At 41.8% G+C, this 72,089-nt stretch overlaps 1 protein-coding gene and 1 long non-coding RNA gene across 2 annotated transcripts; one reads left to right on the forward strand and one right to left on the reverse strand.

The window, feature by feature from the left end:
- Positions 1 to 7,809: 7,809 nt before the first annotated feature.
- On the forward strand, positions 7,810 to 8,308 carry LOC130071712 (uncharacterized). The gene is made up of 2 exons (XR_008804031.1): positions 7,810 to 8,174; positions 8,214 to 8,308. It is a non-coding gene; the product is annotated as an uncharacterized LOC130071712 (long non-coding RNA).
- A 27,713-nt stretch (positions 8,309 to 36,021) lies between these two features.
- Positions 36,022 to 51,170, reverse strand: LOC130071678 (tripartite motif-containing protein 16-like). Its single transcript, XM_056236537.1, has 6 exons — positions 50,527 to 51,170; positions 49,179 to 49,274; positions 48,860 to 49,093; positions 48,300 to 48,459; positions 48,102 to 48,149; positions 36,022 to 36,787 (listed from the first exon to the last, which is right to left on the reverse strand). Exons 1-6 carry the CDS (start codon positions 51,097 to 51,099, stop codon positions 36,159 to 36,161), a joined length of 1,740 nt encoding a protein of 579 aa, XP_056092512.1. The 5' UTR covers positions 51,100 to 51,170; the 3' UTR covers positions 36,022 to 36,158.
- Between the last annotated feature and the right edge of the window lie 20,919 nt (positions 51,171 to 72,089).

A 72,089-nucleotide genomic window follows, 5' to 3' on the forward strand; every position in this document is an offset into this window, starting at 1 on the left:
GTACCATATTCTCACAGTCATAATCTTGACGGCGAGTTGTTGAATGACTACCACCAAGACTACTTTATGGATATTAAAGCAACTACATTAGTCAGTAATATATAATGCTGTTTTTGTTGAAGCTCATCCAACTCCAGACGTGTTAGGTGAAAGTATTTGTAGTGTTTTTGTGCCTCTTATTAATGCCACAGAGAAACATATAAGTTACACATACAAAAAAAAACATGTTTGTGCAATTAATTATCTGCCACAGACCCAGTTTTGCATTACCTTTGCATTGTTCCTTCACAATTACTATTCAGACTGTTAAGAGTTTGGTTAAATTGACTGTTTAATGATTCATCTGTATGAAAAACTGTATTCTAGAGGTTTGAGACAGCATACCGGGGGAGGAGGGGGCACAAGTTACATTAGGACATGTTGGAATGGGACATTTATTGATACAGGGGTTGGTAACAAATTTGATTTGTGAAATTTGAGACCCCTAGCTGGTTCTGTGTTCACAGAAGGCAGAGCCACAAATCTGAAATTTTTTATTTGGGGTGCAAAAGGGTCTATGAATGAGTGAAATTTCATCTTGATCCCTTGATTTGCATCATATGTAATTGTTTAATGCAACATCTCATTGTTCTGTTAGAAATGGTAAACCTAGGTTTAATACCCATAAAATGCATATGGTTCAAACAGGCCTTTGTATTGGTCACATCAGATAATATGGACTGCCTTTGCCATCTTTATAATATTTCATTCAAGATAACAAGGAACTTTTAAATTCAACAAATAAGTGTGTCTTTATGCTCTATATCACATATGTTTCCATTGCTGATATGTGACTCCTGCCAAGGCCTTTCTGACCCATGCAGTTCATAGGCACGATATTAAGCTTAGACCTAGGGTTGACATTTCTAACAAGAAGACCTCATAGAACAATGAAATTTGTTATATAATGTCCCACTATGATGTAAAGTAAGGGAGAGATGCGAAGTTACACCTCGCACACTCTCAGACTCTGTAGCGCCCCCTAGAAATGTAATTTCCCCAATCTTTGGCTCCGCCTCCTGGCAACACACAACCAGGTAGAGGTCTCAAATTTGACAAATAATTGTGCCTTTATGTCCTGTATAACATATGTTTCGTAGGCTGATATGTGAAGAAATTACTGACATGACCCCTGCCAAGGCCTTTCTGACCCATGCAGTTCATAGGCACGATATTAAGCTTAGACCTAGGGTTGACATTTCTAACAAGAAGACCTCATAGAATGATGAAATTTGTTATATAATGTCCCACTATGATGTAAAGTAAGGGAGAGATGCGAAGTTACACCTCGCACACGCTCAGACTCTGTAGCGCCCCCTAGAAATGTAATTTCCCCAATCTTTGGCTCCGCCTCCTGGCAACACACAACCAGGTAGAGGTCACAAATTTGACAAATAATTGTGCCTTTATGTCCTGTATAACATATGTTTCATAGGCTGATATGTGAAGAAATTACTGACATGACCTGTAAGAGATTTGACCCTTATATTGAGGTCACACAATGTTTATTTTCCTTAGCTTAACAACCACTGTACCTGAATGATAGTTTTAAATGTCAGCCACATGCAAGTTGACACAGCAGGTGATAGAGTTAAATTAGATTAATCAGTATAACACACATGTAAGAATCATAAAGAGAAGTATGGATGTTTTCATGGTTTCTGCATGCTTTCACTGCAAGTCCAGGTTCATCCAAGTCATAGCTCCAGACAGCGGTTTACTGCATTTGCTGGTGCAACTTCAGAGCCTGGGGGATTATATTCCTATGATGAAAATGACTGAAAATAAACAGGATATAAAAGAGGGCAACCTGTTGCAATAAGGACTTATATTTGACAACATTACTAGTACCAAAAAAACAATATCAGCTTTAATGTGTGATGACTCCACAGATAATGTTGACAGAATGTGTTGTATGCGAAAGTGCATAAAAGAGTGAGGTCAACGAAGACATGTGGCATTGTAACAACTGTTTATTAAAACACACACACACACACACACACACACATACTACAAAAGGAAGGAATCCTCCTCCACCCAGGTGCTTCTCCATTTTTTTCCACTGAAATGAAAACAGAGAACATAATGTATGTTATGTGTAACAAGTATTTATTTTAAGAGTTCAAGAACTTACAAAACTACTTTTGACACCATTCATTATCACTTATATGGTGACAAAAATGGCAGACATTATGTAAATCACATGGATAAGTATTACATACTTTGTCAAGCTTTTCTACAAAGTACAGTGCAATTTTACAAACCCTGCAGGAACAGATTAACTGAAATACAATCTTGTAATCATCCCGAAATATTTCTCCAATATAACTTGGTGTAGCCCACATTTTTTATATATGTTGGCTAATGAGTACCTACTTTATACAACTTGGGGCCTTTGAGAAAAAATAACTCAATTACCAGTGTTGGGGAGTAGTGAACTACAAGCAATTAAACTTTTAATTTTACTGCATTTGCTGTAGCTTCCTAGTAATTCAAATACATTCTTATTTGCATATTAACTCAAATACTTAAATTACAATTTTGCCATTTGATTTTTGTGCATTTAACTACTGAAACTACCAACAAATTAGGGCCATAAAAGGAAAGGAATGATTAGGCCAAATGCTGTGAGGCACAATGTTGGCGATTGTGAAACTGTGCCTAGTGACTTGGATCCGCTTTAAAATGTCATGGGTACTTCCTTGGCCCATGGTACACCTTTCATGAAAATCATGCTGGTAGTTTTTGCGTAATCCTGCTTACAGACAAACAAACAGCAGTGAAAACATAAAGGAGGTAAAGAGTAAAGAAGATTTCCACACATACCATAAACTGCAAGGGTGCCATTTCAGAAGGTATTCCTTCCTTCCCTAATGAAAAAGCAAAATATTAAGTTAGTTTGATTGTTGTCAAAACTGCCAGCTACACAACCGAAAGAAGGTAGAGATAGTGTACAGTGTATTCAGGAATTCAGACCCCTTTCACCATTTTCACAATTTTTGTTCTGTTGCAGCCTTGTGTTAAAATAGTTTGAAATAATTTCCCCCCTCAATCTACACACAATACCCCCTAATGATGAAGCAAAAGTGTTTAAAAACAACAACTTATAACTGTAAGTAACATAATCTGTAGGTCTACACTTTAAAGTACAGTGGTTAAGTAGGCTTGCACGTGCAATAACTATCAAGACACTTTCATAAATAAAAGACTATATTTTGGACTGTATTTTGGGTTAAGTTGTCTACATACAGTATATGATATCTGTCTACATACAGTATATACAATAACCTGTTGTACAACCTGTTTGCACATATGTCTTGTAAATGTATGTTCACCTAAATATTTCTGTAAATATCTCTGTACATTTCTGTTAACCTAAAATGTATTAGTCTAATACTTCTGTACACAATTATTTTTTATATGTCTCTCTCTCAGAGAGAGCCTGACCAATGCCTGACCAACCTCTGTAACTCGTTCTCTTAAAATATCTCCCTTGTATACCTCCTGGCTGCTGTGGGAGCAATCTGAAATACACAATTTGTTTTTGGTGAAATGTCTATTAATTTCCAATGCAAAACAATCACTAGATTGTGATCATTAGACACTGTATGGACTTGCTCCAGATTATCTTTTAAAAATGCTTACAGTATATGAACCTGTAAGGACTCTCAGATTATCGGATTCTTTACTTTTAACAGTACCACACAGTAGAACTAAAAGATTTCGTGATGCTGCTTTTAGCCACTACGCTCCTCATCTCTGGAATAACCTTCCAGAAGAAGTAGGACGGGCTGAAAATATATATCGTTTTAAATCTAAATTAAAAATATATCTCTTTAGTCTGGCCTTCCTATAATATTTTACAATGTTTGTAATTTAATGTTGTTTCATCATTTTAATAAATCCTCATACATTTTTTTTATTCTTGTATTTTACCTGTATTTGTATTTTATTTTATTTATTGTGCCTGTAAAGCAATTTGAACTGCATTGATTTGTTTGGAAAAGTGATATATAAATAACATTTGCTTGCTTGCTTGCTAGAATCGTGGTCTCAAAAAAAAATTAGGTACATATTTTTGAAAACATATACACACACACCATTCTTCTTCTTCCTCTTGTTTCCTCCAGGAGTAGGGATGCCAAGAGTAGGGGCTGGAGGGGTAGGAATGGCAAGAGTAGGAGCTGGAGGGGTAGGAATGGCAAGAGTAGGAGCTGGAGGGGAAGAAATGGCAAGAGTAGGAGCTGGAGGGGAAGAAATGGCAAGAGTAGGAGCTGGAGGGGAACAAATGGCAAGAGTAGGAGCTGGAGGGGAAGAAAGGGCAAGAGTAGGAGCTGGAGGGGAAGAAAGGGCAAGAGTAGGAGCTGGAGGGGAAGAAATGGCAAGAGTAGGAGCTGGAGGGGAAGAAAGGGCAAGAGTAGGAGCTGGAGGGGAAGAAAGGGCAAGAGTAGGAGCTGGAGGGGAAGAAATGGCAAGAGTAGGAGCTGGAGGGGAAGAAAGGGCAAGAGTAGGAGCTGGAGGGGAAGAAATGGCAAGAGTAGGAGCTGGAGGGGAAGAAAGGGCAAGAGTAGGAGCTGGAGGGGAAGAAAGGGCAAGAGTAGGAGCTGGAGGGGAAGAAAGGGCAAGAGTAGGAGCTGGAGGGGAAGAAATGGCAAGAGTAGGAGCTGGAGGGGAAGAAAGGGCAAGAGTAGGAGCTGGAGGGGAAGAAAGGGCAAGAGTAGGAGCTGGAGGGGAAGAAAGGGCAAGAGTAGGAGCTGGAGGGGAAGAAAGGGCAAGAGTAGGAGCTGGAGGGGAAGAAATGGCAAGAGTAGGAGCTGGAGGGGAAGAAAGGGCAAGAGTAGGAGCTGGAGGGGAAGAAAGGGCAAGAGTAGGAGCTGGAGGGGAAGAAAGGGCAAGAGTAGGAGCTGGAGGGGAAGAAAGGGCAAGAGAAGGAGCTGGAGGGGAAGAAATGGCAAGAGTAGGAGCTGGAGGGGAAGAAATGGCAAGAGTAGGAGCTGGAGGGGTAGGAATGGCAAGACAAGGGGTTCCATAATAACCTGAAAGCAACCAGTAATACAAAATGTGAAATAACAAACTGCATCTAGGGTGGAATATCAGTACATTATGCAACTATGCAACACTTACTTGATGTGGCCAGTGAGTTGTCCACAGGAGACTGTGGGATCTCTGCTGCTGAGGCTGCTACTGTCTCTGATTGACTCCAACCTAGTATTAACAGAAGTCAAACAAAAAAATAAATTCAATAACACCATATAATTAAAGGGTTTAATTGATTTCAATATGGCATTATTGCTATTTCAATGTATCTAATGATGTCTTGTTTTACTTTAACATACAACAATACCTTGCACAACAAATTCAAACAACGCCTCCATCCTCTTTAGGCAGGCAGATGCAGTCTCAGTAATTTTACATCTGGGCAGAAGCACCTCACTAGTCCACGATTTGGTTCCGGGGCGGGATAGAAATAACACACTCCTGGAGCCAAGGGCCTGAAACCTTTCCAGCTTCCAACAAGAGTAAAGCAAAATCTACATTGAAATTTAGAAATGCTCAGAAATAGAGTCAGTTAAAGCAAGTTCTTTGTACACTAACATTATGACATATGCTGCGTGCATACTCATAAGAACCATTTCGCTGCAATAACTGTCTTTAGAATTTTGGGATCAGCAAGTAGAAGCTTTACACAGTGATTTTTCATTCAGATCTTTACTTAATTATTATGAGCTACGGTCAATAAGTGTAAACCTAAAACTAAAAAATACAGGCGTTTAATTACTTATGCATGCAAGCCAAAAAAAATTTAATAATAGTCTGTAACATACCAACAAAGAAGCGTCATCCCTCAGGTGGGATGAAGTGTTATTCCTTTTCTGGGCCTGGGACCATGTCTCTGATTTCAAATCAAATCTTTCGAATTTTTTTTTCAAACGAAGCTTGTGGGGCTGCGCTGCTTTGCAGTACTTGCATGTCTTGCAAGCCACATTGAGTGGCATAGAACAAGACGTACATTTTTTTGTGGTTGAACCAGGTCCTGGCATATCTGTTTGGAAAGAGACATAAAAAAAATGGGTTTCACAATAATAATACAATGAAATGATATAAAAGTTGCCTAATTTTTCTGTTCTTTGGCTGGTTAGTCACTAACATCAGGGCACGGTGTCTCAGGCTTTTTTTGGGGGGAGGGGTTAGCCTACACAATAGAATGATTACTCTGTTCTCCGTACTTTAAACAATGGTCACATTTGCTGGGTAGGGTCTTCTTAGCCACAAAAATTAACACCAATACAACTTAATAAGAATGACGATTTCTTTGGGTTGCCTTGCTATACAGCTCACCGTTCTGGTAGCGATGTCCCATACATTGACATTTTCTAACAAATGCAATTACCTGTACACCTGCACATTCCTTTCTATACGACATTGGTTCCTAAAGTGTGGGGTGGTTGAGGGTGAAAATACGGAATGAGAACACTAGACAATCAACTACTGGTCAAAATAAGTATGGCACTGCCCTTACAGCATAGTTAATAATAACTTGAACTTATATAGGGCCTTTCATACTCATACCTAAGGTCGCTTAACAAATAGGGACGGGTGGGCGGGGGCTATAGCCTATAACTATCCTATTTGATGATGAGTTTATTTATATAGCCTACTTTATACTTAAATAATATGGTCAAGGGCCTACCATTCAGCTGGTTAGAAGGGACAGTTAAAGTTAGCCTAATTAGCAATACTACAGACATGCGCCAAAGAATGAAAATATAGCCAATAATAAAACCGTATTTGATACGCCCAATTGATCCGTTTTAAACAAGAGCTCTGATCAAATAAATTGAAATGTTTAAAATGGTTAACTGAAAAAATATTTAAGTTGAACTGATTGATGAAATGAAGGTAACGTTAACACTTTAGTTTAGGGAATAAATGTTATCAATTGCTAACAAAATAACTAATGTGTCTGTATTACTGCCTAATAAGGCCTGCATTAAGCATCATCATTAGCCTATTCACCAATTTCAATTTCCATATTCTTATTGAATATTTATTCTTGGTAAATCCTTAATAACCTAAATACCTAAGGTTAACGTTACTGATATAACGTAACGTTACAGTAAGGTCAACAGAAAGTTTAACTGTTATAGCTTTCCAATATAACGTTACTGATGACTCAACGTGTCTTACCGGCTTCTTATTGGAAAAATAATACATTGAGTGACCAAAGAACACTATAAAAATATTAAATAAGGCAAATGGCAATAGCTCTTATACAATTACATTGTTGTAACGTACATATTGTTGTCAACGTGTCTTACCTGCTTGATGAAGTCTGAAGAGGAGGAAGTCGTGGTTCTGGTTGCAACTTGCAAGCGGGAGTTTTTAACGTCGTCATTAACGGCCATTAACGAGTATTTTTCCCAGAATGTCCAAAGCTGGAAAAACATGCGAGTTTCACATTTGAGGGTATTAATCCTGTAAAGTAGTTATTCAGAGTTTTTTTTTTCTTCTTTAAATTAAACTTTAGCAAATTACGGTGACGTCACGTGACGTCTTCCATTCGGGTATTTTTTTATTTCTGTCGTGTAGTTCTCACGTTTGGAGAGGGTATGCACTATTAATGTATTCTACCCAACACAGCAAAAAAATTTCTTCTCGGAATTAAAAGTATAACATTACAAAACACATACTAATGTCTCCTAATCTGTAAGCACTAACGTTATGTGCTAACCTATGGCACTGAAGTTACTGTTGCTTCCCGTAGTTGCTAAGCAACGGAACTAGGTCGAGTATTTAAAAGGTTATGGTTTAACATGGTTTAACGTCGATGTAATACATTGTTTTAGCGTACCTTTTGCTTAAACGAGGAGCTGGGGGACGCTAGAAAAATAGACGTTTTACTCATTACTTCATTAAAAACGTGACATTTAGACATTTTTTTCGGCGTGGATCAAGGCAAATGAATCCTTTTCACCTTGAAAATAATAAATGTTTTTTTTACATTTTAAATAATTAAATAATAGAACATTTCTCAGTGATCGACAATAAAACAAAATTCCATTTTTCTCGGTTTAATGAAAACCAATAGGTCGTTATGGCAGAGGCGATAGCGTGTAGAATAGGTCAACATCCGGGTATCTCTCCACTGGAACGTGTTAACGCAAACGTGTAAGTTTCACGTTTGAGGGGGTTAAACCGTGACATCTACACGTTTTCCAAAATGGACCAACGTGATTATTTCACGTCTTGTCGTGATACCGGGTTGAAGCCACAGGTTGATCTATCGTGAACTGATCTCTGACTTTCATGGTCATCATCACTGTCAGAATGCAGGAACTGATCCATCTCTGCCTTCCTTTTGCGCCATGCTTTTAAATAAGCCATCTGTAATACATAGTTTGATCCTGAATTCGATTCTGAAATGTCCTTCCTCACAATAAAATGTTTTGCTATGCCAACAGTTCTCAAAGCTCTAAATCTATGTATGAATAGAATGTCACTGAAAGAGTCATGCATTAGTCAAGGTTTACGTGACGTAGTTGGACTATAGCATAAATTTGATTGATTATACTTTATTTTAAAATTAAAACAAAAATCAGTCATCAGTACTTGTTGGTGTAATGATGAAGAGGGGTTTCAGCTAGGGCTGTGCAATTAATTGAATTTCAATATTGGCTCCCAACAATCACCAAAATAGTATGTTCTAGTATATGTTCTTTTTTTGCAAGAACACTCTTATTTTGGCTTGTGTTCTGGATGACACGCGCACATCCGCCCCTTCCGAAGCCATAACTCTCTCAGATTGAATGTTAAAACAGTTTTTTCTGTATTTTTTATATTTCTATGCATCCCTGTCTGCTTGTTGTCTGTTAATGTGTATCTATGTGCTGCCTTCTTGGCAGAGGTGGAAAGTAACGAATTACATTTACTCGCGTTACGTAGTTGAGTAGTTTTTTTGTGTAATTCTACTTTTTCAAGTATTTTTTTAAAATCTGTAATTTTACTTAAGTACGTTTTGTTTGAAGTATTGTACTTCGCTACATTTTAAATCACATCCGTTACTGAGTAAAAAACAATAAAAATATTATAATTTACAAAGTAAAAAAAAAAAAAAAAAAAAAAAAAAACGCTCTCCGGAAACTGCTACATTGATTGAAGGGCGGGAGAACGAACGTGCAAAAAAGGTGACGCTGACTCAGCTGGAAGAGAAACGCCATCGAATTATTATGAAGCGAACCATGGAGAATAGGCTAGGCTATGTGAATATACTTTAGATGTACAACCTCAATTTCTGCATCTGATTTTTTTTCTTTTTCATTCACTTTTGACAAGACATGTTGAAATCCTTCGCTTGGTGTCATAATAATATGATGCCCATATAGTCGTCAATGGGCAGTATTTATGAGCGTCCACGTGCGTCCCATTTACGACTGGTTGGAATTCATTAACACACACATTTCACTATCAAATCTGACGTTTACGAAGTATTTGTGAATCAGGAGAAGAATTTTGGGGAATGTCTATTGCTAACGTGGACGTCGAGGTCACTTCAGTGATTTGGGAAAAGCACGTAAAAGTCCTTTTAACTTTTTTAAAAAATTTAAAAGGACTTTAAAAGCACGTAAAAAGCATGTTAAAATCACTTTAAAAGCATGTAGAATTTGTTTGTCTTTTAAAGGGATAGTCAAAATGAAAATTCTCAAGTTGACCCTCACCCTCAAGTTGATGGTTCTTTCTTCTGCTAAAAACAAAACAAGATATTTTGAAGAATGTCAGTAACCAAACAGCTCCAGTTAACTGTTTGGGTACTGACATTCTTCAAAAAATATGTTGTGTTAAGCAGAAGAAAGAAATTCATACAGGTTTAAAACAACTTGAGGGTGAGTATATGATGACAGAATTTTCATTTTAAATTGAACTATACCTTTAAAAGCAAAAAGCCAATGCCTTCCGCCATTCCTTCTCGAATAAATAAATAAATAAAATATTGCGCGCTGCACGCATGTGTCACACTGTTGCTGGCTGGACAGGATTTACAGTGAGTTATTAAAATTGCAATAATCAAACACTGTTTTAAAGGGATACTCCCCTTTTTTTGGGAATAGGCTAATTTTACAACTCCACCAGAGTTAAACAGTTGATTTTTACCGCTTTCGAATCCATTCAGCCAATCTCTGGGTCTTTAGAAGAATGTCAGTAACCAGACAGTTTTTGGTCCCATTGACTTCCATAGTAGGAAAAAAGATATACTATGAAAGTCAATGGGACCAGTCAATGTAACATTCTTCTAAAGACCTGGAGATCGGCTGAATGGATTCAAAAACGGTTAGAGTCCACTGTTTAACTCTGGGGGAGTTGTAAAATGAGCCTATTTCCAAAAAAAAAGTGGAGTATCACTTTAATGATAATTCAATTTTAAACAATATTACTAACAGTCAATACATTTTATCGTGGTTTATAGTGAAAACGGTAATTGTCCCATCCCTATTCCGGAGTGTAACAACTTAGGGTTAACTAATAATTGTTGCAAACTGGTACTACCAACAACATTAGTGCATTCCTGGAACTGGGCCTTAAAGGGATAGTTCACTTTGAAATTAATTTTTGATATGTTTTAGCTTACCCCAAGGGCATCCAAGATGTAGGTGTCTTTGTGTCCACAGTATTTTCAATTTTGATATTTTTAGGTCAAACCGTTCTTGTCTGTCAGTCATATAATGCAGGCCTATGGGGTCCACCTCAAAGAGCATGCACAGAGAAGTCCAAATTAAACATGATTTAATGACTCGTAAATGTAAGTACACATTGATGGCCTAAGACACGAAACGAGCGGTTTGTGTGAGAAAACGAACAGTATTTATATAGTTTTTACCTCTTGTAAACACAGCCACGTCCAAGTGATCTGAGGGAGCGGGCGCTTCGGTCTTTTCCGGAAAGCACCGGAAGTGATCTCTCGCGCGTGTACGTCACTCATTGTTTACACAGAACAGAGATTGTAGGTAAGACGGCTAATTAAAAGGGTACTAATTTGCGCTTATCCGGGATGTTTAAACCGTCGTAAAAGAAAACAATTACAAAAAAAAAACAAAAAAAAAACAATTGTATGAGTGACGTACACGCGCGAGAGATCACTTACGGCACTTTCCGGAAAAGACCGAAGCGCCCGCTCCCTCAGATCACTTGGACGTGGCTGTGTTTACAAGAGGTAAAAACGATATAAATACTGTTCGTTTTCTCACACAAACCGCTCGTTTCGTCTCTTAGGCCATCAATGTGTACTTACATTTACGAGTCATTAAATCATGTTTAATTTGGACTTCTCTGTGCATGCTCTTGAGGTGGTTGACCATAGACCTGCATTATATGACTGACAGACAAGAACGGTTTGACCTAAAAATATCAAAATTGAAAATACTGTGGACACAAAGACACCTACATCTTGGATGCCCTTGAGGTAAGCTAAAACATACCAAAAAATAATTTCAAAGTGAACTATCCCTTTAATGTATTTGAGATTCATAATAATGGTTTCAATACTGACCAAAAATATTGTGATTATGATTTTTTACATAATCGAGCAGCCCTAGTTTGTGCTCAAACTAGTTCCTAGTACAATTGATTTCGTTTGAGAAACAACGTACGATAAAGGTTTTCTGCTTCAACATAAACTTACCTCTTTTTCTGTCTTTATTGCTTCAACCTAAAAAAAGAGATAAAGAAGAATATTTCAAATTCTACAACTATTTTATAGACAGAAATATACAGATCAGGGGCCGTATAAAAAAAAAAATTTATGACTAAAAATGTGCCAATTTAGGATAAACTCTTAAAATTAATGGGCATATCAGTCCAACATTTAAGACTTTTTCTAAGAGTATTTCAGAAAACATCTTAGAGGACACAGTTAATTCTCATACTGTATTTTCACAAAGTTTTGGAATATTTATTCTCTCCCCAAATTCGTCACTAATAAAACACAATAAAAAAATATTTAATGGGTAAGATTTTGTTTATAATATAAATGTTTTGCCATTTTATTAAAGTTTTCACATACAAGTCAAACAGAATTACAATTTTAACAGTAGTTCAAGCGTAATCTGTCTTTGTAAAAGTATACGTTTTATCATACATATTTCAAAGTATTTGAATTGGAACAAACACTATAACATCAGTTGATAATTCAACATAACGTTACCTACTTTATTTTTGACAAAAGACTATATATTTAGTCTAGTTTACAGTAAAAAATGCATAAATCTATCCAAAACTATTTGTCTATTTTTGACAATTTTCGTTCACTAGGTTTGGATAGATTATACAATTTTTACCTTAAACTAGATTAAATGTATAGCATATTTATAAGTATATTTTATTTATAATCTACCCAAAACTAGTATACGAAAATTGTCTAAACATATTTCGTCTGTACATTAATATAGAGCATATACATTTTAATTTGCAGTTATACGTTGCTTACAAATACATATCACGACATTTAAATATTTAAACACTCATTTTGCGGTTTTTCAGACATTATTTCATATAGCGATTAGAACAATTTAGCACATAAGAATAACTTACTATTCACAGCTGGATCCAATTCTCCTCGAAGTGAAAATAAACCACTTCTGATGTCGATTTTTCCAAGATTAACATTATATTAACTTACTATTACGCAATGAGTATTCCTTATATCGTCACAAGACGACATAAATTACATGAATCTGATTAAATTTGATATGTTTTATCGAGCTGATGTGGACATTGACAGGTTTTCATGGATTGCCTCAGAACATTTTGAAAAGCACGCGCTCTTCACGTGTTCACATATTAGGCCTACAATTAGCAACAGTTAGCAGATGAGAGAACGACAGACATGCATCTCTCTCTTTTTATACAGATTACATAAACAGAAAATATTTATATTAGTTTTGAATTCGATCATTTAAAAGTAGCCACTTATATTATAAAGATATATTGCTTAGCCTTAGCCTATGCCTCTGTTTGCTGAGTTTTGTTATTAGACACGTGCTCCAGAAAAAAAGTTAACGGAGGGTCAGAATTAACGTTGTTTAAGCACAAAGTTTTGTTTCGATAAATTTGTAATTTTCTTAAATTCTTAGCTAAGTCTGTATGCAACGCCGGCGCGTTTGTCGACCCCGCGCAAAATGCCTCCGTTTTAAGAAGTATTTAGGTATTAAGAGGCATATGTGACTTAATTCACTTCATCTGATGTCAACTGAATAACATATCAAATTAATGTTTTTGTACGTACCTGTTTTGGGGATTTCGTTCAATAAAAGCAGAGTCTCTGGATATCAACGTCTGCAGCCTCGCTTGATACCTTTCGGTTGACGTGACGTTGCGGTGTGACGTATATCGTGGGCGATTCTTCTTCTTTGTTTTTTTTTCTTTAACGGTGGTCGCAAAATGGTCGCAAACTGTTTTAGTGCGCCATGATGCCACCGTGCCACCCCCAGTTTATGACTGATCATGCTTATGCTATTGTTATTATTATGAAGAAAATTATAATTTCTAACATTATAAATGTCTTTACTGTAATGTTTGATCAGTTTAACTCATTCTTGATGAATAAAAGTCTTGATTTATTTTATTTCTTTCCCCCAAAAATAAAATTATTGTTAGGCCTACTGTTATTCTGACCCCAAACTTTTGAAGGGTAGTGTTTAATGTTACAAAAGCTTTCAATTTCAGATAAATGCTGTTCTTTTGAACTTTCTATTCATCATGAAAAAAAAACTGTTTTCAACATTGATCATAAATGTTTTTTGATCATCAGATCATCATATTATAGTGATTTCTAAAGTATCATGTGACACTGAAGTGATGTTGAAAATTCAGCTTCACATGAATAAATTACAGCTGTTTTAAATTGTAATAATATTTCACAATACGACTGTTTTTGTTTGTATTTTTAATCAAATAAATGCAGCCTTGGTGAGCAGAAGATATTTCTTTTAAAAACATTAAAAATCTTAACGATCTAAACTTTTGACCGGTAGTGTATGTATTTTATCCAGCAGCTCTCAGAAACTCAAATAAATAACGATTTATTTAACATTTCTTTTAATAAGTCTCATTTACATTTACATTCATTTAGCTGACCCTTTTATCCAAGCAACTTACAAATGAGAACAATAGAAGCAGATAAACAATATGCAAATGCTATGCAAGTGCGCTTAATGCAAGGCAAGTCTCTCCCATGTCCTAAATTTTTCTCTTGACTACTGCTATCATATTTATTGCACAACACTCTGCTGATCAGGTGCAGAGTTTGCAGTGTGTCCTAACCAAAATCTTGATGGTTTCCTCTTTCTGCATACCCTTACCCCAACTCCCTTCCTCTTCCTGCCACATTCTCATAACTTCTTTCTTATTATCGATTATAGCTTCCTACTTGCTGTAACTTTCTGTATAACTTTGCTGTATTTTGTGCTAGGGTTAACAACCCTAACCCTAATTTTCCTATCACATCATAACAATGCTCTGTTGATCAGGTACCTGCAACTATTACATAAACCAGTATTCATGTTTCCTCTATTATATTGTTCCTGCCACATTCTCATAACTTCTTTCATTATTATAGAGCTTCTGATTTTCCTACTTTGCGGTATATTTAAATATTTTGAAGTAGGATTAGGGTTACCCTAACCCTAACCCTATCTCACACATATTTGCTATATTTGTTCATAAAGGATTCTGTGTCCTCAAATGACATCAGGACATATAACTGCAGTATATGTGCTAAATCAACATTGAATTAGGAGTTTTTACAAAAACAAAAATACACTATATGATCCCACTCAAACATTTTCAATATAAATCTGTAATATTTTAGGCCCTTTGTGGGCTCAACCATATGTGCAAGATCCAGATAATCATGAATCGTGCTCTGCACCACTTGATAGTGGGTTGCAATTCTACTGAATTGCTTTTAATGCTGGAAATGTGCATGCACTGAATGTGCAAGTTTGAGCACACATTCTTCCAAAATAAATATTTTTCAGAAATTTCACAGTTTGCATTTCTTAATCCATATAAATTAAAGAAATTGTAAATAATTGATTCATTCCACAGACGTCCAAAAGAGTCCCCAGTCAGACTTTCAGATTTTGAACCCATTTTGCATGTCCTCAGACGTTCATAGGGGGTCCTAGTCAGACGTTCAGATTTTGAACATGTTTTGCATGTCCACAGCCGTCAAAGAGTCCCCAGTCAAAATATTGATCCAGTTTTGTACGTCCACAGCCGTCAAAGAGTCCCCAGTCAAAATATTGATCCAGTTTTGCACGTTCACAGACGTCAAAAAGAGTCCCTAGTCAGACGTTCAGATATTGAACCAGTTTTGTACGTCCACAGACGTCCAAAAAAGTCCCTAGTCAGACGTTCAGATATTGAACTAGTTTTGCACGTCCACAGACGTCCAAAAAAGTCCCTAGTCAGACGTTCAGATATTGAAACAGTTTTGTACGTCCACAGACGTCCAAAAAAGTCCCTAGTCAGACGTTCAGATATTGAACCAGTTTTGCACGTCCACAGACGTCCAAAAAAGTCCCTAGTCAGACGTTCAGATATTGAACCAGTTTTGCACGTCCACAGACGTCCAAAAAAGTCCCTAGTCAGACGTTCAGATATTGAACCAGTTTTGCACGCCCACAGACGTCCATAGGGGGTCCTAGTCAGACGTTCAGATATTGAACCAGTTTTGTACGTCCACAGACGTCTAAAAAAAGTCCATAGTCAGACGTTCAAATATTGAACCAGTTTTGCACGTCCACAGACGTCCAAAAAAGTCCCTAGTCAGACGTTCAGATATTGAACCAGTTTTGTACGTCCACAGGGGGTCCTAGTCAGACATTCAGATATTGAACCAGTTTTGCACGTCCACAGACGTCCAAAGGGGGTCCTAGTTAGACGTTCAGTTTTTGAACCTGTTTTGCACGTCCACAGACGTCAAAAAGAGTCCCTATTCAGATGTTCAGATTTTGAACCAGTTTTGCACGTCCACAGACGTCTAAAAAAGTCCCTAGTCAGACGTTCAGATATTGAACCAGTTTTGCACGTCCACAGACGTCCAAAGGGGGTCCTAGTTAGACGTTCAGTTTTTGAACCTGTTTTGCACGTCCACAGACGTCAAAAAGAGTCCCTATTCAGACGTTCAGATTTTGAACCTGTTTTGCACGTCCACAGACGTCCATAGGGGGGTCCTAGTTAGACGTTCAGATATTGAACCAGTTTTGCACGTCCACAGATGTCCAAAAAAGTCCCTAGTCAGACGTTCAGATATTGAACCAGTTTTGCACGTCCACAGACGTCCAAAGGGGGGGTCCTAGTTAGACGTTCAGTTTTTGAACCTGTTTTGCACGTCCACAGACGTCCATAGAGGGGGTCCTAGTAAGACGTTCAGATTTTGAACCAGTTTTGCACGTCCACAGACGTCCAAAAAAGTCCCTAGTCAGACGTTCAGATATTGAACCAGTTTTGCACGTCCACAGACGTTCATAGGGGGGTCCTAGTTAGACGTTCATATATTGAACCAGTTTTGCACGTCCACAGACGTCCAAAGGGGGTCCTAGTAAGACGTTCAGATATTGAACCAGTTTCGCACGTCCACAGACGTCCATAGGGGGGTCCTAGTTAGACGTTCATATATTGAACCAGTTTCGCACGTCCACAGACGTCCATAGGGGGTCCTAGTTAGACGTTCAGATATTGAACCAGTTTCGCACGTCCACAGACGTCCATAGGGGGTCCTAGTTAGACGTTCAGTTTTTGAACCTGTTTTGCACGTCCACAGACGTCAAAAAGAGTCCCTATTCAGACGTTCAGATTTTGAACCTGTTTTGCACGTCCACAGACGTTCATAGGGGGTCCTTGTTAGACGTTCAGATCTTGAACCTGTTTTGCACGTCCACAGACGTCCATAGGGGGGTCCTAGTTAGACGTTCAGATTTTGAACCTGTTTTGCACGTCCACAGACGTCCATAGGGGGTCCTAGTCGGATGTTCAAATTTTTAACCTGTTTTGCATGTCCACAGGACGTACAAAAGTGGTTCTGAACTGACGGACGTTATACGGAGATGATCTGAACGTCAATCTGACGTCGCGTGTTTGCTGGGTTAGTTTTAGTTAAAACTAAAAAATAAATAGTAGTAGCTATGACAACATAAAATGTAATACATGTTTATAAGATGTCATCATTTTAGAAGATAGACTAATAGAGCGATAGATGGATAGACAGACTGATAGAGATGGATAGACATAGGCCTCGTTTACACTGTCAGTGAAAAGTGACCCAATTCCGATTTTTTATTCGTATGCGAGACAGATCGGATGTGTTCTATGACAGTGTAAACAGGAAAAAAAAGCATGCATTCGGATATCTCGAGATCAGTTTCAGGCCTCGTTCATATGTGGAAATAAATCAGATGTAAATCGGATATCGGCAGATCGGATTTTCTGAGGCATTAGGCGTCTCCACGGTTTAATGACGAGAGAAACCCCGACGTGCATCTGCAAAGGGACGGATGGCCCAATGAAACATTGTGTCGTCGTAGGAGAGGAATGTGGACACACGTTGACACAACATATCAAAGGTTGGCTTGCTCATCCTAAAATTTCGGACCCACTGCTCCTTGTTAAAGCCCGCCACGATCTCATGAAAGTGCGTTTATTGCACAATTTTATTGCACAATTTACAGTGCGTATTAATGCAAGCAAAAACCATTTTTGGCGTATAAATGGGATGAGAAATAAAATTTGTGCTGTAGATACTCACTCACTTTTATGAGATCGTGTTGTATGTTCCCACCTATCCTGAGATCTCGCTGCGCGTTCGTCCATCTGAGCAAGAAGACCCCTTTAAACATGCGTGATGTTTCAGTCAAGTGTAAACACATGACTCGGATATGGGTCACAATTTAAAGAACGTGTAAACGGACGGTAAAAAAAATCGGATATAGGCAACAAATCAGAATTGGGCATCAAGACCTGCAGTGTAAACGAGGCCATAGAGAGAGACAGATAGACTGAGAGAGGGAGTTCTGACGGCAATTGGCAGCAAAAATATCAGCTCCTGATATCAGCATTAGTTTTGATAGAAAATGTATGTTTTTTTATGACTCAACCTGTAATTAGATGATTGGATACTTTACTGTGAACAAAAGAGGCAGAATATTTTTACGGTAAGACCTCTGAAAACGATCAAATTTGTGTCATCACCTAAAAACTGCATTGAAATGTAACATATTAAGCTAACTGCTAGCCAAGCTAACATTCTGTGGCAGTTAATTCAGTTAAGAACAACATGGCCCTACCTAAAGCAGAGGCATTTTTCAAAAATGAAGAGGAGCTGGAGATAATATATCCAACAGAAGTTAAATTTTCCAAATATAAGAAAAAGATGAAAGAAATGATCCTGAGAGAGAACCCAGAGATACTGCTGTCTGACTACAGTGGACCAGAAGACGACAAGAGTCCGGTGTAACCTGCTGTTCTTCACTGAACACCCATTAGCCTGGCACACCATCCTCCGCTACTGACATGTAGAAGAAAAGGAGGCATCAGCAAAGGGAAGGAGACAACGACACAAAGCTGACTGTGAACTTCTATCATAATGGAACAGTCATGGTCCAGGGACCAGAAACCAGCCTTAATGAATTCCAAAGGAACTTCAAAAACCTTCAATTGGAGGTTCAGGAGATTAAAAACGATCCTGAAATGAAGAGAAGCACAGAGGAGGGACTCCGCAACACAACAGACATCAACACTGACCCCAGCTCAAAAAATCCTCTGACAGACAGACACATCAGCACTCCTGCATCTCCCAAGATAAAGCCTTGAGAGACAACATTGCGGAGCTGGGGCAGGACTTCTTGTTTAAAGAGGAAACTACCAACAACATCCACCAGCTCCTGAATACGACCAGCCATCACAGAATTCAACAACTACAACAGCTCTGCTGTCAGACATCTAGAGGAGGCCAATCAGGAGCTGAGGAGGGTGAGAGAGGAACTGGTTAGAAGAGAACAACACAGGGACACAAACACACAGCACCTCCACTCCTGAACACATCCCAACCACAGCTCAACATCAGCAGTGTGTCCGCACACAAACACACAGCTCCTCTACTCCTGAATGCATCCCAACCACAGCTCAACATCAGCAGTGTGTCAGCACACAAACACACAGCTCCTCTACTCCTGAACACATCTCAACCACAGCTCAACATCAGCAGTGTGTCCGCACACAAACACACAGCTCCTCTACTCCTGAATGCATCCTAACCACAGCTCAACATCAGCAGTGTGTCCGCACACAAACACACAGCTCCTTCACTCCTGAACGCATCCCAACCACAGCTCAACATCAGGAGTGTGTCAGCACACAAACACACAGCTCCTTCACTCCTGAACGCATCCCAACCACAGCTCAACATCAGCAGTGTGTCAGCACACAAACACACAGCTCCTCCACTCCTGAACACATCCCAACCACAGCTCAACATCAGCAGTGTGTCAGCACACAAACACACAGCTCCTTCATTCCTGAACGTATCCCAACCACAGCTCAACATCAGCAGTGTGTCCGCACACAAACACACAGCTCCTCCACTCCTGAACGCATCCCAACCACAGCTCAACATCAGGAGTGTGTCAGCACACAAACACACAGCTCCTCTACTCCTGAATGCATCCCAACCACAGCTCAACATCAGGAGTGTGTCAGCACACAAACACACAGCTCCTCCACTCCTGAACACATCCCAACCACAGCTCAACATCAGCAGTGTGTCCGCACACAAACACACAGCTCCTCCACTCCTGAACGCATCTCAACCACAGCTCAACATCAGCAGTGTGTCAGCACACAAACACACAGCTCCTCCACTCCTGAACGCATCCCAACCACAGCTCAACATCAGGAGTGTGTCAGCACAAAAAAACACACAGCTCCTTCACTCCTGAACGCATCCCAACCACAGCTCAACATCAGGAGTGTGTCAGCACAAAAAAACACACAGCTCCTTCACTCCTGAACGCATCCCAACCACAGCTCAACATCAGGAGTGTGTCAGCACACAAACACACAGCTCCTTCACTCCTGAACGCATCCCAACCACAGCTCAACATTAGGAGTGTGTCAGCACACAAACACACAGCTCCTCTACTCCTGAATGCATCTCAACCACAGCTCAACATCAGGAGTGTGTCCGCACACAAACACACAGCTCCTTCACTCCTGAACGCATCCCAACCACAGCTCAACATCAGGAGTGTGTCAGCACACAAACACACAGCTCCTTCACTCCTGAACGCATCCCAACCACAGCTCAACATCAGCAGTGTGTCAGCACACAAACACACAGCTCCTCCACTCCTGAACACATCCCAACCACAGCTCAACATCAGGAGTGTGTCCGCACACAAACACACAGCTCCTCCACTCCTGAACGCATCTCAACCACAGCTCAACATCAGCAGTGTGTCAGCACACAAACACACAGCTCCTCCACTCCTGAACGCATCCCAATCACAGCTCAACATCAGGAGTGTGTCCGCACACAAACACACAGCTCCTCCACTCCTGAACGTATCCCAACCACAGCTCAACATCAGCAGTGTGTCAGCACACAAACACACAGCTCCTCCACTCCTGAACGCATCCCAACCACAGCTCAACATCAGGAGTGTGTCAGCACACAAACACACAGCTCCTCCACTCCTGAACACATCCCAAACACAGCTCAACATCAGCAGTGTGTCAGCACACAAACACACAGCTCCTCCACTCCTGAACACATCTCAACCACAGCTCAACATCAGGAGTGTGTCAGCACACAAACACACAGCTCCTCCACTCCTGAACGCATCTCAACCACAGCTCAACATCAGCAGTGTGTCAGCAAACAAACACACAGCTCCTCCACTCCTGAACGCATCCCAACCACAGCTCAACATCAGCAGTGTGTCAGCACACAAACACACAGCTCCTCCACTCCTGAACGCATCCCAACCACAGCTCAACATCAGCAGTGTGTCAGCACACAAACACACAGCTCCTCCACTCCTGAACGCATCCCAACCACAGCTCAACATCAGGAGTGTGTCCGCACACAAACACACAGCTCCTCCACTCCTGAACACATCCCAACCACAGCTCAACATCAGGAGTGTGTCCGCACACAAACACACACCTCCTCCACTCCTGAACGCATCCCAACCACAGCTCAACATCAGCAGTGTGTCAGCACACAAACACACAGCTCCTCCACTCCTGAACGCATCCCAACCACAGCTCAACATCAGCAGTGTCCGCACACAAACACACAGCTTCTCCACTCCTGAACGCATCCCAACCACAGCTCAACATCAGGAGTGTGTCAGCACACAAACACACAGCTCCTCCACTCCTGAACGCATCCCAACCACAGCTCAAAATCAACAGTGTGTCAGCACACAAACACACAGCTCCTCCACTCCTGAACGCATCCCAACCACAGCTCAACATCAGCAGTGTGTCAGCACACAAACACACAGCTCCTCCACTCCTGAACGCATCCCAACCACAGCTCAACATCAGGAGTGTGTCCGCACACAAACACACAGCTCCTCCACTCCTGAACACATCCCAACCACAGCTCAACATCAGCAGTGTGTCAGCACACAAACACACAGCACCTCCACTCCTGAACGCATCCCAACCACAGCTCAACATCAGCAGTGTCCGCACACAAACACACAGCTTCTCCACTCCTGAACGCATCCCAACCACAGCTCAACATCAGCAGTGTGTCAGCACACAAACACACAGCTCCTCCACTCCTGAACGCATCCCAACCACAGCTCAACATCAGCAGTGTGTCCGCACACAAACACACAGCTCCTTCATTCCTGAACGCATCCCAACCACAGCTCAACATCAGCAGTGTGTCCGCACACAAACACACAGCTCCTCCACTCCTGAACGCATCCCAACCACAGCTCAACATCAGGAGTGTGTCAGCACACAAACACACAGCTCCTCCACTCCTGAACGCATCCCAACCACAGCTCAACATCAGCAGTGTGTCCGCACACAAACACACAGCTCCTTCATTCCTGAACACATCCCAACCACAGCTCAACATCAGCAGTGTGTCAGCGCACAAACACACAGCTCCTCCACTCCTGAACGCATCCCAACCACAGCTCAACATCAGCAGTGTGTCAGCACACAAACACACAGCTCCTTCATTCCTGAACACATCCCAACCACAGCTCAACATCAGCAGTGTGTCAGCACACAAACACACAGCACCTCCACTCCTGAACGCATCCCAACCACAGCTCAACATCAGCAGTGTCCGCACACAAACACACAGCTTCTCCACTCCTGAACGCATCCCAACCACAGCTCAACATCAGCAGTGTGTCAGCACACAAACACACAGCTCCTCCACTCCTGAACGCATCCCAACCACAGCTCAACATCAGCAGTGTGTCCGCACACAAACACACAGCTCCTTTATTCCTGAACACATCCCAACCACAGCTCAACATCAGCAGTGTGTCCGCACACAAACACACAGCTCCTCCACTCCTGAACGCATCCCAACCACAGCTCAACATCAGGAGTGTGTCAGCACACAAACACACAGCTCCTCCACTCCTGAACGCATCCCAACCACAGCTCAACATCAGCAGTGTGTCCGCACACAAACACACAGCTCCTTCATTCCTGAACACATCCCAATCACAGCTCAACATCAGCAGTGTGTCAGCGCACAAACACACAGCTCCTCCACTCCTGAACGCATCCCAACCACAGCTCAACATCAGCAGTGTGTCAGCACACAAACACACAGCTCCTCCACTCCTGAACGCATCCCAACCACAGCTCAACATCAGCAGTGTGTCAGCACACAAACACACAGCTCCTCCACTCCTGAACGCATCCCAACCACAGCTCAACATCAGCAGTGTGTCAGCACACAAACACACAGCTCCTCCACTCCTGAACGCATCCCAACCACAGCTCAACATCAGGAGTGTGTCAGCACACAAACACACAGCTCCTCCACTCCTGAACGCATCCCAACCACAGCTCAACATCAGCAGTGTGTCAGCACACAAACACACAGCTCCTCTACTCCTGAACACATCTCAACCACAGCTCAACATCAGGAGTGTGTCAGCACACAAACACACAGCTCCTCCACTCCTGAACGCATCCCAACCACAGCTCAACATCAGCAGTGTGTCAGCACACAAACACACAGCTCCTCCACTCCTGAACGCATCCCAACCACAGCTCAACATCAGCAGTGTGTCCGCACACAAACACACAGCTCCTCTACTCCTGAACGCATCCCAACCACAGCTCAACATCAGCAGTGTGTCAGCACACAAACACACAGCTCCTCCACTCCTGAACGCATCCCAACCACAGCTCAACATCAGCAGTGTGTCAGCACACAAACACACAGCTCCTCCACTCCTGAACACATCTCAACCACAGCTCAACATCAGGAGTGTGTCAGCACACAAACACACAGCTCCTCCACTCCTGAACACATCCCAACCACAGCTCAACATCAGCAGTGTGTCAGCACACAAACACACAGCTCCTCCACTCCTGAACGCATCCCAACCACAGCTCAACATCAGGAGTGTGTCAGCACACAAACACACAGCTCCTTCACTCCTGAACGCATCCCAACCACAGCTCAACATCAGCAGTGTGTCAGCACACAAACACACAGCTCCTCCACTCCTGAACGCATCCCAACCACAGCTCAACATCAGCAGTGTGTCAGCACACAAACACACAGCTCCTTCATTCCTGAACACATCCCAACCACAGCTCAACATCAGGAGTGTGTCAGCACACAAACACACAGCTCCTCCACTCCTGAACGCATCCCAACCACAGCTCAACATTAGCAGTGTGTCCGCACACAAACACACAGCTCCTCCACTCCTGAACGCATCCCAACCACAGCTCAACATCAGCAGTCTGTCAGCACACAAACACACAGCTCCTCCACTCCTGAACGCATCCCAACCACAGCTCAACATCAGCAGTGTGTCCGCACACAAACACACAGCTCCTCCACTCCTGAACGCATCCCAACCACAGCTCAACATCAGCAGTGTGTCAGCACACAAACACACAGCTCCTCCACTCCTGAACGCATCCCAACCACAGCTCAACATCAGCAGTGTGTCAGCACACAAACACACAGCTCCTCCACTCCTGAACGCATCCCAACCACAGCTCAACATCAGGAGTGTGTCAGCACACAAACACACAGCTCCTCCACTCCTGAACGCATCTCAACCACAGCTCAACATCAGCAGTGTGTCCGCACACAAACACACAGCTCCTCCACTCCTGAACGCATCCCAACCACAGCTCAACATTAGCAGTGTGTCCGCACACAAACACACAGCTCCTCCACTCCTGAACGCATCCCAACCACAGCTCAACATCAGCAGTGTGTCAGCACACAAACACACAGCTTCTTCACTCCTGAACGCATCCCAACCACAGCTCAACATCAGCAGTGTGTCCGCACACAAACACACAGCTCCTCCACTCCTGAACGCATCCCAACCACAGCTCAACATCAGCAGTGTCCGCACACAAACACACAGCTCCTCCACTCCTGAACGCATCCCAACCACAGCTCAACATCAGGAGTGTGTCAGCACACAAACACACAGCTCCTCCACTCCTGAACGCATCCCAACCACAGCTCAACATCAGGAGTGTGTCAGCACACAAACACACAGCTCCTCCACTCCTGAACGCATCCCAACCACAGCTCAACATCAGCAGTGTGTCAGCACACAAACACACAGCTCCTCTACTCCTGAACACATCTCAACCACAGCTCAACATCAGGAGTGTGTCAGCACACAAACACACAGCTCCTCCACTCCTGAACGCATCCCAACCACAGCTCAACATCAGCAGTGTGTCAGCACACAAACACACAGCTCCTCCACTCCTGAACACATCCCAACCACAGCTCAACATCAGCAGTGTGTCAGCACACAAACACACAGCTCCTCCACTCCTGAACGCATCCCAACCACAGCTCAACATCAGCAGTGTGTCAGCACACAAACACACAGCTCCTTCACTCCTGAACGCATCCCAACCACAGCTCAACATCAGCAGTGTGTCAGCACACAAACACACAGCTCCTCCACTCCTGAACGCATCCCAACCACAGCTCAACATCAGCAGTGTGTCAGCACACAAACACACAGCTCCTTCATTCCTGAACACATCCCAACCACAGCTCAACATCAGGAGTGTGTCAGCACACAAACACACAGCTCCTCCACTCCTGAACGCATCCCAACCACAGCTCAACATTAGCAGTGTGTCCGCACACAAACACACAGCTCCTCCACTCCTGAACGCATCCCAACCACAGCTCAACATCAGCAGTGTGTCCGCACACAAACACACAGCTCCTCCACTCCTGAACGCATCCCAACCACAGCTCAACATCAGGAGTGTGTCAGCACACAAACACACAGCTCCTCCACTCCTGAACGCATCCCAACCACAGCTCAACATTAGCAGTGTGTCCGCACACAAACACACAGCTCCTCCACTCCTGAACGCATCCCAACCACAGCTCAACATCAGCAGTGTGTCAGCACACAAACACACAGCTCCTCCACTCCTGAACACATCCCAACCACAGCTCAACATCAGCAGTGTGTCAGCACACAAACACACAGCTCCTTCACTCCTGAACGCATCCCAACCACAGCTCAACATCAGCAGTGTGTCCGCACACAAACACACAGCTCCTCCACTCCTGAACGCATCCCAACCACAGCTCAACATCAGCAGTGTCCGCACACAAACACACAGCTCCTCCACTCCTGAACGCATCCCAACCACAGCTCAACATCAGCAGTGTGTCAGCACACAAACACACAGCTCCTCCACTCCTGAACGCATCCCAACCACAGCTCAACATCAGCAGTGTGTCAGCACACAAACACACAGCTCCTCCACTCCTGAACGCATCCCAACCACAGCTCAACATCAGCAGTGTGTCCGCACACAAACACACAGCTCCTCCACTCCTGAACGCATCCCAACCACAGCTCAACATTAGCAGTGTGTCCGCACACAAACACACAGCACCTCCACTCCTGAACACATCCCAACCACAGCTCAACATCAGCAGTGTGTCAGCACACAAACACACAGCACCTCCACTCCTGAACACATCCCAACCACAGCTCAACATCAGCAGTGTGTCAGCACACAAACACACAGCTCCTCCACTCCTGAACGCATCCCAACCACAGCTCAACATCAGGAGTGTGTCAGCACACAAACACACAGCTCCTCCACTCCTGAACGCATCCCAACCACAGCTCAACATCAGCAGTGTGTCAGCACACAAACACACAGCTCCTTCATTCCTGAACGCATCCCAACCACAGCTCAACATCAGCAGTGTGTCAGCACACAAACACACAGCTCCTCCACTCCTGAACGCATCCCAACCACAGCTCAACATCAGCAGTGTGTCAGCACACAAACACACAGCTCCTCCACTCCTGAACGCATCCCAACCACAGCTCAACATCAGGAGTGTGTCAGCACACAAACACACAGCTCCTCCACTCCTGAACGCATCCCAACCACCAGCTCAACATCAGCAGTGTGTCAGCACACAAACACACAGCTCCTCCACTCCTGAACGCATCCCAACCACAGCTCAACATCAGCAGTGTGTCAGCACACAAACACACAGCTCCTCCACTCCTGAACGCATCCCAACCACAGCTCAACATCAGCAGTGTGTCAGCACACAAACACACAGCTCCTTCATTCCTGCAACCCCACAATCTCCTCAAGCCCATCAGAGCCTCAAGAGGAAAGTCAGCAGCAGCATCACACATACCATCCACCAACAACACCACCATCCACGCGCACCGAAGTTGAAGTTGTTCTGGTGTCCCACCTCACACATGCTGCGAGAGGGAGTGTGGGGTGCGCCGTCACACATCAGACAGACAGACAGCTACGCCGCTGTAGTGGCAGGAACAGATAGAACTGACACCACTGACCTGATAAAGGTAAAACACATGCTGAAAATTATATGTGACAATATGTAAGCCTAAATACTCAGTGTGTCTGTCAAGAATGATCATTATTTATTAAACTTTTTTTTAATGCGTAAAATTTATCGACTCACTATATTTCTATATATCCTCTATATTACCTTTTTAATTGATTTATCTATATTTTAACACATGATTGGGTCATGAATTTCATAAATTTCTGGTAAATCCAATATTTGTCAATGTCATCGTTTAAAATAGCATGTTATAATATTCAGGGAATGCTCTCTTCTGCTTTTGGGGAGAAAATTACTAACTCTGATTTTGTTAAAGGTTCTCTAAGCGATCCTGAGTGACGTCACTTCTTGTTGACGTTCGAACTATTGTCAAACAAAACGGAGGGTAGCTGGACCCTCCCTCCTCCTCATCCACACACTAACCCCCCAAACCACACCCCCAAACCCTTCTTGTCGGTCAGTGGCTGGAACAGTTTGTTATGTTTCGGGGAGCGGGTCGCCGCAGTTTGTTTTTGTTGCTGTTTGTGGAGCCTGGGCTGTCTACAGAGATCGCGTTTCTTTACAGTGTGTTCAGGGGACAGGCAGCCAGCGGTTAGTGAGGAGATGTTTGCTGTATGTGACAAAAAATGTTTTGGCCTAAAAAACGCGTAACATCGCTTAGAGCACCTTTAATGTTGTATATAGTTCAGATATAATTATATAGTATCGTTTAGACGACAAAATCTGCACTCCTCCAAACTACAGAGAGCTACGAATCCCTTCAATCAAACAGCCTAACATTAAAAACAGAAGAAATTCAGGAGGAATCATAGTTTGGTTCAAAGATCATCTGTGGCACTATACTCAGCCTGTGAAAACTGGAAAAACACATTTGGATAAAACTTCAAAAAGAGCTTTTAGATGAGGACATGTGCCACATAAATCCCCCCATATGAGTCTCCTTATTATAATGAAGACATCTTCTCAACCCTACAGTCAGAGATTGTTTACTTTCAGTCTCTAGGATCGGTTCTGTTAATGGGGGATCTGAATGCTAGAACGGGGAAGAAAGAGGATTACATAAGCTCAGATGGTGACAAATATATTAACAATTTACATATCAACAGAAACACTTTACCAAGGCACGTCAGAATTATGACAAAACAATACACAGACACAGTCCTGCAAAAGCCTCGGTCTACTGTATCCACTAACCATTCAGAAATGTCCAGGTCCATCTAAAAGTGCAATCTCTTCCTGAGTCGTAAAATTTGGACATTTATTTGATTTAATTTAATAAGCTAGATTGAAGCTTCAAGTTCTCCTGTTTAAATGATATATGGCACTTGATGACAGGTGACTACTCCTGGAATGGGTTAGAAAAAACAAAAAAGGACTCACTGACAGGCCATCCCAGATGTAGGTGTCTTTCTTTCTTTTTTCTTTGTTTCTTTCTTTCTTCAGTAGAACAGTAAAGATCATTAAAGATTATTTTTAGCTCAAGGTCTTTGGTGGTTCATAATGCAAGTCAACTGGTGCCGTTCATTAGGAATTTAAAAAAAAGCAGATACAAAACCACAAAATGAATCCTAGAGGCTCCTGGCCATATACAGATGGTCCTTGACCACTAAGTGGCGCTATAACCATAGATTTACACATGTTATTAAGTGGACGTATCACAGCTCTATACCAGATATTACAGTATTAATATTCAAATATACAATATACAAATGTGTTTACAAGTTAAAACAGTGTATGAATTAATAAAGCAGAAATCAAGTAGTGGGCGATTTGACCAAAATCTTAAATCAAGATATAAGACATTTTATTTCAAATAATAACAACAATAACAATGTATCACAATGTAGATATTTTGGTCATTATAAAAAGGAAGCAAATGACAAACAATAGGACGAACACAAGAGATCAGAGACAAAAATCATATTCTGTTTTTCAGGAACAGAAGGTTTCTTTAAAGGGATACTCCACCGTTTTTTCATATTAAACTATGTTATTCTCTTATCTAAGACGAGTTGATACATACCTCTCTCGTCTCAGTGCGTGCACTGAATCGCTCTGTCGGGCGGAGAACTTTGAGAGCAGTTAGCTTAGCCCCATTCATTGGCAAGGCAAGGCAAGGCAAGTTTATTCATATAGCACATTTCATACACAATGGCAATTCAAAGTGCTTTACATAGAAGAAATTAAAATGATCAAAACAAATAAGAATAATTAAAACAGTTTAGAATAAAAAATCAAATAAAGTAGTACTGGTCCACCCCTATCTGAGATGGAAGAGATTGAGCCGGTTTACGGTGCCACTGGACCTCTAGCCCAGGGACGTACTCTGCTGGGGTAGTGCTACACCAGTAATGCCCAGCGGGGCCCCCACAGAGCACGCTTCGTGTGCGCTGTCTGCTGCCGTTACCCTTAACGACGCTCTCAGCGACTTCTTATACAGCAGTATAACTTACTCCTTCACTCGCCTCATCGGAGTGAAGACTCTCCCGCTCTCCTTCAAAATCTCTTCCAGAGATTATAAAAATAAGTAAATAAATAAATTAGAAATTAGAAAACAAACAAAGACAAAACCAGTACAGTAAAAACAGTCGGACGGACAGTGGCACAGTGCTCATTCAGTAAATGCATAGCTAAACAGATGTGTTTTGAGTCTGGATTTGAAAGTGACTACTGTAGGAGCACATCTGATCTCCTCTGGAAGCTGGTTCCAGCTGCGGCTGGCATAATAGCTAAAAGCAGACTCTCCTTGCTTAGAGCGAACCCTTGGTATTTCTAGCTGATGTGATCCTAATGATCTGAGTGATCTGTTAGGTTTATATTCAGTGAACATATCTGCAATATATTGAGGTCCTAGCCCATTGAATGATTTATATACCAGTAATAATACTTTAAAATCGATCCTAAATGTAACTGGGAGCCAGTGTAAAGACCTGAGGACTGGTGTGATATGGTCATATTTTCTGGTTCTGCTCAGAATCCTGGCAGCAGCGTTCTGTATGAGCTGCAACTGTCTTATGGTCTTTTTAGTAAGGCCAGTGAGGAGTCCATTACAATAATCCACCCTGCTGGTGATAAAAGCATGCACAAGTTTCTCTAAGTCTTGATTGGAAACAAAGCATCTAATTCTTGCAATATTTTTCAGATGATAGTATGCTGATTTAGTTATTGCTTTGACATGACTACTGAAACTAAGGTCTGACTCTAGAGACACACCAAGATTCCTGACTTGATTTTTAGTTGTTAGACCCCTAGCGTCAAGGTATGCATTCACCTTGAGAACTTCATCTTTGTTTCCAAACGCAATAACTTCAGTTTTGTCTTTGTTTAACTGAAGAAAGTTTTGGCACATCCAACTGTTGACTTCATCAATGCATTGGCACAGGGAGTCAATGGGGCTGTAGTCGTTAGGCGATAGGGCTAAGTAGAGCTGTGTGTCGTCTGCATAGCTGTGGTAAGCAATTTTGTTCTTTCTCATTATTTGGCTCATTGGTAGCATATACAGGTTGAACAGGAGTGGTGCAAGAATTGAGCCTTGAGGGACTCCGCAAGTTATGGATGTCCACTCAGACTTATGGTCTCCTATACTCACATAATAACCTCTCCCTTCTAAGTATGACCTGAACCATTTTAGGACTATCCCAGAAAGCCCCACCCAGTTTTCCAGCCTGTCAAGAAGTATGTCGTGATCAACCGTGTCAAATGCAGCACTGAGGTCGAGTAGTACCAGCACTGATAATTTGCCTGAATCAGTATTTAAGCGAATATCGTTTATTATCTTTATGAGAGCTGTCTCTGTGCTGTGATGCGATCGGAAACCAGATTGAAAATTGTCGAAGTATCCATTCGAGATTAAGAATTTGTTCAGCTGATTGAAGACAACTTTTTCAATGATCTTGCCTATGAAAGGAAGATTTGAGATCGGTCTATAATTGCTCAAGATGGTCTTATCCAGATTGCTCTTTTTCAGGAGGGGCTTGACAACTGCAGTTTTCAGGGAGTTTGGAAAACTCCCAGAGAGAAGTGAGGCATTTACCACTTCTAGGAGATCTGCTTCTAAGCTGTTTAACACACTTTTGAAAAAAGATGTGGGAAGTGCGTCAAGGGCGCAGGTTGATGTTTTAAGGTGCTGTACGGTTTCTTCCAAAATTGTGCCTTCAATTTCTTCGAAAACAGACATAGTAACTACTTTCTCAGGTTGTGGTCTGATCTGTCTGACCCCAGCGCAACTCAAGGATGAGCTGATCACCTTTCTGATATTATTGATTTTCTCAGAGAAGAAAGAAGCAAACTCACTGCACTTGCCGTCTGAGAGCATTTCACTGGGAATCTGGCTTGGGGGGTTTGTCAGTCTCTCTATAGTAGCAAAAAGTGTGCGTGTGTTGTTTAAGTTTCTGTTTATAATATTCGAGAAGAAGGTCTGTCTAGCTTTGCCTAGTTCAATATTAAAAGCATGGATGCTGTCTTTGTAGATGTTATAATGGACTACAAGTTTTGTCTTCCGCCACATGTGCTCTGCTCTTCTGCATTGTCTTTTCATATTTTGCACAGCTGTTGAGTTTCTCCAAGGTGCTTTTTGTCTACCACTCTTCCTGACTTTCACAGGAGCAATATCATCAATTGCACTTTTAACTTTTGAGTAAAAAGAATCAAGGAGAAAATCTACAGAGTCAGCAAATATGCTTGGTTTTAAAGATATGGCCTTCATAAATAGCATAAATCTCATTTAAGCATCTCTTCTTGACAGACACAGATCTAGCTTCAATGGCAGGAGAGATCAATATATCAAAGAAAATACAGAAATGATCAGACAGTGCTACATCCTTAATAACAATCGATGAGATGTTTAAACCCTTACTGATAAGTAAATCTAGAGTGTGTCCATGATTGTGTGTGGGACCATGTACATGCTGAGTCAGATCAAACGTTTTTAAAACAGTTTTGATTTCTTTTGCCATATTGTTTTCCGCATTATCTATGTGAATGTTAAAATCTCCAGCAATGGCAAAACAGTCAAACTGTGAGGAAATTGTTGATAGCAGTTCTGTAAAGTCCTCAGCAAAGGCTGGAGAGTATTTTGGAGGCCTGTAAATAATGATAAGTAAAATACGTGGAGCACCTTTTAGCACAATACCCAGATATTCGAAAGACGGATAATTCCCAAATGATATTTGCTTACATTGATAGACATCTTTAAAAAGAGCAGCTAAGCCCCCGCCTCTCTTACCCGCTCTGCAGACACTCATAAAAGTAAAGTTAGGAGGGGATGTTTCATTGAGGACTGTTCCACTGCAGCTGTCTTCTAACCAAGTTTCATTTAGAAACATGAAGTCCAGGTTGTATGTGGTTATTAAATCGTTGACTAGAAGTGATTTATTTTTAAGTGAGCGGATGTTTAAAAGTGCTAACTTAACAGTCTTACTTTTTGTCCCCACAGCAATCTTAGTTTGGCGTGTGATAGGCACCAGATTAGATGGGTTTGCTGTACGGCTTTTGAAGGCCTTAGATTTTCTATCATGTAATTGAACGGCAATAGAGAAAGATTCAGGCACACTGGGTTCCCGCTTGTTATGTAAACATTTAAGAAAGTTACTGTTTTCATAGCGGGGACCCGACACATATCACTGAGAGCTGGTATCAGTTGTTTTTGGTTCACCTCGAGCCGCTGGAGGAGGGTGTGAGCCCTGGCGCTGTGGCAGAGGCCGAAGAGCTCTCACAGGAGGAGGAGGAGGGGGAGGGCGAGCTGGGCCCGCAGGCTTTGGTGGTTGTGGGGCCTGCCGTTTTTTGGTTGACATCTGGGGACTTGCAGAAAAAGAGTGCGATAGTTTGGTTCCAGCATACACCAGTTTTTCCATTTTCTCTGAGAAGCACAGAAGTGGAGATGCTGGAGGGAGGGATAACGTGTCTGGGGAGAGGGGCTGTTGCTGTAATATGCTGTCCTGGTTTCCCTCGCTGTTTTCCAGAAAAGTGTCCTTGGGAGCTGAATCTTGGAGCAGTTCTAATATGTCCCGGTCTGTCTGTGGAGAGCTCTGTGGGCGGGGCTCAGCTGAGATTGTGTCCGTGAGCAGAAGTTGTTGTGGCTGCATGGTGTTATCGTTGTCCTTGTGTGATATGTCAACCGCATGTCCATTCAGGTGCCGAAGTGAAGTCCTGAGGTCATTCATACTGTGTCCAGGTGTGTGTGTGCCATTCAGGTTGAGTGGATTGGCACACACTGCAGAAGGATGATTGAGATAGAAGTAGATGTTGTCCTTTAGCACTCTTGAACCAAGTTTGTTTGGGTGGAGCCCATCCTGTTGAAACAGTTGCCTCTGACTCCAGAAAAGATTGAAGTTGTCAATGAAGTTCACTCCTTTTATAATGCAGGTTTTTTGCAGCCATGTGTTGAGCCCTAGCAACCGTGAAAACCTGTTTGTTCCTCTTGCTGGGAGTGGTCCACTGATGAATGGCTGAACTTTCAGTCTTTTAAGTGTTTCAAAAAGTTCATTGAAATCCTTCTTAAGGAGTTCTGACTGCTCTTTATGAATATAATTTTTCCCCACATGAATGATGAGTCGATTTGCAGTCTTATGTTTCATCAGAATGTTCTGAAGTTCCCTATTTACATCAGAAGTTGTTGCTTGTGGAAGGCAGCACGTAGTTGTATCCCTGCTAATAATGTTTCTGATTATGGAGTCCCCCACTATCAGAGTCCTGGGCTCGGCTGCGCTCTGAGCTGAGTGCCGCTGTCTGCTCGACCTTGAGCGCCAGTTAGCAGTGTTGGTAACTGGCTGATTCAGTCTGTGTTCGATCACATTCATCACATTCAGGGATTCCTCATTCATTAATACTTCAAATCTGTTCTCAAGATGTATAGGCGGTGGTAGTAGACCAGTGTTTGCAATCCTTGTCAGAGCCGTATCTGGGGTAGAGGATGCTACTGCAGCAATATGTGATGCTCGTGACAATCTGATGTCTCGAGTGCCTTTAGGTCTCGCTCCCTGTTTGTGCCATCGATTTGTAAGTCGATCGGCTTGTTTCTCTACACTCAGTATGCCCTGTATTGGAGCACTAGATTCATGGGACTCACCGGCTGTATGCTGAGGGCGTCCATGACGAAGCTCTGTTGTGTGTTCCGTCTGGTTTGGTGGTCCCACAAGTAACTTTGTTTCAAGAACTGCAATCCTTTGTGAAAGGCTCTGGCAGTTAGTGCAGCAAGTAGATTCCAGAAGAGGCATTTTCTCTTATCCTTTTGCAGTTGTGTTTTCCCTTCCCCGGAATGTAAGCTTTCAGTGGGAGGCTGGTCGGAGAAAAGAATTCTGCTTTTTTGTAGTAATCAAGCGTTTGAGCACTGTGCTGATTTGTTGAAGTTAAAATTAGGTGATAAAAGGAGATAAAATTAAAAAATATAGAAGCAATAGAGCGATTAAAAAATATAAAAGCGATAGAGCAAAGCGCGGAGCAGTAAGCAAGAGCGTCCGAACAGTAGCTGAACAGGAAGCAAGACTATTCATTGTATATGCAAGACTATTCATTGTATAAGTGCTATTCATTGTATATGGGCCAAACAGAGATGAAGTTAGAAGCGACCAAACACATCCACGTTTTCTCTATTTAAATATAGTTACACGAGTAGTTACACGACCAAGTATGGTGACACTAAATAAAATGTGGCGCTTTTTATAAGCGGGTAAAATGGATAACTATAATGTATGGCGGAATAGCACTTATTGGGAGCACTTCGACTCGGCGCTGTAATATCTTCACTCGTGAAAAGTCCTCTCCCCCCTCTCCCTCCTCCTCTCCCTCTCCTCCGTCAACTCTGCACAAAAAAACTACTACTGCAGGCGTGCAGGTCACGTTGGTTCTATTGACGGAAATGACAGGGAGAGGGAGAGGGAGAGTGAAGATATTACAGCGCCGAGTCGAAGTGCTCCCAATAAGTGCTATTCCGCCATACATTATAGTTATCCATTTTACCCGCTTATAAAAAGCGCCACATTTTATTTAGTGTCACCATACTTGGTCGTGTAACTACTCGTGTAACTATATTTAAATAGAGAAAATGTGGATGTGTTTGGTCGCTTCTAACTTCATCTCTGTTTGGCCCATATTCAATGAATGGGGCTAAGCTAACTGCTCTCAAAGTTCTCCGCCCGACAGAGCGATTCAGTGCACGCACTGAGACGAGAGAGGTATGTATCAACTCGTCTTAGATAAGAGAATAACATAGTTTAATATGAAAAAACGGTGGAGTATCCCTTTAACATGTTGTAAGAAACCCTGGCAGAGGTCATAATCATCTTTCAGGAAGGTCAAAGGTCATCGTATAGATCACATGGGTCAGGTTACAGTTTTCCTTCTTTCAAACTTCATATATTTCTGAGTTATCTGGATTTAACTGATGATGATTCGACTCAATCCTTGTTGTTTTTATCTTATCTCAGTTTTGTCAGAGTCTCAGGTCTGTAAATTCAGTTCTGTTCACGAGGAGGTTTATTTAATGTAAACTGGATTATAATAATTATGCTCATACTTTCACTGATCAAAGGATTACAGTATAATCAGATGATCTGGGTTTATATATTTTACATTTATTAATAACATTTTATTGATCAATTTTACACAATACTTTATTTTATGAAATAACACATTTTTAATGAATCCTGTATGTGATCATTTCAATTCAAAGGTAATTTTGATAGTCATATAAAAATGATTTGTCACACTACAGTAAGAACTGAATTACTGTAATTTTAATTTGTAATAAATCATATAAAGTTTGAGAAAATACACACCGTCACTCATCATGACTCACAAACACACACTGATCTGACTGTCTATATGAGGACTCATTACACACATTTATTCTGACCTGTTATTTCACTGACAGAAGTTCAGCTGTAGAATTAATGTAATGAAGAGAAAATAAGAGACTCTATAACATCTCACTGTTACTGATTTATCATGCAGCTCAAAGCATTATGGGTAGAATCTCTCTACAGTCTGTTCTCATTCATCAACACAGTTTCACTGATGATCCAAACCAAACCCTAAACCCAGGATAGAGTGTGTGAGTGAATGTGGTCTGGACTGTGTGTATGAGGCTCATTGTGTCAGAGACGCTGTAGAAGGACAGAGTTCCTGCACTGTGATCCACATACACTCCTATTCTCCTGTGATCCACACACACTCCTGTTCTCCTGTGATCCACACACACTCCTGTTCTCCTGTGATCCACACACACTCCTGTTCTCGTGTGATCCACACACACTCCTGTTCTCCTGCTGATGGGCTTTACAGGGAGTTCAGTCTCTATATTATTGTGTCTGAATGAGTAACTGGAGGAAGAGCAGAACAAACTCCAGGACTGATCATTATTTCCAAACACACACTCATCACCCGATCCCTTCCTGCTGATGCTCTTATATGACACTGATATATACACACCATATCCACTCCAGTCAATCTCCCAGTAACAGCGTCCACACACACTCTCTCTACACAACACCTGATAAAACACATCAAATCTGTCTGGATGATCAGAATACGGCTGATCTGTGTTGGTGAATGTAATCACTCTGTTCCTCTCAGACAGACGGAGGAGTTTATTCACTGTGTTCGGATCCAGAGTGAACTGATGGGAATCTGATGGAGAGAAAACACATCAGAATCAGGAATTATGAATCTGTCTGATCTTTTATTATAGCTGAACTCTTCATGTTCAATATATCAGCAGTGTCTCAGTGCAGTTTACCACATATCCTGTGCAAATCATCATTTATCTGAAGTCTTAAAGGTGCCCTAATGTTTATTTTTTATTTTTTTATAATGTTTCCTGGGTTACCCTTATAATGTTAGTATGTTTTTTAGATAAAAAATAATCATAATTTAGAAATAAATGGCATTTTTCCTAGCCTGCTTTTAGCCTCTGATTTGAACGCTCTGTTTGATGGGGCGTGTCTGCTGTGGGATTCAGTGTAACCGCGGCCACTGCTGTGATTAGCTGACATGCTTGCATATGAAATAGCTACGCATTACATGTGAAACTCTCTCGAATACTTTTACTACAGCTATTATACGTTTTTACTATTACAGCTATCGAGATTAACGAATCGTGATAAGTTTTTTAAGTATTTAGATCTATTCCCATCACATAAAATGTTGCCGTGATGAGCATTGAGCAAATGACAGTCTGTTGATCGCGAGAATGAAGATCTTATCATTGCAACGCAGTTTCTGCACTCTCTCTAATGCTTTCACCAATGCAAACACGATGATGTACATACAGTAAGAGCTTCGTTGTGCAGTGTAATGTGCGTCATTGATTTCATAACGAGTTTGGCAAGTGTCCAGATAAACTCGCGCTGTGTGGAAAGATTGTTCTTTGATCGCTTTCTGTATATAATTTGTTCACAATTTAAATACGATTATTTTCATCCTACTAAAAGAAACGATGTGAAGCTGATATTTTAGTCACTGGCTTGACTTACTGATGCATAAACAGTATTGAACGATTTTGAGAGAAAGATTACCTGTCTGAACTTGAACAATTACACATCAGAAAGTGTTGCTTGGTAGCTTGATCCGAGGCCAGCTCTGTATTGGCCCAAGTTGAGGAAACAGTCGGTGAAATGTTTGGAAATTTCCAGAGAAAATAAACAATACTTTTGTGTTCATGTGTACATCCACACTGAGCAACTGCCATGCTTCGGCTGCGCAGTTCCGCCTGGCATTGAGGGCTGGCATTATGCAAATATTTGGAGGCGTACATATTAATGATCCCGACTATTGCGTCACAGTCGGTATTGTGTGGAGAACCGACCGTTTTTCAGGGGTGTTTTTCATAAACGTGAATTAAATGAGAACGCGAAAACAGTCCAGTTTGAGATTCACTCTATGTCATGTCCATGCACTGAACTCTTGTTATTTGACTATACCAAGGTAAATTCAATTTTGAATTATAGGTCACCTTTAAATTCAGATCTGCTAATTTAGGATTTTTTTACAGAAACAAATCTTAACTTGATTTAGGATTCTTATCATCTTACAAAATCTCCTCTGATCTGTAGTGAGGAAATCCTGAGTTCGGTACTCAACTCTCAGGCCTGTTGCCAAGCAACCAATGATAATAATACACGTAATAAATGTCATTTTGTAATAGATTTGGTCCTGAATGAGGTTCTAATATAGGTTTCTAAAGTTAAGATCGTTCTGTAATACAGAATCAGGAATTATGAATTTGTCTGATGTTTTAATGAAGCTGAACACTTCATGATCAATATATCAGCAGAGTCTCAAAACAGTTTACCTGATGTGTGTGTGTGTGTGTGTGTGAGAGAGAGAGAGAGAGAGAGAGAGAGAGAGAGAGAGAGAGAGAGAGAGAGATTTTTTTTTTTTATAAAACAACTTTATTACATGTCACTTCAATTCATCAAAAAGTCAACACCACAAAATATCAAAACACAACTCTCCCTCCTCCACTGTACAGATAGCATCATTGTAACACCACTGCTGTACAAAAGTTCCCACATCATTCATTGCTCTGCAATACCTAAAATCTATTGTGATTCTAGATCTTACAAAAGCTTTGAAAACAGGCAAAAGCTCCTGACCATGTGTATTCTCAATTGTATTTCTTCTTGTGATAAGTATGGCAAGTTTTGCTTGACCTACCAAAAAATTTATCAACTGCCATTTTATCTTTTGATTCTGCCTATAGCCAGCTCCCAAAATAAAAGTGCTTTGAGTATATACCTCTCCACACTTTAAAAAAAACTGGCTTAATATATCAAACAGTGGCATCAATCTTTCACATTCTGAATAGCAATGAAATACAGTCTCTCTGTGCCCACAAAAAATACACTTATCATCAACACTAGGGTTGATAACAGATATAAAAGCATTTACTGCCACAACACCATGTAAGATTCTCCACTGTAAATCACCAACACGTTTTATCAATGGTGGTTTATACAGCACCCTCCACACTGGTTTTACTTCATCATCTATTGCAAGTTTACTTCTCCACACGGTGTCAGGTCTTTTATCTAACATTGTTTTGTTATACACTTTCACAAAACATTTGTACATCAATTTACCCCCCAACATGGTCAAGTCCAAATCCGTTAAAGCTTTCAAATCCAATAAAGGTCCTGTTGCATCTTTAAAATCTGGTGTAAGACCAAGTTTTGGAAAGGAATCAGTCTCATCCAAACTTACAGACCCATCTTCAAATCCTTTTAACAACTTTAAATCATCATCTGTTAATTTTCCCTTCCAAAGTTCAATTATTTTTGCAGTTTGGCGAGTTGATCTCTGCCCTAGCAAAGTAGCCACCGCATTAATGTCATTCAGTTCAGGCCCGGCCACATCAATGATATGCTTCAATTGAACATTTTTGGAGGTGCACAGTATCTGGGTGAGACCCATCATGCTCTCGCCTGTTACATCCAGCCTAGCTCCTTTAACCAGGGGTTCTTCAAGCAACCAGAACAAAGAGTCTGTTTTCTCCAGTCTATGAATGACAAAAAGTCTCCAGACTTTAAAAAGTCCACGATAGAAAGATGGTAGTCCATTAAGGCAAATGTTCTTGTGGTCCATTAAAAACAGTGCAGCATCCAGGCCAAGACCTTCTACTCTTTGTAAGATCGTTTTGGCCATCATTCTCCACACCAGATCCGCAGATCCCTTCAAAAACTTTTGTACAAATTGTAAGCGGAAGGTCGCTAGCCGACTTTGCAGGTGTACCAGGCCCTGCCCACCCTCCTCTCTGGGCAAATAAAGCACACTTTGAGGAATCCAGTGTAGTTTGTCCCAGAAAATATTTACCAAAATTGTCTGTAATTTTGGCAACAGGCCAACAGGTGGGTCTACACAGGACAACTTATGCCACAATGTTGAGGCTACTAAATTATTAATGACTAGCACTCTTCCTCGAAAAGACATTTGTGGATGGATCCATTTCCATTTTTTAAGTCTGCCCTCTATCTTTTCCACAATTCCCTCCCAATTTTTCTGTTGTGCAGCTTCATCACCAAGGTATACTCCCAAGTATTTGAAACCCCCCCTTTTCCATATCATCTCACCAGGTAACTTTGGTAAGCCCTCCTCCCATTTTCCAATTGCCAGAGCATCACTCTTCTCCCAATTTAAACCAAAGTCCTTTACCACAGACACCAAGTTTTCAATATCCTTTTGACTATTAACTATTATTATAACATCGTCGGCATATGCTGACACCTGATGCTGTAACTCTGTGCAATGCAATGATAACCCCACAATTTTATTTCTTAGCTTAATTAGCAAAGGTTCAATGGCTAGGGAGTATAACATACCTGATAGTGCACACCCTTGTCTTATACCCCTACTGATATTAAACGGGGCGCTTAAACCACCATTGACTTTCAGCATGCTTTCAATGCTCTGGTACAACACTCGAATCATTTTAACAAATTTTGATCCAAAACCAAAAGACTCTAAAGCCTTCCACAGATACTGATGTTCAATTCTGTCAAAGGCTTTTTCCTGGTCAAGCGAGATGAGCCCTAAATCCACCCCCAAAAAACCAGAAACATCCAAAACATCTCTTATTAGATGAATATTATCTAAAATGTATCTACCTGGCACACAATACGTCTGATCCAAATGAACAACTTGGTCCATTACTTCTTTCAGTCTGTTAGCCAAGGCCTTAGATAGAATCTTCATATCAGAACATAACAAGCTTATAGGACGCCAGTTCTTAATCTCCTGTAGATTGCCCTTCTTAGGAAGCAGTGTTATAACAGCTCTTCTGCAACTCAAAGGCAACGAGCCTTCTGTCAGACTCTCATTAAGAACACTTAATAGGTCCTCACCAAGCACAGACCAGAACTCCTTATAAAACTCCACAGGGAGTCCGTCAATACCAGGAGACTTCCCACCCTCCATATCTTTAAGGGCATTCAAAAGTTCCTGATTGGACAAGGGTCTTTCCAGATGTGCCTTTGAGTCTTCAGCAACACTGGGCAATCCTTCAAGGAAACCGGCAGACAGCTGAACATTCTCTTTATATTCACTCTTAAACAGTTTGTTGTAGAAGCTTACAGCTCTCCGTCTTATTTCATTTGCTTCAGTTAACTCCTGGCCACTTTCTGACCGTAGAGAGTGAATATATCTGCATTGTCCATTCTTTTTCTCCAAGCTGAAGAAAAATTTAGTTGGGGCGTCCATTTCAGTTACATTCTGCTGCCTTGACCTTATCAGAGCTCCTTGTGCCTTTATACCAAGCATATTTTCCAAAAGAGACCTTTTGGACTTTAATGTCTCAGCTTGTCTTGGTTCTCTTTTAACATCAGCCAACGCTTGTAAGTTAACAATTTCAGATTCCAATTGTCTCATGTCTCGAGTGATGTCTCGAGAAACACTGAAAGCATACTGTTGACAGAGCATTTTTATTTCGATTTTTCCATAGTCCCACCATTGTCTCAAATCATTAAAACCTTGCTTTCTTAATTTAAATTGACTCCAAAAGAAACAGAAAACTTCTTTAAAATTCAAATCGCTCAACAAAGAAGTATTCAAATGCCAATACGCACTTTTAACTTTAACATTTGCAATAAACACCTGACATGAAACCAAGAAATGATCAGTAAAACCAACTGGCACAATTTCACATTTCTTCACAACATTTACATGGTGTTTAAAGCAATAAAAACGATCAAGTCTTGCCATGGAAAGAAAATTATCTCTATGCTTCACATTGCTATTAAATTCTCTCCATAAATCACATAAACTATGTGTCTCTATTAATTCACGAAGAACTCGGCTTGAAGCCGCATGAGGCTCAACATGGTTCCTATCCAACATATCATTTTCTGTGCAGTTGAAGTCTCCACCCAAAAACACATATTCATCAGTTTTACAACTCTGTAAAGTTGTATTTAAACTATTAAGAAAACCAATTCGTTCTACACCATTTGTAGGGGCATACACATTTATAAACACCATCTTGCACTTTTCAAAAGTAGCCCGTATTATCATGAGCCTGCCAGCTATTACCTCTTCCACCTGACATGATACAGGCAAAAACCTTTTTGCAAATAAAACAGCCCCTCTTCCTCTGTTAGAACTCATATGTGTTAGCAGGACTTCTCCCTCCCATTCTCTTTTCCAATCAATTGCATTCATGCAGTCGCTATGAGTTTCCTGTACATACATTACATCTATATTCTTTTGTTTTATTAACTCATACAACAACATCCTTTTCTGAACATCTCTTGCACCGTTTATATTAAGTGAGCCCACCCTTATTGCACTCATTAATAAAAGTATAAAAAACTGGCACAAAATATTCCTTAAAATAAAGGAACACATGGAATTATGTTGTTTCAAAACCATTTTCTGTTTGTATCTCTTGTCTCAATTTAGCGACAAACTTTTTAAGCCTGTAAATTTCTTGCACAGTGAATTGTTCAGTTCCTTCACCCCTCATTAGTGTTCCAACTGCCTCAATAAACAATCTCCGATCAGGAAACGAATCCACAACATGTACGTTTTTCATATTCTTAGTTTTGTGCAAAAAAGCCCTGATTTTCACAAACGAATATTCACTCTGTTTTCCTCTATTTTTACTATCAGTTGCCTCATCTGAATCATCCACTGTGCTGTATTCACTATCATCATGTTTAACATCACTGTCACTAAAACGACTGGCTCTTTCCATCTTTGTCTTAGCCCTTTTCCTCTTGATAGTAGGAGTTTTGAAGATGTTTTCCTCATTGACTGGTTCACTGTCCACTCCTCCTCCCTCTAGAACAGCCTCTGCAGCCTCAACCACATGACTACATTCAACAAGCACTTCCCCATCTGTCCCCTCTATCTCCATGTCATTCACCTGTTCACTCACATTCTCTTGTGTTTTCTCACCATCCATCACATTATCCTGTACCTGCTCTTCCACTACACCTTCACCACCATCCTCAGCAGTGACAACATTAGCAGCATCAGTCTTTTCTGGACACGCACGTCTTATGTGGCCCTCTCGTCCGCATCCAAAACACTTCATTGTCTCAGATGAAACAAAAACGATGTAATCAAATCCATCAATCTTAAACTTAAAAGCCACACTGAGTTCATCTATTTCACTTTTCAAAATCATGTGAACCTGACGTCTAAAACATACAACGTGTTTTAATAATGGCGATTTACAGCCTAAAGGAATCTTTTTCATTTGAGAGACTACCTTTCCGTGCCTTGATAATTCTGCCAACAATATCTCATCCTTTATGAAGAGAGGGACATTTGACAGTGTAACTTTCCTTGCTGGCTGAACCAAAGGTATTACCGGGGTAAAAGTATCTTTTATTACCACCCCACTTTGAACCACACTAGTCACTTTCTCTATACTGTCGAGAAAAATAACGACGGCACTACTCATTCGTGACGCTGACATGATACTCTCATACCCGACGGCCTTTCCAACCGCGAGACTCTTCAACCGAGCAATTCATCACCGGCACGATTTTAATTCCGTGCCTGCGTGAGATTCTGTCAAACGCTGCTCGCTCTAAAGCCGCCGGCGCCGCCATTGCCAGTGTGCAATGCACCTGGCCAGCAAACGCTGGCAGGCGGCGTTCTCAGCTTATAACCTCGCACAAAGACTTTCTTTCCTACACAAGAACTCGAACTTTAAAATCCTTCAAAAAAAAAAAACGTTGTACTCAAACACAGCAAGAGAAAAAAGGACAGAAAAGACTCACTCGTTTCGCACCACACTCTCACGCAGCCTCCGCTCACACTCACTCCCAACATCCGCTCAGAGAGAGAGAGAGAGAGAGAGAGAGAGAGAGAGCGTGTGTGTGTGTGTGTGTGTGTGAGAGCGAGAGTTCAAATCTTGCTTTTTTTTATGTTAGTTATGATAGTTATGCTCTCTGTCCCACTTTGTAAAAGTGCTGATTTTTTTGTTTATAAAAGCCAGTAAAGACATTATGTTAATAAACATTTATATTTTAAAGCGACACCAAGTAACTATTCCTCAGCGGTCGCCCTACAGGTTGGAAGCGGAATTGTCCATTACCTCTGTCATAAATAATTTAGCCTACCGCAGCCGACTGTCGCACGCACACGCACGCTGTTTATCCAGTGCCGGCTTTGGAATCAACAATGGCACACATCCCAACCTGCAAGAAGTCATTTCAGGGAGGTATATCTTGGTGACTGGGTTGTTGACGGAGGGGTGGCGGGTTGACTAGCTTTCGTGAGGCACACTCGCAAGGTCTCTCGCTCTCTCCCTCTCTGCCGTGCTCGTGCTATGTATGTTATGCGCGCAGTATGTTTTGTCTCGCATGCACGCTCTAGATTCCGGCAGATTTGAACTAATTTGCGGGCATCAGGGAGATGCTATCAATATGCGGGAGACTCCCAGGAGACTTGGGATGTCTGCAATGGCCTCAGACAATTTGAGGAAGTGGTGGGGGAAGTGACGTATGCCGTAAAGCAGTCGAATTTTGTAGTTCTTTTTGTGCTCATGTGCTCAGAGAGACCATCACGGAAAATTTACAGGAGAAGGGGCTCTGAAGAGAGGGGTATAAAGGCGGTATGATTGCTGTGGGATTTCAGGTCTTGTTCCTGCCACAAGGTAGCTGTCGTGGTATGTTTTTTTGTGAACAACCTCCTTTAAAAGAATAAACTTTCTTTTAAAGTACAATTGGAATCTGATGTCTCTTACTGTGATGCTTGTTTTGTTAATTATTGTTTTTGCTGCAACAGTGTTCACACCCAAGCGATTTGCCGAGTGAGCCGAGTGAACATGCAAATTCATTCCCTGACATTACATGGCGCTTAATGTAAAACAGAAATACCTCGGTACACAAGGTGGCGCTGCGCAACTTTAAGCTTCTGACACTCGCTTGTCACTCAGAAGAGAGCAAGTATTTACGCGCTTGTCAAAATCATACAAAGAAAACATGGATATTTCAAGCACCAGTAGCTCCAGCTCCAGCGATAGTTCTTTATGTTCCGACACCAACGAGACCAGCAGCGCTATGCAGTCCCTCCAGGATTTCACGATTTTTTTGTGTGATTTTTGCGATCAAAATGACTGATTTTGTGGTGGTAATTTCCAGAAATTTGTGAAAAAATTTGCGATTTTTATATTATATAATTAGGACATCACATTTACCATAATAGTATTATGTCAGATGCACAATAGTCATACATGACACAAATGACAAACAAATTGCATAAAGCTTGTTTATTTGGTCTAATCAAATTCTTTTTTTTTTTAATTGTGCTGTAGCCTATTGTTGTTGCTTGATTAACATTAACAACAGCAGGTAAATTAGGTTACTGTCACTTTAAGACCTACTACAGTAATGACAAACGTCCCAATCTGTTATTACTGATTGTTTTACGTAAATACTTGCCAAGATTAATATTTTGAAGTAATTGTAGATATGTGTATTTGTTCAAGCGCTATAAAGAGAATTCGATATTCTAACTAGGACGACAGGCGGTGACACGCAGTCAGTCAGTCACACACACACACACACTTGCAGTCAGAGACAGACTGTCACTCGACTGGCTGAAATTAGTTCTCTTTCACGGTATGCTGCGCTTTTAAGAATTGTTTTTAGTACCATCGAGCATATCATACTTTCTGTTATGTCATTCAATCATGTTAAATGCGTTAATAAGTTTGCCGTATCCCAATGAAAACCTGGGCGGTTATGTGAGAGGGCAGGAGAGACGCATTTTCTTTCGCCATGTTTCTGACAGACCGCTCACAGACATCACGCGTGCGCAACATCTGTATCCACGTAAAAATGCATTGAAACTTTAACTAGATATATTTCAATTGGGTGATTATAATTTAATGTTTTATGAGGTCATTTTTTGAATTTTTGTGATTATGTTGCGGTTAAAATAGGAATTATGCAGGATCGCAAAAAAATGCGACATTTTGTTGATTTTACGTTGTATTCAGCGATCGCAGAATCGCGAAAAACTGGAGGGACTGTCTATACATTCATCTTGCCTTGCATCGTCTTCGTCTTATTTGGCCTGTCAAACCAAAAAAACGAACCCGAGGCGGTTTTTAAATAAATGACGCTTTTACGCGTGTGAGTGTGCACACTCACATGTGGTGTGCACACTCACATTGGCACCCTTTGTTTAGTCACGAGGCGTTAAACGTCGTCACACTTTAAAATCGTTTAAAATAACCCTATTTTTTATTTTTCATTTCATATTTCTATTTCAATCTTTCTCCTCATCATAAAATATCAGATGAAAAACACCTCCACACATTCCACATTTTTATATTACATTTTAAAATATAATCTAATAGAAAATGTTTCTTTAAAATCATAGGGATATTTCACAATATGTGTACTGTATTGTGGATCAAATAAATCCAGCAGAAGAGACTTCTTTCATAAACATTAAAAACCTTTGTTACGTACGCTATACGGAGGAATAGTATAGCGTATATAGTATACCATATACGTAGATGGGTGAGGAACGGATTTAATGGCCAGATTTTCAAGTTGTCTCGCACTCTTTCCCATGGAGGTACTAATTGTGTATATCTGATCTATTGTCTCAAGTGCCATAAACAGTACGTTGGCCAGACTAAGAACGAACTGCGTATATAGTATACCCCCCCCCCCCCCCCTGATTTTTTTGTTTATCTGGTTAGTTTAGTGAGAGCGTTTTTATGCTGAAGACTTTTCTTTTCTATATTTTCCTTTGATAATTAATTTAGTTGGTAAAGCTTAGTTGCATTATGTTTTATTTATTTATTTCCTTCCCTTGTTATTGTATCGTTATTTGTTCCTTTGTAAATATTGATTTCTTCTTTACCTTTGGCACTGTACACTTTGGAAAAGAAACATGTTTTGAGTGGAGTTTTGCCAATATCCTTTTCTTTTATTGCTCTACCCTCATTTTGAGACACACAGACGCTTCTTTTAATGTTATACTCTCGTTTACCCCTAGACAAATATCAAATAACACTTAAGGAACGTAACAACCTTACCGACCCCAAACTTTTGATTGTGGTGTATATTATATATTTGTATTCATAATATATATATTTTGATCTATATTACTAATATTATTAACTATATATCATGTAAAAAGCATGTCATTGAATGCCATATAACAGATTTGACTGGATGGTTTAAATATCATTATCATTACTTTCACAAGGATCAAAAAAGGCCATGGGAATAGAAATTATTAAATAAACATTTTAGAAATTTGTCACTGAAACCTTAATTACGTAGATTACCACAAACTGCAGCCAATCAGCAAACAAAAAGCATTCATATTAATCTTTCCAATGTAAAACAAGAACAAGAAAAAAAATATATCAAAGTGTCTATATGCTAAACGCAGAAGTTGTTTTCACTGGAAGTTCGGCAGCTGCGCTACAGAAAGCTGAAGGAAACACTGAAGTAAATAGTCTTTGTTATGGAAGTGAGACACCGTCTAATCTGGCCATCATGTCAACATCATCATTATTACCTTTATGTCCCATAAACCCCCTTAGGAGGTCGTTGGGGCTCCACAGACATTCTACTGACTAGTATAATCTGGTCACATTGGTGTAAACTGGCAGGTCGCACACGGTCTACACTGGACGCCAAATCACGACAGTGAACGCACACAGAACCCATTATAATCAGTGACACTGGACGAGCGGATGCTACGTTATATTTCTGCACCATTTCTTTTGCAAGTAAATACAAGTTTCTTCTCGTAATTCTTCAAACAAATGCATCTCAAGAACACCTCAACACCCCCTTTTGAAGATATTGCTTCCAGCGCCCCCAGATGTTCTCCGAACGCCCCTGTTGAGAAATGCTAATTTACATGATGAACTCTAAATCTCTTCTGTCATGTTTTCTTTCTCCTTCTACAGGAAGAACATGAAGACACTCAGTGAGTTTCTCTGCTGGTTTTCTTAGTGACTTACATTGTAGGAAGTCGTTCCTGGTTCTGGGAACAATGTTGGTGAAAGTGACTGTGGAAATCAACAGACATGAAGAGTGTGATTATCATGAGAGAAAATGATCCCTGCATCCGTTCCTAAGACATTTCTAATATGATCTTCTACATGATATGAGATGATGGAGGATGATTTCTGAGAGCTGATGGATCTCCAGGACTTTACCTCTGTCAGAGATCTTCTTCAGCTCCTCTTTGGAGAAATCCTCCAGTTTGTCTCTCAGCTGAAGGACAGATTCTCTCACACCATCAAAAGAGGAGAGAGAACTGAAGGGATTGTCATTTACGTCTGTAGATTCAGGAGGAGCTGAGAGAGACTGGAAACTCTACAGAAAACAGAAATCAAAGCTCATCACCTCCACACTTCATCAATAACCTGCACTACTGGCAGATCTGAGCGGCTCTTGTTGATCTTTAGTAGTGAAACTGGTGCCATCAACTTCATGGATTTCACATTGTTATAAAAAAGGTTTGAACTTTTAGTTTGGAAGCTAAATATATTTTTCAGAAAAGTGTTTCCTCAGAGATTTCCAGAGCTGAACAGCATTTGTAAGTGCGTCTCTTTCAATAGAAGAAGATCAGATGAGAGTCTGACTGATGATGATATAATAACCGAACACACAGATCAACACTTCAGTCAACGGCTCATTCTGCTCTCATGAAATGTTTCTCTGTGAGTCTCTTGCTCAAGTCCACTATGCTCCTGTTCTTCTAGATCTCTGTTACCTGCAGGAACTGGATGTGATCCTGTGTGTGTGAAAGCTGCTCCAGCTCAGCGTCTCTCCTCCTCAGATCATTGATCTCCTGCTCCAGTCGCTCCAGTCGTCCTTCAGCTCGACTCACTGCAGTCTTTTCCTGATCTCTGATCCGCTGTGTCGCCTCAGAGCGGCTTCTCTCAATGGAGCGGATGAGCTTAGTGAAGATCCTCTCACTGTCCTCCACTGCTGTCTGTGCAGAGCGCTGTTACACACACATCACAATCACACAGTGGCTTCAGTGAGTCCTGACTGAGACGTCTCAAACTTCTCTTCTTCTCCAGACTCACCTTATGAGACGCCACAGCCTCTCTCAGCTGCTGAAGATCTTTCTCTCTCTGCTGGATCCTCTGCTGGAACGACCTCTGCGTCTCCTTCAGCTGGTGCTAAAGGACAAACCAATGACAGGAGAAACATCACATTAATCATCAACTAAACAAACATGAATCCAGTGTCAGTGAAGTGGTGCGATTGAGGGGTTAAAGGTCTTGCATGATAAGATTATAGGGTCAATCATAAGTGCCAGCATTATTTCATCAAGTTTTATAGCCTAGATTTATATAGATTCACCCAGAAATGTTCTTCATATATTATTTCCTTTATTGTAACCAGGAGAATCACATTGAGATATTACTCTCTTCTTCCAGTGAGACCTGGTCAAGACCGGTCATGATTTCTTCATAAGTTCTTCATTGTTCACTCATCCTCATGTCTTTGCAAAGTTGTATGATTTTTCTTGCAGGACAAAAGAAGATATTATGGAGAATGTCTTTGTTTCTAAAGCCCAAATCAAATATGGTGACACGTCAACAACCTCAAACCTTACTGGCTCATGCATGTGTGGTGGTGAAGCCCATTACCTTCTCAAATAATTATATTTGGGTCGTAAGCCAATTAGCTGTCACCGTAGCATTATAAAGGGCGATAAGATCTGTGCTTAAGGTAAGCGACTCCTCAAACCTAACTGGCTCATGCATGTCACATGACTTAACACGCCACCATATTTAATATATTTTCAGAAGACTTAGATTTAGGCTTTGTTTACCCCCATTGGAGTTGTATGGATTTCTTTAATTCCACTTTTAAAATACAGACAGATGAGACATTCCTTAAAATACCTTCTTTTGCGTTCCTCAGAAAAAGAGAGTCATGCCAGTTTGGAATAACATGAGTAAATGATGAATGTTATTTTTTGGGGGTGAAATACAGGTTTAAAGGGGTCACATTATGCTTTTCCCCATGTTCATCTTTCTTTAGTGTGTAATGTTTATGTTTGAGCATGAAAAAGTATAGAGTTATTCTCCATATCAGTGTCACTGTCTCTGAACTCCCTGAAATTGTAGTCATGAGTTTTCTTCCGGAATAAAAACGCCACAATATTCTTCAATTAGTTAATTAGTGCACGTTTTTGAAAACGGTCTCCATGTAAAGAACAAAAACGCGAATCTCTGAAGATGATGACGTCATGCACATGCGTATTACGTGTTCAGTCTATAGTGTTTCATCGCCATCTAATGGCCTGACAACCGAATACAGCTTTTTCAGTCGTTTTCGCGGATCGGTGTGAATAAGGGATTGTTTCGACAGTGGTGTCGTCTGTACGCGGAAAATAATAATGGGACCTCTGTAAGTTTATACCTGTTTCTCTGTTCTCTGTGCTGCAGCTGATACAGTGTCGTGGTTTTTATGTTCATCCATCACACACAGCACACATATACACTTCTGATCAGTGCGGCAGAAAACCTCGAGGAGCTTGTCGTGTTTCTGGCAGATCATCTCCTGCAGTCGTCCAGTGGCATCAGTCAGATTGTGTCTCTTTCCTTTAAACAAACTCTCATGTTGTTCAAGGTGATTCTGACAGTAAGAGTTCAGACACACCAGACAGGACTTGACGGCTTTGTGTTTTCTTCCAGTACAGACGTCACACTGCACATCTCCAGCTCCAGCGTAACAGTCAGCAGCAAGTTTAGTCTTCTTCAGTTTCTCCACCATTTCAGCCAGAATGGTGTTTTTAGCTAAAGCAGGTCTTGGCCTGAAGGTCTGTCTGCACTGAGGGCAGCTGTAGACTCTCTTCTTATCCTCCTGATCCCAGCAGCCTGTAATACAGATCTTACAGTAACTGTGTCCACAGGGAATGGCCACTGGATCCTTCAGGAGATCCAGACACACTGAACACATGAACTCATCCTGAGAAAATCTGGCTTCTGCCATTTTACAGCATGAAGACAGAGACACAAACACACAACAGCTCAACTACACTTCAGTTTCACTTTCCCTGAAATCATGTGTTTCCTGTTTCCTGGTTCTGTGTTTGAGTGTGGTGTGCAAAACAGGCGTGTCGGTAAAGCAGTGTGATGATGTTGGTAAGAACAGTCACCGGTGTCAAAAAGTGCAATGGTGTTTATTGACAGTCTTTTGTGATCCAGTATTCCCAAAAAGCTGAGAAAAAAAAATATATGCAAATATATTTTTTATTTTTTAAGCGGTATGCAAAGCACCACTTACTACTTACTATAAGGTATAAGTGTGACACTGTCACACCCATCATACATATTAGGTACACTAATGTTTAATTGTGATCATTAAGTATTGTCATTGTCAATTATGGGGTTTTTTTTGTAGTTTCGAGTTGAGTTTCAGTTGTCCTTATCTTAACCCTAGCCCTTGAGTTATCCTAGCCATAGCCCTTAGCCCTAATAAGGTGAATAATAACCTTGGCACTTCTTAAAAACAAATGTACTTAACAACCATAAATATTAACAAAGATTCATAATAAAGTGTGTCACATCACACACACTTACCCACAAACACACATTCTCACACACGCAGACTTAAGCAGTGAATTACTATCCCAAAACAGCAATTTATTTCATCACAAGAAATACATCACAAGGGGTAACTTGTAACAATAACTTACACTGGACTCATTCATTGATGAATGGCAGTTTGAACATGTCCCAAAACTAATTTTAAGAGAGAAGTTGTAACAATTTTACTTGTATTCATCAGCTGATAACTTTAGCTGGCAGACTAAGAGAGATAGAGATACAGAGGGAGGGAATGAGGGGAGAGGCACAGTCACAAAAGTCTCCGTTGTGAGGACTTCTCTTCAATTCTTTCCTCCAATTGGCGGAGCTCTTCTTTTTTTTCTTTTTGCCTTCTGCAAAGTGTGTTGGACGATGATAAATTCAGCCATTTTGGACCCGGCCTTTCCCTCAGCCTGCTCGGCCAACTTGTCTGCGTCATTTTCAAGTGACTCACAAACACGGCTTAGTACCTCATGCTGGGTTCTGAGGTCCAAAGGCTCCTCCTCCACTGCCTTATCTTTAGAGCATGTGAGGCACTCTCCTAGTTTTTTCTTTCATTCTCCAGGTACAGTCTATACTGAGATCTTGTAGATGAGGCAGAGGCAAGGAGCTCCTTGGTCAGAGGCACTTTTAAAACACCCCCACAACTGCTGATCCGAATCGAAGTGATTCCAGCGTTCTATCCTGGAGATTGCATATTTCCACCTCTTTGTTAATTGAAAATCCTCTTTCAACAGTGGCTTGGCCATGGGATAGAAGAAGGAGACTCTTGCAAATCCGTATTAAGTCAGGGTAAGGCGTGCTGAGAGTTGTGTAAAGAAACACATCAAGGCGGTCCTTCATTGGTTTAAAGGCCAGGAAACGTTCATCTCGCCCTTCCACTGAGGTCAAGGATACAAACTGCTTAATGATAACATCACCTACAATATTGACAAAGATATAATTATTAATGACATTTGAGTACATTTCAGTCCGGGATATGCGAGTATAGTTCAGGATGAGTTCAGGATGCATATTCAGTACATTCACAGCATTGATTGGAAATGAAACTATGACAAGTTACAAATTTAAAACAATTCTAACAATTTAACCAGAGTGAAAAAGAGGTTTGGTATCTCATGGCTGTGGTTCAGTTTAAGCCACAATACCAACGGCCTGGTGGTGAAGACAACTTAACGGGTCATGAAACCCCCCCTCTTTCAGCTCAAGTCTAGCTCACAATCTTTTTGAAAAATGCAACTTAAATGGGTGTGGATGCCTGTGAGAAGGGGTGTGGTAAGGCCATCACTGTCATCGCCAGTATCCCATGCATATCGACTGTCACTAAAAGCAGTGGTAAAACGTGAGGAAATGCTAGATTTTTTTTATAGCTGGCAAAGTTATAGTCTTATGAAATACGACACTTTATTATTGTCCTTTCAAAAGTAACTGAATGCCCTGCTATATTAGCCTAGTAAGCCTGCAGTAATCATAATTCTATTGAGAACATATTAATGTAGGCTACATGTATAATTATAATGTCATTATAAAATATATAGTTGTTTATAGACACTATACATATATTTGAAAATTATAAATTTTCAGCTTAAAAAAAAACGTTCCGTGCATAGCCTAGATCTATGCGCCCCCTGAACCCCCATAATAAAGATGGCTCTGTGGAGGTGGATGACTTCTCATTTTAGACACACACACACACACACCTCTGAAGGGATAGAAAAGTCCTCGGGACTTGGTACCACATCACTCGCAAGACGCAACCTGCATTGGCTGTCAACAAGGCGAAGTCCACCATTCTCCAATTCTCGAAGCTCAAAAATGTTTGCGGCACACACATTTAGATGTGTCCGTGGTTGATGTAAAACCAACCGCCCGGAGCCAGAGTCTAGCCCGGGCAGCATCGCGGGGAAACATATTCAACCCAATTGGACTTTTGCACCACGAAAACAAACACTTGCGTGCGTCCCATGATTGCCTCTCTCATCTACTACGCGATATCACAGTTTGACATGTCTGTCACTGGAAAGATCCACGTGGTGTCATGAATAATTAAGAGACAGTGTCTTCTCACAGGATATGAAAACTCAGTCTCATTAATAATTATGAGACACCGATGAGTCATCAACGCACTATACTGTGCTCTGCCACGTCACAGCCTGCGATGAAGATTTTAAACCCAGAAGACGAAAATAGCCGAAAGAAACTAAAATTTAACCATTTTCACCCTACTATTAAATCTAACAGATGCTAACATTGTCTTCAATGGTGTTCAACACACATACCTCTGATAAAATCTCAGAAAATTTGGTTTAGGGTTTCATGACCCTTTAACCCTCTGGGGACCAGAAACGCGCCGGTGCTCGTTTTTTTTCACATAGCAGAAAAATAGACTTAAAGTACTACCATCATTTCTGTTCATATAGAGTTAAGAAATATGAAAAAATAATCTGGTAAATGTCTACTTTTTTATGTGCCCACATACAATCGAAATAAAATATTGTGCTTTTGTAAAATAAAGAAAATAAACAGGGTGTGCGTTCTGCCTCTCAGTCACCGTGAACTTTTTTTCTAGAGCACGTCTCTAATCTTCAACACAACTCAGCTAATACTATTCACCCAGCCATAAGCAATATATCTTTTAAATCATTTGAGTTTGTACTTTTAAATGATCCGATTCAAAACTAAAATTAATATTCTCCGTTTATGTCATCTATATAAAAAGAGAGACGTGTCAGCCCGTCTCATTATCGTTCTCTCAGCTGATTATCTTTGGTAATGTGACACGGGAGAGCACGCGCTATTCAAACGCAAATATGTGAAGCAACACATTGAGACGCGTTAACGCCCATAAACTCTGAAAACACACATTATTCGTCTTGCGCGGCTATATGAGGAACAATCCTGGGACATTTACCACTGGGTTTATTTTCACTTCGAGGATGAACAGATTCAGCTGAGAAGTAAGTGTTTTTTGCAAGTGCTTTGTTCTAATCGTGATATAGAATAACGTTAGTGTCTGTAAACGGAAAAATAGCATACTTTTTAAAAATGTGAATCATGTTTGTGTGTGTGTGTGAATGAATGAATGAATGAATGAACGCACAGATACGCACTGTTACAGACTAAATAACAGACAACATTTCGTTGACTCGTTTTGGATAAAGTTTTTACTCTAAAATAGACATCAAATAAGCTTTTTTTAGGAGTTTCTGCTCATATGTTAAATATATAGTATGTTTTGTCAATAAACTAATCAACTAAGATGTTATAGTGTTTGTTCAAGCTATATCAAAATAATGAATCCTCAACTTTGAAATATGTATGATCAAACTAAGACATTTATGGAGAAAGACAATTTTCTTTTCAAGATGTTTCCAACTCTAACTTTGAACTGAAATAAAACCATGTCTATATGGTGAAGGGTGTGTGATAGAAGTGTCCAGACGTATGCACCCTGTATTTTCCTTATATAAATCCAAACAATCTAAAAGCCATTCTTTTTTTAAATCTCCTCATTCTTTGTGCAAGGCTCCTGTAATGATAGGGCCTGATAGCACCTAATAGGGCCATTATGGGGAGGGTCTTTGTCTTTCTCAGGTGTGGAATGCCACACATATTAATGAGAGATCACGCCTCCTGCATAAAGCTTTCTCAAACAAAACACGTCATTAAAAATGTAAAAGACTTTATTGACTTATCTGAATGAGTAGTCAGAATGATTCTCACATAGTTTTGGAGCAAATATTCTAGGCTATGTGATACAATTTTCAAAAGTCTTGTGAAGAAATAATCAATATGTGTTTTGTGGTCTTATTTCAGCAACTTTCATTTTTATTGTTTTCAATAACCACGCATAAACATTATTCTATTAAAAATACAAACATGTACATACATGTTGCTCAGATATCATGGTAGCCAAGTTTGTGCTATATAGAGTGAATTTACACCTTTGCCATTAACATGTTTATAAATAACTGAAAACAGCACAAATGTCAGTGCATGTCAAAACATCCCAAGGGCCCCAAAAACACTCTGGTCCCCAGAGGGTTAAAGGGATACTTCAGGATTTAGCATTAAGCTTTGTATTAGTAGAAAACCTGTAGTATTTTCAAATTACCATGCTTTCCACCCTCATATCCCCCTGAGACGAGAGATTTATGTATTTTTTGTCTGGAAAAAATCCTCCGATGACGCAAAAATCGTCATTTTGCATCATCGGAGGATTTTTTGGCCAAAGGCTAAAGACTACAATCAGTAGTAGGGGCTGTCCCGCATGTTCTCAACCCGCCCATAGAGGGTGGGATCTCACTCACAGAATGTACACATAGTGTCCGCCATCTTTTTTGGAAGCTAAGCTAGCAGGCTCTTGTTCTGTGGAGAAAGCTGAGTAACTTAGTAGGAGAAAGCTGAGTAGTAGGGGTATCCTCTTTTTCCCGGACATGTCCGGCCGTCGAGATCGTACAAAATGTCCTGGATTCAGCTTTTGCTTTCTGCAGTCGCCATTCATTGTTTACATGCACACCTTTTGTTTCAATCTAACTGAATTCATTCCGATTGGTGTATCTGAATGTAGTGTTTACATGAACGCTAAACAAGTGATCGGTTGATGTGCGTTTTAACATTGCTAAGAAAATTCACGCTCCTCCGTGAGAGATACGAGACCGGTGCGTCTCACAGGTGTCTCTCATCAGTAATCACGCCCTCGGCCTCGTCCTGCTCGCCACAGTAAACATGATGAATGACGACTGTAGAACGCAAAAGCCGAATCCCGGACATTTTGGGCGATTCTGAAATCCCGGGCAGACTCATCACGGAGACTCACTAGTAGCCTAGACTTGTTGTTTAACTACTGCGCTCTGTTACCGGTAGGCGTGGCCTCCTAGGGCAGTGAAGCAAGTGCATTCTGTGAGTTGTTGTCTTTCATCCACATAAGCCAAAAATACATTTTCTGGCTTTTTTCAGTCTAGAAAGCTACATAAATGACCCATTTTAAATACACATTCATCTTTCCAGAGGTGAAGTATCCCTTTAAGTTTGGAAGGTAACCATTACCAACCACACAATTACAACAGCTATATTTGCTTACCACAGAGGTGGTTAAATCATGCCCATTGTTACTCATTCATTTTCTACTGGTTTAAAGTAACTCTATTTATGCCGACAGTACAATTCACGCATGATATTGAAATGATCTGCACAGTAATTACCTTGATGGCAGATTCAGCACCCAGGCCGATGTCCACATTTTTAAGAGAGACCCAGTTCTTCTCCTCAGATACCTGGATTGTGATAATTTGCAGTAAACTTCGGTCCTGTAAAAGTTCCCTTTTAACAAATCGCCACAGTAAAGCCATAAAAGTACAAGAAAAACTGTTAGCAATCAAGCCACACCTGTCAACTGATACAGTTTAATCACATTCAAATGAAGACAGTAACTCTACAGTAATGACATTTATTACCATCAGGAGTTCTATTAGATCTTTAGCATAAAAGGGCAGCACAGGCTCGTCGGTCTGATATTTGGTCAGGAAGGGGTTGAAGCTTTGTGCAACTGACAAGAAGAACTGGAGTTTTGGAATTATTAAATCATCATCCCGTGCAGTCAAAATGTTATCATATGACTAGGGTTGGGTACCGAAACTCGGTGCCAATAGGGAACCGGTTCCGACGTAAACGGTAGTAACCAGACCGAATAAGAAAGAAAATTTCGGTGCCTGATTTCGGTGCCTAACTTCATTAGGCACACACGCGCACACACACACACACACAAGGTCTCTCGCTCTCTCTCTCTCCGCCGTGCGTGTGCTACACAGTTTGGAGCACAGTTTCTTCTGTCTCGCATGCGCGCTCTTTCTCGCAAGGTTTGGCTGCATTTCACGTGTAAAATTACGTGTCAGAACGCCCTCTGGGTGTGCCGATAGTCTGAATCCCATATAGAATCAAGCCAATTCATTGGCTGATGGCGCCGCATCGACGCACTTACGTCGTCATACTATGCTGTCGCGCGCGCGCCATCTGCTCCTCAGATTTCTCTGCCGAAAAAGGAAGCTGGTCGGCAGCGCGAGGAGCTTGGCTGCGTCCCGTTCCCTATTGAGAGATATGTTACACCAACCAGAGATGTTCTCTTTCATAGGTTCACTCAACGCTGCGTAGCTAAGAAGCAGTGGATTTGTATTTGTAGGCTGCTGTATCACGTGCCGTTTGAACTGACGCGCTACAGCGATCTGTCACATTTCAAAGAGCCAAAACGTTATTTATTGTGTGAATCTCGTAAAAATATTGACAGAATCTGACAGCTGTGGATTTGTTCCATATCAAAAGTAACCTTCTCTGTCTTGTCTGTCAGTGTCCTCTTTGTCCGCGATTTTTCTGTGTGAAAAGGGTCATTTGCGTGAGTCTCACGGTCAATGCGTGAGAGTTGGCAGCTCTGCCTGCTAGTAATCTCTATTAATCTCCAGTATTATTACATTGTTTGATACAATATTGTTTCATTTGATATTATGTAAATATGAATTTTTATTTTATATTGGTTTTATTATTACCATATGTTACTTGTATTTATATTGTTTAAAGATTTAAGTTAATATTGTGTCCAGTTTGGCCCTGTAAATTAAAGGGTATTATTTTTTGATAAAGTGTGTGCGGTTTCATTTTCTTAAGTACCGATTTAAGAACCGTTTAAGCACCGGAACCGTTTAAAAAATACCGAGTAGGTACTGGAATCGGATGAAACCCAAACGATACCCAACCCTACATATGACGCTGTGTTGGGGATTGGAACCTTTTTCTTCTAAACTGCATTAACATATGTTAAAAGCATGGGCCAAATGTCGACAGCTCTCTCAGCCACAGGGACATTTTCTACCCATCTGTGGCCACAGAAAGATCGGGGAAAGGTAGAAGATTCTGTGGTGGCAGTGTAATCTTCTCTACGGGCAGGAACTGTCACGGTAGACATATTCTCTGTTCCTTCTAGTCTTGTGTTTATGTTGTTGTGTGAGTGCACGTGTGTAGTGGACATCACCTGATCCGCTCCAGCTGATCGTCATTCATCACCAGCTGCAATCAATCTCACGACTCCTTAAATACTTACCGCTGTTCTATCATCCCTGTCAGATCGTTGTTTGATGTCCTGCGTGTTGGTGTTCCGGTGTTCTGTTCCTGCCTTGTGTTCCTGTTCCTCGTCGTCTGCATCTGGTTCTCCTGTCTTCTCACCGTCACCTCTGCACAGCACTTCTTCACGGATCCTGGCCATCGAAGTCCCTGCGTCACGGTGTTCCTCCTGCTTGTACTGTATTCATATTATCATCCATTAAACTGTTAACTTGCGATTGCTTCCTGTCCTTCATCCAGACATTATGACAGAACGATCTGACCAGCAAATGGAAGCAGCGAGTTCATCTTCGGGATCTTTGGAAGAGTTTATCCAACATAGCATTCGGAGGATGGATTCTCAGCAGCGGGATATCGGCGACACGGGCCGGGCAGTACAAGCATTAGTGACGCAGGTGTCCGAGCTCACCCAGCAGATCCAACGCCTACAGAATCCCGCTGCGCCGCCCACGCCGGCCGTTCCCCCACCACCTCCAGAGAGACCATCGCAGACCGAGCCCCGCCTACCGGTACCAGAGTCATACGCTGGAGAACCAGCCTTTTGCAGAGCGTTTCTGACACGCTGCTCCATGCACTTCGCTCTTCAACCACATACTTTCAACACGGAACAGGCTAAAGTGGCGTTCGTGCTGACGTTGCTAACCGGGAAGGCGGCGCTTTGGGGAACGGCGGTGTGGGAGAATCAGAATCCATGCTGCGCCTCGTTCCAGACCCTCGCCGCCGAGATGAGGAAAGTATTCGATCGGGCTGTCTCTGGGAGGGAGGCAGCCAGAACATTGGCGGACCTTCGTCAGGGAGAGAAGTCTGTCTCCGACTTCTCGATCGAGTTTCGGACCTTGGCGGCGGAGTGCGGCTGGAACGAGGAGGCGCAGTGGGATATGTTCCTGCATGGGTTGGCTGACCACGTCCAGAAAGAGATTTACGCCCTGGATCTGCCGACCACACTGAATGGCCTCATTGATCTTGCTCTGCGGGTGGACGCCCGACTGTCAAGAGTCGAGCGTCGGGTTCCGTCCACCCGTACCTTCGGAGGAAATGACGGGACACGATCCAGCGGCAGGGACGTGGTCAGCCCCGTCTACGATCCCGAGCCCATGCAGGTGGGTCGAGCTCGGCTTTCCCGGGAGGAGAGGGAGAGGCGGAGGTCCCAGGGCCTTTGCCTGTATTGTGGAGGAGCGGGACATTTTGCTTATAATTGCCCGGTAAAAGGCCAAGCCCGATAGTAAACTTGAGGCTACTATCGGGTGGGATCTCCGCCAGGAAGACCTCATCAGCGATTACATCTACCTCCACGCTCCTCCCGGTAAGACTAAGATGGTCAGTCCATCAGCACGACTGCCAAGCACTTCTGGACTCTGGGGCTGAAGGTAATTTTATGGACCACACTTTTGCACAGAAATTTCAGATTCCCCTCAGAACTCTCACTCATAGGATCGCTGTTCACGCACTCAATGGACAAGAACTCCCCACCATTTCCCTCTCCACTCAAGACATTACCCTTATCACTTCTGGCAATCACTCTGAGACAGTTTCATTCTACATCATGGATTCACCTCTTGCACCCGTCGTCCTCGGACATCCCTGGCTCCTCCAACACAATCCCCGGGTGGACTGGCTTCATGGATCAGTGCTGGAGTGGAGCAAGGAATGTCATAAGTCTTGTCTCGTGTCTGCTTGTTCGTCTGTGCCTGTTTCTGTTTTTCAGGAGGAAACAGGGGATCTGTCTAACGTGCCCGCAGAGTATCTGGATCTGAAGGAGGTGTTCAGTAAGTCTCGTGCTGCTTCTCTTCCTCCGCATCGTCCCTATGACTGTGCTATAGATTTACTGCCAGGTAAGTCTCCGCCTAAGGGCAAGTTATATTCACTTTCTATTCCAGAAAGAGAGGCTATGGAGAAATACATTTCTGATTCTCTAGCAACCAAGTTCATTCGCCCTTCCTCTTCTCCAGCGGGGGCGGGGTTCTTTTTTGTGGGGAAGAAGGACGGTTCTCTGCGACCTTGTATTGATTACCGGGGGTTGAATAACATCACGGTAAAGAATACGTATCCTTTGCCGCTGATGTCTTCAGCCTTCGAGAGGTTGCAGGGAGCGTCTATCTTCACAAAATTGGATTTGCGTAACGCTTATCATTTGGTTCGCATTAGGGAGGGGGATGAGTGGAAAACTGCTTTTAACACCCCCAGGGGGCACTTTGAATATTTGGTCATGCCTTTTGGGTTGTCCAACTCCCCAGCAGTTTTCCAGGCACTGGTCAATGACGTGTTGCGAGATATGATCGATCAGTTCATATATGTCTACCTGGATGACATATTGATTTTTTCTTCTTCTCTCCAGGAACATGTGCAACACGTCCGACGAGTGCTTCAGAGGTTGCTAGAGAATGGGCTTTTTGTCAAGGCGGAGAAATGCGATTTTCATGCACAGTCGGTTCCGTTCTTGGGACACATCGTGTCGTCTGAAGGTATGCGGATGGACCCTGAGAAGATCAAGGCTGTGGTGGATTGGCCAACCCCGGATTCTCGCAAGGCCCTGCAGAGGTTCCTGGGGTTCGCCAATTTCTACCGGCGTTTTATTCGCAATTTCAGCCAACTAGTCGCTCCTCTGACTGCCTTGACCTCCCCCAGAACTACGTTCAGGTGGTCTGACACGGCGGAAGCCGTGTTTACCAAACTGAAAGGCCGCTTTGTTTCAGCCCCCATCCTTGTCGCCCCTGATCCCTCACGTCAGTTCATGGTGGAGGTCGACGCGTCAGAGGTGGGAGTAGGTGCAGTGTTGTCCCAACGCTCTCCGGCAGACGACAAGATGCATCCCTGCGCGTTTTTGTCCCATCGTTTGTCACCAGCCGAACGTAACTACGACATTGGTAACAGAGAGCTGTTGGCAGTTAAGTTAGCATTGGAGGAATGGCGCCACTGGTTAGAAGGGTCGGGGGTACCTTTTATCGTCTGGACTGATCACAAGAACCTAGAATACATCAGAACCGCCAAAAGATTGAACTCCAGGCAGGCTCGGTGGGCACTTTTTTTCGGTCGTTTTGACTTTACTCTTTCATACCGTCCGGGTTCCAAGAACATCAAACCCGACGCCTTGTCTCGCATATTAGATTTTTCCGAACGCCCGTCTACTCCCGAGTGCATTTTACCCGAAACTCTATTCGTTTCCACACTCACATGGGAGGTCGAATCGAGGGTCGAGAAGGCCTTAGAAGGGGTAACGCCTCCGCCCGGTTGCCCACCGAATCGTTTGTTTGTGCCGGAGGGATTACGGTCTGACGTTATCCAGTGGGGTCATGGCTCCAGTATAGCTTGCCATCCAGGAGTTAATCGCACTAGCTTTTTAGTCAAGCAACGATTCTGGTGGCCACTTATGGCTCGCGACATTCACGATTTTGTTTTGGCCTGCTCGGTTTGTGCTACTGGTAAGACTTCCAATCGACCTCCAGACGGGTTACTTCAGCCGCTGTCGGTTCCTTCGAGACCCTGGTCCCATATCGCTCTAGATTTTATCACCGCCCTCCCCCCCTCTCAGGGGAACACAGTCGTTTTGACTGTGGTGGACCGGTTCTCGAAGGCAGCCCATTTTGTTCCCTTACCCAAATTACCCTCAGCTAAGGAGACAGCGGTTACGGTCGTTGACCACGTCTTTCGGTTACATGGCCTCCCGATTGACGTGGTTTCCGACAGGGGACCCCAGTTCGTGTCCAAATTTTGGCAAGAGTTTTGCAGATTATTGGGGGCGACGGTTAGTCTATCCTCTGGGTTTCATCCCCAGAGCAATGGTCAAACCGAGAGGGCCAATCAGGATTTGGAGAGAGTGTTGCGATGTTTGGTCTCCAAGAATCCTTCCTCGTGGAGCCAGCAGTTGTCTATGGTGGAGTACGCCCACAACACGTTGCCAGTGTCAGCCACGGGCCTATCTCCGTTCGAGTGTAGCGTAGGTTACCAGCCACCAATTTTTCCCAGTCTGGAATCCGAGGTTGCGGTCCCCTCCGCTCACGCCTTTGTTCAGAGGTGTCACCGCACCTGGATTAGAGCCCGTGAGACTCTACTCCAGGTGGGGGCGCGCACCAAGGCCAAGGCCGATCGCCACAGGTCAAAGCCTCCCGTATACGTCGTTGGTCAAAGAGCGTGGCTTTCAACTAAGAACATTCCACTGCGCACCGTCTCTAATAAGCTTGCACCCAAATTTATTGGCCCGTTTCCTGTCACCAAGATCATTAGTCCGGTGGCAGTCCGCCTCAAGTTACCTCCAGCGTACAGGAGGGTCCATTCCGCCTTTCATGTATCCAAAATTAAACCCGTGTTTCATTCTCATATTAATCCGCCCGTCCCGGTTCCTCCCCCACCGCGGCTCGTAGATGGGGAGACCACATATTCGGTTAATCGTATTCTGGACTCTAGGCGGAGAGGACGCGGATTTCAGTACTTGGTGGACTGGGAAGGTTACGGTCCGGAGGAGAGAAGTTGGGTGCCTGCTAGAGACATCCTGGATCACTCCCTTATCGATGATTACAATCGACAGGTAACGGAGTCTGGGAACGCCAGGAGGCGTTCTTAGGAGGAGGGGTACTGTCACGGTAGACATATTCTCTGTTCCTTCTAGTCTTGTGTTTATGTTGTTGTGTGAGTGCACGTGTGTAGTGGGCGTGAGTGTATGACATCACCTGATCTGCTCCAGCTGATCGTCATTCATCACCAGCTGCAATCAATCTCACGACTCCTTAAATACTTACCGCTGTTCTATCATCCCTGTCAGATCGTTGTTTGATGTCCTGCGTGTTGGTGTTCCGGTGTTCTGTTCCTGCCTTGTGTTCCTGTTCCTCGTCGTCTGCATCTGGTTCTCCTGTCTTCTCACCGTCACCTCTGCACAGCACTTCTTCACGGATCCTGGCCATCGAAGTCCCTGCGTCACGGTGTTCCTCCTGCTTGTACTGTATTCATATTATCATCCATTAAACTGTTAACTTGCGATTGCTTCCTGTCCTTCATCCAGACATTATGACAGGAACATTGTGGAAGATGTAGTGCATAGCTCGCAACAGTTTGTCTACCTGCCATTTCACGAGTTCACACTTACATATAATTAGAGTGGATAAGGTTTAATGCGTATTTGGCGTGCTGTCCGGGGGAGGGCTCCGAGCTCGGAGTTTGGCCCGAACCCAGAGTACTCCCCCCTATGTAAGTGTGTAGGACTAGAAATCTGGAGAAGGGGCGGTGGAGGGATGCTGCTAAACTATCAATGAAGTGAGGTGAGATTCCTGAATCTATATATACCTCTTATCATTGATTGGTGGGTGCACTCCACTCGTGTTAATTAACTGAACATGCTCCTCCCGAACTTTGTTAATACAACATCATGTTGTGAATCCTGCCTTCATGGCATTGTGGAGGGTGTGCAAGCCACAGCTGCCAACACTGATGAGTTGTGCATCCCAATAAAGCTCTTAATGTTCGTTCTGAAGGAGCTTCAGCAGCTTGAAATTGACATTTGGGCCATCCATACTGACAGACAGCAGGTGTCTCAAGTTGAGTTGTGCAACACATTCCTGTGAATTGACAAAAAAAAAAAAGTTTATTAAAAAATAATAGAGTACCGAAGTGTGACGTTCCGTTTCCCTGACGGCAGTGTCACTGGATCTAAACAAACTTTCGAAGTGGCTTCATAGCATTGAATGTAGACATGTGGAATCTTTTCTAGCTAATAAATTGTTTTAAATGTAGGCTACAGCCATTTAAACGTGTTTTACCTGCTAGGCAGCAACTTATCCACATAACACGGATTCCATGGCAGGTGTAATAGAAAGAATAAAATACCAGTGAATATTTCACGTCTGTTAAGGATTTTAACCGCACGCTATGAAGTTACATGCTGGTCTCTTTTACGAGGAAACCCATGCTAAAATAAAACTTTGTAGTCACAAATTTGATCGTGTTGGTACGAATATATGTTGTAGTATGTGAGTCCTACTGTGTAAATCAAATATACGAACGTCTTGGAAACGTTGTAAAATTATTTAAATAGATTAAGAAAGCCACCGCAATGGTGAATCCTATGATTAGATTGATTTGTTTAGATCCAGTGAAATTGCTGCCTTGACAACGCTACGTCATGGCTTCGGTACTCGGTTATTCATAAAATAGACAGTAGATAGACAGTAAATACAGTCACAGTAAGTATCTGTCAATAATTTTTTCCATTTGTAGTATTCATCTTTCAGAAATATACCAAATTCTTCATCTGAAAATCACACCCCGACATACACGACACACACAAAATAATAGACTACCATTGGGAAACAGTGTTCACGCTGAAGGCTAAAGCTTAGGCTAACTATGACATAAAAATGTTCAAATGGGGATATAACGACAATAAGAAAGAACAAACAAGAAAATACCAACTTACTTTAATGCTTTGCAGCAAGTCTTCAGCCCTTGCATGTCCTAGGAACTGCGACCCAAAATATGAAGACGTCACGCGGTCATCTTTCCAGAACCGAACGTGAATATCCATTTGTTTCTTCTTCGCCGACTGGTTCAGAGACTCGTCAAACATGAGAACATATGGCCCAGAATCATTGATGCTATTTATAAGAAGTTTCTTAAAATGTGGAGCCATGCCGAATCCAAGTGTAACCGAATGAATGAGATGAGGGCTGGTGCTTGGAGATTGGCTGATGTTTTGAGTTATGTGCAGTATCCCTGTATCTCAGCTGAACGGCCGTTTATATGAATCCCGTATACCCGTGCCTGTGAAGGGATAATAGAGCACATTTTCCTTTTCCGGTAAGTGTCGTCGTGCACGTAGTTACATGCTGAGAATCTTAGCAGGTGATGCATGCATTTTAGTAATTGTGTTTTCTTTGTGTATTTGGCTCAGGATTCACCCTCTCGTTCCTAGGGAGCGATTTGTTTCTGCTATAGTTGCAGTCCCGTTCGCTACTCTGCTGCCATACTGCGAGAACGCCGTATCGTCCAACTAATCAAGGGGATTGTTGCTGTCTGATTTCTTTAAATTATAGTTTAGTGTATTTTGGGGTTGACGCTCACTAATTTCTTTTTGGAATAAGGAGAATACAATCATTTGTTTTCTTTCTTTTCCTATTTTAATATTTGTATATTGTTCGTAATTTTTATTTGATATGACTTTATTATTGTCTGCTCTATGATTATACGGTGATACAATCAAAACTGTGATTCATTGTAACTGTTTTGAAGTTTGTTTTTGATTTCCTTTTCAGTCGCTGGGGTCCCACTGGGGAAGGGTCTCTTGTGGTGGTGGTTCTCCTCCAACGGTTGCCGTGCGAGACTTTTTAAGTGTTTTGGTTGTGTGATCTGAGTGCAAGGTGGTGTGTGTGTGTGTGTGTGTGTGTGTGTGTGCTTTGACTAACTAGCTTCGTGATCCCTCCTCCGGTGGTGAACCTCAGCCCTGTAAGTTTGTGTATTTTTTTTGTGAGTTGTGCACATATTAGTTACGTAAAGTATTGTGTATGTGTCACTTGTTATTTTTGTTATTTTGAAACCGATGTCAGCCATGCACTTCTAACGACCCATCAGATGCTGCCTTGTGCAACAGGTCATTTTAATGTGATTTTTCTTTTCTATTTAAATGTAATTTTGTACTTTTTCATGATACCCACGTTTCCGCCTACCTTTTTAAGAGAACCTGTGTGACCTAAATTCTTAGGTATCATTAATATTTCCCGGGGTGAAATTCCCCTGGGTAGCGTAGTCGAAATTCCTTGTGTCTGAAACCTGTACTACTTATGCCACACATGTATGTACGCCGTTTTATCCTTGCCACACGCAAAACTTTTGACTATATCGGAGTCAGTGAACATGTTTTCGAACAATTCCCCAATGCCCTCATTAGAATTATATGAATGATGGTTGGCTGCGATGTTCAGGCACAAGAGAACCTCAGCCGTGAGGGCTGATGTTTGTGACGGTAAGGTCTGCTGTCGGGCTATCGCTGCCGTGGTGGTGCTGGTGGCACTTGTAATTGTTTGCATGTATCTGCGCTGTATAGTCTCATGACAAAAACATTTTAAAAAAAATCCCTTGGCAACCGACCAACACGTGACGTGACGTCACAACCCGAGTCGCCCATATAAGGCGGTGAAACTGTTCAGGTTGTGCACAGTTCATCTGTGGTGAACAAAATTGCTCAAATTTTGTTATATCTCTAGATCTGTGTTATATGTCTTGATTTGTAGAATTTCATTCGATCTCTGCTTTTAAAAATGCAGTCGACTTGTGATAAAAATTTGTGACAGAACATCAGAGAGACACCTGGAGCAATGAGACAAATCTAACAAGTACATAGAAGAGCAGGATGGTGATGCATGTATGTCATCAAGGCATGTCCCAGAGAGAGTAGAAAAGAAGAAAGGGAGGTTCTTTAGATGGGCTTTTTCTCAGAAATCCATGAAAACTCCTATCGGAGCAAAACAAAGTCAGTGCAGAAATGGCAACAGCCAGAGAGATGCCTTGATGGTAAAGTTGAACAGAACCGCAACACCGAGAGCAGTTCAATGCACAGCTGTGTGTCTGTTACATAACGCAGTACTTAGAAATTCTCACGACGAGAAATAATTCTAGAAGGCTTTAATCATCAAACACTCAGGAACCAGGAAAAAAGCTAGAGAAAACCACATTACTACAAACAAGAACCGACAGACTGAGGGAGAACACAGGGCATATATACATGACAAACAAAGGACCTTAACAAGATAAATAATGACACACACAGCTGAACCAAATAAACTAATGAAGACGGTAACCATAGAAACAAAGTGGTGGGAAACTGTATTTTTGATCAGTTCCTGTGTTCATTTGTTCAAACCGAAAGTCCAAACTCAAACTGAAATGTGACATTACTCCCCCCTCCCCGAAAGGCGCGTCCTCTCGCCACAAACTGGGGTGGGCAGCCTGGAGGCTGACTAGGAGAGTCTTAGGCGGGACGGGAAACCTCCACGGCGGTGCCGGCAGTTCGGGAGATCGAGTGTACAAATCTGATGCCAGTTTGTATTCTCCGTAATCTGTTCTCCGAATGAACATGTCATCCTCCGCTGACAGTCCAATGATCTCCACCTCGACCGTCTTCAGTGCTCTCTCAGACCCCTGCAAAGTGAAATGAGGAATCTTTACATTTATGCAAGTTGCATTGCAGTCTATGGGAGGACAGGTTTATGATCAATGTTTATGCGCATAAATTATGACATCATTTTCATTTATCCCTTCTTAGGTAACTTGACAACAATGTACCTTTGACTGTGGTGTAAGAGGTCGAGTCCATCTTAGACCTCCCGTTGGTCCAGACACTGGCTTTGAGGTGTGTAGCCTCAATCTGGTCCCCCATCTTCAGGTCCACGAGGCCTTCGTCCCGCCACAAGGACTCCTCAATAAGTTTCCCCCTGTTTTCAGCAGAAAGTCAAGATGGGGACTTCTCCTTCCTTGACAGGCGTCATGCGCACCACTTGTAACTACAAAGAGTGTGTGAGAGAGAGATATTCACTTCTAAGGGGAGTAAATGATGACAGAATTTTCATATTTCGGGGAACTGTCCTTTTTAAAAGAAAGCGGATCTCAAGTGTGAGGCACTGCTAAATGCACATCTAATATACACTCACCGGCCACTTTATTAGGTACCCCATGCTAGTAACGGGTTGGACCCCCTTTTGCCTTCAGAACTGCCTCAATTCTTCGTGGCATAGATTCAACAAGGTGCTGGAAGCATTCCTCAGGGAGTTTGGTCCATATTGACATGATGGCATCACACAGTTGCCGCAGATTTGTCGGCTGCACATCCATGATGCGAATCTCCCGTTCCACCACATCCCAAAGATGCTCTATTGGGTTGAGATCTGGTGACTGTGGAGGCCATTTTAGTACAGTGAACTCATTGTCATGTTCAAGAAACCAATTTGAAATGATTAGAGCTTTGTGACATGGTGGAAGTAGCCATCAGAGGATGGGTACATGGTGGCCATAAAGGGATGGACATGGTCAGAAACAATGCTCAGGTAGGCCGTGGCATTTAAACGATGCCCAATTGGCACTAAGGGGCCTAAAGTGTGCCAGGAAAACATCCCCCACACCATTACACCACCACCACCAGCCTGCACAGTGGTAACAAGGCATGATGGTTCCATGTTCTCATTCTGTTTACGCCAAATTCTGACTCTAACATCTGAATGTCTCAACAGAAATCGAGACTCATCAGACCAGGCAACATTTTTCCAGTCTTCAACTGTTCAATTTTGGTGAGCTCTTGCAAATTGTAGCCTCTTTTTCCTATTTGTAGTGGAGATGAGTGGTACCCGGTGGAGTCTTCTGCTGTTGTAGCCCATCCGCCTCAAGGTTGTGCGTGTTGTGGCTTCACAAATGCTTTGCTGCATACCTCGGTTGTAACGAGTGGTTATTTCAGTCACTGTTGCCCTTCTATCAGCTCGAACCAGTCTGGCCATTCTCCTCTGACCTCTGGCATCAACAAGGCATTTCCGCCCACAGAACTGCCGCTCACTGGATGTTTTTTCTTTTTCGGACCATTCTCTGTAAACCCTAGAGATGGTTGTGCGTGAAAATCCCAGTAGATTAGCAGTTTCTGAAATACTCAGACCAGCCCTTCTGGCACCAACAATCATGCCACGTTCAAAGTCACTCAAATCAACTTTCTTCCCCATACTGATGCTCGGTTTGAACTGCAGGAGATTGTCTTGACCATGTCTACATGCCTAAATGCACTGAGTTGCCGCCATGTGATTGGCTGCTTAGAAATTAAGTGTTAACGAGCAGTTGGACAGGTGTACCTAATAAAGTGGCCGGTGAGTGTATATATATATATATATATATATATGTGTGTGTGTGTGTGTTCGTTTTTGTGACATATCAGGACAAAAGTATGAATACACACCAACAAAGTCAGGACATGTGTAGAAGTCAGGACGAAAATCGATGTCCTCATTTTTCAGAGCATACCACAGTGTTCTACAGCCTCAAATATATACCTGGGGCAAAAATCTCCTTAAACCAGAATTGTCACCATTTTTCACAATTTTTTGAAATCATCTGTGTAAGTGTGTATCACATTTTTGCTCACTCACTGATACGCCAACTATGGGAAGTGTGAGGTACTGCGCTAAATGTTTACACACACAGGAAGTGACATCAGAGATGTTCTTCACTTAAGAAAAATTCAAAGTTAGTAAATCGAAATGGCTATCTATCTAGAAGGTGGTTGACTATAAATAAATAGTGTGTTGGCCAGTAGTAACACAGTAAACAGTTCTAAAGAGTGGAATTCAAACAGTATCATTTACAACGTGATGTGTGGGTGAATGTTGTTACAAGCTCGCTCCCGTTAGCAGACTCCTGCTAGCTCTCTAGCTAAAAGTAGCAGGCTCTTGTTAACTAATAAGCTGACATACATGCTAAATGCGTAGCTAATCACATCCACTAATTAAACCAGTTATGTAGCCGTAAGAGTGATCGATCTTGAAGACGCCCACGATCTACTTTTCAAGCGAATCGTTGAGATATAGATATTTTATGTCCTCGTAATAGCGGGACTTTTATTTTGACGGCGCTAGCCTGAGCATATGCTAGTGTGCTCACGTTCTCCGTGTTTATTAGTTTACGATCTCTGTTTAACAGTCAAATCATACCTAATAAGGTATAGAACTGTTAGAAACAAAGAAAGTAAACGGTATTCGGAAAAGTATTATATAGCCTTTGCTTATAACATAAAGGCAAACACTAATAGGCTACGCATATCATTTAAACAATTCTTTGAACATATAATAAACATTTAATTTCACAAACCTTTCAGATTTAATCGAATCCAGCTGTCAGGTATTCTGAAGTGTGCATTTGTACCTTGCATGAACGCCAGACGAACAGTCCGTGTGAATTAGTTCAGCTTCACTGGAGACCCACGAATCACGATCGACGAACTTAAACCCTTGGTTTCAAAATTGCGCTATTCAGGTGCCCACTATGTCAAATTCATAATTTTCATTGTGTGCTGAATGTAAATTTAGTGTTGCCTTGTCTTTGTTCGAAAAATGTTTTCCATTGCACAATTACACTTTTCTGTGAATTAATATTATGATTACAAAATAAAAAAGTTAGTTAGTTAGAAAGTTTAATTGAGATTTATTTAAATAATTGTAAGATTAAATTAAATATATTTAAATAATAAACAATATTTAATATATATTTACACACAAACACATTAAATATTATTTATATTATACATAGGCTATATATAGCAGCCACCCTGCTCTTTAAGAAATCCAGCCATAAAAAAAAATCAAGTATCTTGATTGACCACTGGTTTAATTACTATTTTGACATCTGTTGTTTAATGCAATCATGTTTTATGCTGTGCAAATAGACAAGTCCATAAGCTTGTTCTAGTTTGGATATTCTCCATAGGTTACATTTAAAAAAAATTGGCAAGATCACGATTCAGATTGTGGATCGTAGTTTTTTGGCATAAGATTGTGATATGATATTTTGTGAAGATAACCCACCTAAGTAATAACATAATTTTTATCTATAGCCTACTATATATTTGTAAATATTAAATGCGTTCCTTTATGCATGATATAGCTATATTATATTTTTGTATCTGTACAATGTGTTTGTAAAATAGTAGACTATACCTTAAAATATAAGGGCTAGTTAGCTAGCTCAGCAGCCTCAGCAGCTGAGGCTCAGCAGCCTATTGTAGCCTCACAGCTACAATACAGGTAATAGCTACCATTAATGAAATTATCTAAATGATGCATGCCTATTGGTTTGCTATCTATCCTCCATCTATTATGAACTTGGTTGTTGGGTTTGAATTTAGCTATGTATTATGCTATAAGTTTAGTTTATGATCAATATTGAAACAGTTCTCACAATAATTTTTTCATCCACCAAACATTTTAGCCTGGTCCCACCAGACTCTCATACATTTCATTTCATTTGTACATAGAGTCTGGCCTCCCTCCATTGACAATCGTTAACTTCCTTGTAGGCGGGTCGTCTAGACTTGAAGAGTCAAGTCTAGACTAACTCCTCACTCCTTACTCTTAGAGTAGAGACTAACTACTCATTAGACTTGATGTCTAAAACTATTGGATCTACCCAGAGTCACTCTGGATTTGCCATAACCAATCGCTAACGTTTGGTCGTGACGTATGTCGTCCGAACCATAGACATCATATATAGAGCTAGACGCCCTATCGACCGCTACTACCTATTGCCATCTTAAACCGGTCACCCGATCCGCTCAGT

Source organism: Rhinichthys klamathensis, unplaced genomic scaffold (assembly GCF_029890125.1).
Source record: "Rhinichthys klamathensis goyatoka isolate OS25496 unplaced genomic scaffold, OSU_Roscu_1.1 h1tg000452l_1, whole genome shotgun sequence".
In the NCBI taxonomy this organism is placed as follows: Eukaryota; Metazoa; Chordata; class Actinopteri; order Cypriniformes; family Leuciscidae; genus Rhinichthys; species Rhinichthys klamathensis.

Bases quoted from the DNA above. Each gene is read 5' to 3' on its own strand.
- LOC130071678 (XM_056236537.1), bottom strand. From the start codon at position 51,099: ATGGCAGAAGCCAGATTTTCTCAGGATGAGTTCATGTGTTCAGTGTGT. The intron at 49,094-49,178 runs GTGAGTCTGGAG...TGTGTGTAACAG, and splicing joins AGGCTGTGGCGTCTCATAAG to CGCTCTGCACAGACAGCAGT. The intron at 36,788-48,101 runs GTAAGTCACTAA...TCTCTCCATCAG, and splicing joins CAGGAACGACTTCCTACAAT to ATTCCCATCAGTTCACTCTG.